The 72,089-nt window shown below is 46.3% G+C and overlaps 1 protein-coding gene across 1 annotated transcript; it reads right to left on the reverse strand.

The window, feature by feature from the left end:
• Positions 1-32,340: 32,340 nt before the first annotated feature.
• On the reverse strand, positions 32,341-33,587 carry LOC138452910 (myb-related transcription factor, partner of profilin-like). The gene is made up of 2 exons (XM_069605256.1): positions 33,167-33,587; positions 32,341-32,741 (listed from the first exon to the last, which is right to left on the reverse strand). Exons 1-2 carry the CDS (start codon positions 33,585-33,587, stop codon positions 32,341-32,343), a joined length of 822 nt encoding a protein of 273 aa, XP_069461357.1.
• Between the last annotated feature and the right edge of the window lie 38,502 nt (positions 33,588-72,089).

Raw genomic sequence — 72,089 nt, forward strand, 5'->3', positions numbered from 1 at the left:
ACAAGTCTTACAGAAACTATATTTTAGTGGCTAGAAAAGAGAAACGTCGCCATTGACACAGGTTACTTTGCAAGTGTAACCCCTTTGGGCCATGTGGCTCTTTATGTGGCAATTAATTAGTTTAATCAAAATAGTACTAAGGACTTACACAAGACAGAAATGAGTGGAAAAATGGCGCTAACACTTGGAGATCAAGGACAGGATCCACAGAGAACTCTGACAGTTTTAAGAATTTCGGCTAAGGCAGTTATGGGATTTATCTGGGGTGGAACATAATACAAGGTACAGAGCAAGGGATGCAGTCTGTGGTTTTTGAGGAAGGAAAATACTCACAATAAGCACTTGAATGGGGTGTTTGGACAGGGCACCAGGTTTCTGGACAGCAGGGCAATATCTGGCCACTGTTCACAGCGGAGAGCTCTCCCAGAAGAAAACAGCTGGGCAAAGGTCTGGCCACGGCACAGCGGCGCCTCAGCTGGGTAGAGCGGAGAGCAGGGCAAGCAGGCAGGATTGGATAATCCCACTGAGGAACCTTTCCCCTTTCTCCCTGAATCTCTTGGGATTTTTAGTGGGGTTTTTCTGGATCAAAGGTCCTGCCTGGATAGGGTCAGCTATGCTCTGGCCTGGCAGTGGAATCTGGAATCTTGCAGAGTAAAGATGGAATATCTGGATGCGCAGGAGCTGGAAAATTCAGAAGAGAGAGTCCCTTGTCTCCCTGAGTCTCCCCCTTTTATTAGGTGGGTGACATCACAGGATTTACCATGGGGACAGGCCTTTGGCTTGACATGCCTCTAACAACTGGATTGGTCAGGCTTTACTGTTACCGCTTTCCTGTCAACCGGTAGGGTTTCAAGGGCATGACATCAGTTTTATGGTGTGAGCTTAAATTGCCCATGCCCTCCCACAGTCATTTTTGCCAAAAATCAGTTATGACATAAATTGCACATTTTTAAAGTTGAAACCTTTTTGAAAATCACACAGGCAAATGTCATATTTCATACAGAGCATGGCATTCCAACTCCCAAGTCTGTACTTTGTCATTTCGCCCTCCTAATAATCTTTCACACTTTTCAGTGGGAAATATTTCACCTAAAATTCTACAATTTTATTTATGTGTACATATCATCACAGAGCATGTTTCCATTACATTTTTAAATTGCACCAAGTATACTTTTACCACGATTTACATTTTTCTGCCGTTTGCATCTCCTACATGCTAGGGAAAGCCACAATATCTTGTTTTAATGCCACAAAAAATACATTTAAACTGTTAAACTTGTGCATTCCTGGGTTTCCCGATTGCAGAAATAAAAGTATTGAAGTTTATTAATTCAGAACAGTCTTTTGCTCCAAATGGCCAGCATTGTCTTCCAAATAAGGGCATACTTCCCAATGTTGCTCTGGAGTTGCCCTTGAAGCTCCCCAGTTTAGGTTGAGGGGAGGTGCAGCTATAAATGTCACACCTATGTGTCACAGAAATCCATTGTACCCTGCACTGCCACAGAGTCTGATGAGGATGTGAGATGCATCACACTTGCCTATTCATATGCCCCAGATGCTGGTACACTTGGGGGAGGTAGATCCTGTAGTCGGTCCTTTGAAGCCAGGGCCTAAAAACCTGTCCTGCTGGTTTCACAGTAACTTTATTTATTTATTCATTTTTCTTTCCTGAACCAGAAAGCAAGACTGTTAAACATCCTACATATGTTTTAACACAAACCCCCATCACATTTCTATGCAAGGGCATGGCCTTCATTCAACATTTCACTTTTAAACAGATCTTTTCTTGTTTTTAAAAAGCATCAATTTACACGTGGTTCATTTTTCTTTGGTGTCACTTTTTTCCTGGTATCTTTATTCTGGTAGGCGGTTTTTCCTGGTATCTTTATTGTGAGCATTTCCATGGCCATAGTCAATTTCTACTACACAGGAATCTGTTCAAAGCAAGGGTCCAATTAAACCGACATGAGCAAAGAGAGAGAAAACTTCTTATGAAGCGTTTATCTGTGTCATTTTGTTGCAAACAGGAAAGCATTTTGCATACAGCTTGAAGTGAAGTCCTTTGTTATTTCACAGATCTTGCCTGACACAGCCTGTCATTCAATGAGAACTGCCCCCTTTTTGCTGGAGCACAACCTAAATATGGAGGGACCTAGCTGGGTCTCACTGAATCAGAACTGTGTACTGTTGAACAGATGAAAAATAGCATCAGGACGCAGTTATTTTAAAAAGCAGAATATTTTCTTTCTCAGTGAACAAGTTGTGAGCTGGCAGCATAGCAGCGCTGCTTTTCAATTCTTTTCTTTGGTGCACATAAGGAACATACTGGCAGCCATTCCTGTGGTGTTCCATGTCTATCTCACCCCATATGTGCTTGACAAAGACAGTGCCACAATTATTTCGGTGACTGCAAAGCACAGTTTTAATGCAAGGCGATAGTGCTCAACAGAGCCAGTGCAGCCATTCTGCTGGTGACTGCTGAGATGTAGTTTGGTGAGGTAGGGGAGTTCTGCTGGGCTGGTCAGTGTACCCCACAGTTAAATGCAGAAGGGACTTCTTGAGATATGAACTGTGTATCCCCCCTCCATGTCACAGATTCCAACTTGTCCCAAGACTGGCTACTACTTTCCTTTGTTCTGGCAGAGCTGCATAATCCCAGTTTTAAGAGAGTTGATTTGAACTAAACTAACTACCATCAAAGAACCCAGTCGTAACTTCCTGTGGCCAGAGCTTGATCAGCCTCTACTGCCTACTTCTACTGGACTTGGCTCATAAAGCAGGCTGGCAATTGAAGACCTCCCTCCACCAACTAGAAGCCTTGACTCTGCTTTGGGTTCCCTTAGCACCATAGGCGATTCTCTTGTGTGACTTACGCATATTTGTCAGGAAACCATCCACTGAGCCTATCCCGAAGTTGAGATTTCATACAAGGAGTGGGATGAATGTCTTTGTGCCACAACCTGGCATATTGTGGTGGAATGCAGGCCTTTTGTTTTCACCATAATTCTACATTGCAGCGCAGAAAAATAGATTGGTGCTGCCTTGGTGGAACAATTGGCTTTCCACCAAATTGTAACAGAATATTCTGGCCTATCATTGAATGCAGGATACTATCGAACAGCCTTGTTACTGGAGCAATTTGTGCGGCCTTATTGGGTGGAAAATATTTCATCCTGGCCATTCTGCTGACGAGAACTCTTTGTCCCTTCCAATTGTCTGGAATGCTGAGCATTTCAGTCAATCGTGACTCCTTTCAGCCATTCCACTAACTCTCAGTAAAAGCAGGCAGAGTTGTCTGAATTCTGTTTCAATGGCTTGGGAGTAAACCAGGCAGATTTCTGTGCATTGAATATGTAAATTTGCAGCCTACTGTTGGCTAAGATTTTATAGTAAACTCAATAATGATACCCAATAGGATGCTAAAAGAGCACTTTCAATCGGACCTAAAGGTCTGTTTTTCTTTTAAGGTCAAAATGTAGTCATTGGTCACCCTCTGCTAGAACGAACACAGCCCATTGACCTGTTGTTTGGTCAGGTACCCACTCGAGAGTCCGCAGCAACACGTTAGCTCACTGTACCTTTCACAGATGGGAAATATCCATTTGCATATCGGTCTTTGTCCTGCCCACGTGAGCAGTCCAGCACCGAAATGCTATAGCAATGCCCTTCTGAACAAGAGTACCAACAGCAACCCCATACACATGTTTCAGTCTTGTTGGGTATCATCAGTAAGGTGGACCTGTGCTTCTCTTAGCATAGTTAGCAAGAGGTCCACGTCTGGATGACGTGGGGAAACTTAGGGTGACTGCACCTAAGGCCCTTGAAATAATGAAGATGTAGTCATTGGGGCCCCAGTGAGCTAAAGTGTGGCTCCGGACTCTTGAGTCCTCTCTGGGAGTCTGTAGCCGTTCTGCTGCACGTGCCTGCAGGGGCTCCTGTTATTAGCTTGGGCCATGACACCATCATGACACCTGTTAAAAGACACATGTTAACATGACACATGCACGCCTCTGCAATAAAAGGGGCTCTGCTGGCATGCTCAGATCAGAGCAACAGCGCCCCAGGAAGCGGCAACTCGTGTCTGCGTGTGTTTCTTGGGGGCCGGGGTTTGCCACGTGACTGTGGCCTACTTAGGCTGGTACTGCCTGGGTGATCCCAGGTCCGAGCCTCCATTGTGCTGGGTGCCCCCTCAGCACACGTCCTCAGTCCGGTGAACCGGACCATGTGGGGTGATCCCTATACTTATATAGCTGCGTGCCCGCAGCTCTGGATTGACCCGCCCCGGGGACCGGAGGCGGGTCACCACATTGGCGACGAGGAAGTCGCACCCGCCTGCTGGCGCTCACAGCGGGAGGACGAAAGGACCTGCGCACGCGGCCGTAGTTGGCAGCTGTGTGGAAGAAGCACGTGGTGGCAGCGGCGTGGCGGGTGGCCCAGGGACCTGCGGGGGTATTCCTACACAGGTCGCCTGGTGCTCGCCGTGGCGCTGAGGTGGTGTGGCTGCCCTGCCTGGAAAGAAAGGGGAGCACACATCCGCTGAGCCGGAGAAGTTCTGCCTGCGGCGTGAGCCGCGTGGAGCCCAGGCTGCGAACAAAGGAAGGGGGCGGAGCCTGGAGCTCCAGCCCGTGGCTCATCTGTGCACTACATCGGAGCGGGGAGCACACCTGCTGAGCCCCGGGCTGCCGACGGGTGAATACGTTTGTTCTTTAAAAGAAAGAAACACCAGAACGGATGATGGGCAGCTGCTCACCTCGCCTGCAGTTAGCCTAGAAGGGGTGGCGTGCACTCCCCATCATTGCCCCAGAGACAAAACGGGGCGTCGCCTCCACCTGCATACGGCTTGCATGTGTCCCTAGCACCGGTGTTGAACAAAGGAAGCGGGGCCGAGCCATCTCCACCTCGCTCACAAAAAGGGGAGTGGCCAAATGAACCGGGCCGCGGCAGTGAAGAAGGAAGAACAATCAGGCTGCCTGCTCCTCGCATGCACAGGAAGCCAATGGGACAACAGTAGTGGTAGAAGGAGGTCCCAGAAAAATCCATCCTGGTGCCTGCATTTGGCTGTCCGCCCCAGGGGTAGCGGCTCCATTCGGAGTGCTCGTGCGCCCGCTGGTAGGGACAAGTGAGGGGGTACCACTGAGGCCCAATACCAGTGAGCGCCAGGAGAAGGGCTGACCGCGGCAAGAAGCGTGTGTGTTTGGCCCAGTGCAGGCCCCAACAGGCTGTCCCGTCTGAACACCCCTGCCATCATCAGTACCCCGGGAGGTTCTGGCCACCCACGGTGCACGGGGAAGCATACGAAAGGACCCCACAAGGGGTAAGGACAATGGTGGCGCGGTGACTGAACAATCCGCAACAGCCAAACGCCATCGCCATAACAGTCATCCGGCCCAGCAGTCATCATGGCGGACGAGGACAATGAAGGAATATGTCCTGGGCAGCTTGCGCCGCTGCCGTACTTCGATGTGTTGGGCTCGCCCGCCAGCTTGGGACCCCGGTGGACAGCTTGGGTGGAAAACCTAGAGCTGTACTTCGAGGCGATGGAGATCAAAGATGCAGCAAAACACCAGACCCTCCTGTACTCCGCCGGACTGGCCGTTCAGAGGCTATTCAAGACATTAAGGCCCAGGGATCAGTCATACGATGCAGCCATCGCAGCCCTGAACGAACACTTTTGACCCATGGTTAACAGGGACTATGAACGATTCCGGATGAGGTGTGCGAAGCAGGAGGAAGGGGAGAGCCTCGATGCATTCCATGTGAAGCTGCGTGGCATTTCACTCTCCGGTGACCTGGGAAACTTCGAGGGGGATGAGATCATAGCACAGATCATTTACGGCTGCAGCACCTCGAAGCTACGCAAACAAGTCCTGAGGGACCCGACGCTTATCCTCGATCAAATACTAGAGCTTGGCCGGGCCCAGGAACTTGCGGAGGTGCGGGCCTCGGTGATGGACTCTTCCAGACACCACCTCAAGGTGGAGGCCCACATGCAGCGAGTGAAGATCGAGGAGGTGGCCGCTGTTGACAAGTGGCCAGGAGGAAGATTGATGAGGAGGGGAGACTGGCCGAGGAGAGACCCCAATGCCACAATGTATCATCAGTGTGGGTGGAACCTTCCACACCCGCAGGACTGCCCGGCGATAGGACACATCTGTGGAAGGTGCGGGAAAGGAGATCACTTTGCACTGGTGTACCTCGCCCCAGCTCCAGCCAGCATGCCGGGGACATTGGGGGAACGAATTTAAGGGGAGAAAGACCCCCAAAGTGGCGGCGGTCCAGGTGGCGGAGGGTCCCTGAGAAGTACTGTATGATATGGGAGAGGAGGAATATGAAGAAAATATATTCTTCTTGTTCTGCAGCAATACCAGTGGGCAGTTTGATCCAGGGATCTTCTGAGTTTAAAGAGCTCGTTGTCGGGCCCTTTGGGGTGCGGACTGGAACACACCCATTTATTTGCAGTTAAGGAAGGCACCCAATGTGTGCTGTGATGATGTAGGGGCACTGTTGGTGCACAGACTAGAATGCACCACGTGTGACCCAGTAGAAGGTTCCGTTTGCAGTGGGGTGATTTTTGTTTGGTTATAATAAAGGAGGGATGTTGTGTGTTGGTCTAGTTCATTTGGCAGAGAGCGTCATGACATCATCATGACGCCTCTGCAATAAAAGGGGCGCTGCTGGCACGCTCAGATCAGAGCAGCAGAGCCCCAGGAAGCGGCAACTCGTGTCTGCGTGTGTTTCTTGGGGGCCGGGGTTTGCCACGTGACCGTGGCCTACTTGGGCTGGTACTGCCTGGGTGATCCCAGGTCCGAGCCTCCATTGTGCTGGGTGGCCCCCAGCACATGTCCTCAGTCCGGTGAACCGGACCATGTGGGGTGATCCCTACACTTATATAGCTGCGTGCCCACAGCTCTGGGAGTCATCTCGGGATATCCCGATGCCTGGATTGACCCGCCCCGGGGACCGGAGGCGGGTCACCACAACAGGTACTGCCTCACACTTATATCTTTTAACATGGCAAGGAACTGAACATTAAATGCTGCACATATTGAATTGTTTGGTAACCTGTAATTCTCCCTTCTGACAAAATTGTCAGAATGTTATTCTGGGCGGAATGGACACTGTATAAAAAAAAGACGGGAAGTAATTAAAGAAATGTACATTGAGGAGGGCCTCAGTGTAGAAACAAATGGAAGGGAAATGGTAGAGGGAAAAATGTGATGCAGAAAGTGCAATACAACTGGATACAAACCAGGGCAAATATATGGGAAACATATAAATGTAAATTAAAATCCACTGTATTTCTATGCTGCAAAACTCGAATATGCTTTTTTGTAAGAAGAAATGAAACTCAGTATGAAAAAAAATCTTGTGTTGGAAACAGATGAGAAAATAATACATATTTGTTAAGGACATTTGCTGCCTTTTTTTTAAATTTAAAGTGACTTTATTTTTATGTTGGACTAATTATCACCTGGATCATATTTGCTTTTCACATGCACTCGATGGCTCCTATGTCATTAACACAGGTTTGTCATAGATGGTGTCTTATTTTTTAAACACACTTGTAAGTAGGGAAGTATGCACATTTTTTTGTTTATGGCAATTTTTCTGCTGGTATCGTTAAAATAAACATTTTTTGAACTTAGGCGGTACTCGGGTACTGAATGGGTCAGAGTTAGAAGTGTGGAGGTTTTCTACCCAAGTGGGCAGGAAGCAAAGCCTGTCACGGCGCCCTTAGCATGAGATGTTGGCTATTGTTTGTCGGATAGCCGCAATAGCTTTAGATTGATTGGCCCATCAGCAGCCACGTCTCCAATTGAAAAAAACGGACAAAAAACATTTGCAGAAATTGACACATTGCCCAATGAAAGGGCAGCAGAGAATGGGCCGCTTTCAGTGTGTCTTTTTTTTGCCCCTTTGGCTCCCAGCCAGTCCAATTTTCTTATCGGATCCGCTTTTCTACTCTACTACGGGAACAGGGAAGTGGAGCTGCAGAAGTGACCAGGGGTGATTGTGTGGTGAACACATTTTAATGGCGGTTTTATAGCCGACCTTTGCACTGCTAACATGATCCCTTGCTTTCTGCTGCCGATAGAAGCTCTGTCTGAAATGCACTGCACTTCCTATGGGGGTGGTTGCCTCTTTTCAGTTTGTCCCTCGGTGCATTACCCTGGGATTGGATGTGACATTCAACGGGTAATCATCCGGGACAATGTAGGCTCCAGCAAATCTGCCTGGGAAAGGCAGAGAGCTCCCAGTCTCAACATGCCTCCTCCCACACAGACTCGCTGCCCAGTCCACTTAGGAAGCCGGCTATATTTATATTTCTAAACAAAACAAACACTTAAATTGTGTATGGTCTAAGAAACATTTGGCTCAATAAATATAATGGGTTTCTATTTCCCTGTGTGCAGCTGTGCCAAAGGTCCTTTACGAGAATTGCCCGTTATGCTGCATATACAATCATAATATATTGATTGCTCTGTCAGCACAGGGCAGCACTGTGTGGACTGTGTGATGTACATATAGGCATCACATTGTACTTGTGGCCATTGGCCCAAGTCTCTGTTTGCAGATCTCCCGATGAAGAGCTCCTTTACCAAGACTGCCTTGATAGCAAAACAATATCACACAGCTGCCACTAGTGTCTACAGCACAGGAGAACCAGGACAGGGAAGTCCAATGGGCCATGCAAGGCTGGGGGAATTTGATTGGCCCCCTGAACAGATTGTCTGTAGGGGTTGCCAGTATTCTGCCAGTGTAAAAAAATAAAAAATTGGTTCTTGCTGCCAGTGCCCATAACTATCCATGCTGGCTGCACCAATCTATGTCAGAATTCCCACATAAAAACATACTCATATTTGCTTTTCCGATACTATAACCAAGCATGTTCAGGCTGACTCTGCAAATACAGGCCATGTCTCCATGTACAAACATGCTCCCTTTGGCTTTCTCTTTAATGCCGTTGAAAAATGGCATTCCATGGTAAGGAGCATGTCCTTGCTGACTGCACAAATGTGGCTCCCATTTAAGAACATTCATCATACGGACTTGCCCCTTAATGGCAGTAAAAAATATCATGCCAAGTAAGAAAACATGGCCTAGCTGGATGCATTAATGTACCCCTGCAGCATGCAAGAACACTCAGCATGTTGGCTTTGCCTTTAATGCCAGTGAAATATGCCATACCACTGCAAAAAAAGTCCTTGCTGGTTGTACAAATGTATTCTCAATGGAAGAACACTCATCATGTGGACTTTGTCCGTAACACTGTTAAAAAATGTCATGCCATAATAAGAAAACATATCCTGGCTGGCTGCCCAAATGTTCCTGCCTCTCATGCAAGGACACACATCGTGCTGGTTTTTCCCTTAGTGCCAGAAAAAATGCTGTGGCACAGTAAAAAAAAACATATCTATGCTGGCTACACAAATGTCCCTTCCACATGTAAGAACACTCATCATGTTGGACAAAATGCCATGCCTCTCTAAGAAAATGTGCATGCTGCTTGCTACAATGTGGAGTCTTCCCCCCATTCCAACCCCTCCTCTACCTAATTACACTCAACAAGTTGCCTTTAGCCAAAAATGCCATTAAAACGTACCAGCTATCAGCACCAATACCTTCTCAGCCTTGCATGTGCCACCACATTCATACCCATTCACACATGCACTTGCGCACCCATAGAACGTCTCTCCCAATCTATCATATGTGCACCTAGAACATTCACATTGCATTCTCACGCCCATGTGCACGCACATCCATACACACAATTTACACTGCACTCTCATTCATGCACACACTTACACAGGCACCCCCTGCCATGCATGCATATTTGCATAAATGCACATCATTGTATGCACATACACAAAAATGCTTTTATTTCTTACCTGCTCTAAACTCTGGGCTGCCTGCAGAGCTGCTTTCCAGATCGTCAGTTCCATAAGTACATCAAATGCTAAGAGAAAAAGGGAAGGTAGAATGGCAGGATTTCTGATGGCGAATGGAGATTGGGTTTTTATCGAGCATTGTATACATCACCCTAGAATTAATATATCAAACCAAAATTATACATAATGTAGACTTCTGGCAGAATGATAAATACCTGAAAATTGTGACTCCTGACATTGTGGCATTTCAAGCATAGGAGACAGATTTGTACCTCATTCCAAAATTAGATACTTGCGTAAAGTTCAAGGAGCAAAATTACATATGCCCAGGGAAACCATTGATAACTGATGCAGCACATGCTTTAGATGGCTTGCAGGCAGATCAGAGGGTTACAGAAGGCTGTGAGGTGTCAATAAGTAATGAAAAACCTGAGTGGTTAGCACATGCCAAATTAATTAAGCACATGTGATTGGTCAGTACATTTGCAGCGAATTACACAGTCACACACCTGAGTCACGGGCCATTTGTTCGCGAGGCCATTGCAGCAGAGTGTGCTTTTTATAACAGTACCTAGGGATATTGTGGCAACAGTTGGAGGTGTAATGTTGTTCTATCTACATGGTGATTTGTGGGAAGGAAGATAAGAAACCATAGAGTTAGTCCAAAGAAACACATTTCCGAGGGATCCTAGTACAGAGTGTCTCCTGAAACATAAGGAAGCACACGCCATCAAGTTGAATAAACAAAAGGATAATATCACAGTCAGTGACCTGAGTTTCGCAGATGGAGATATAGACGCATGGAAGACATTGACGTGGACAGAGAAAGATTTGATAATTGTGGGTGTGTCTATAGTGGTTATTGTAACATCGTTAGTGGTCCTTACAGTAAGAATACATGACAATGCAGCTAGACGGACGGCTTTGGAGAATAAGTAAATACCTGTGAATGTGGCGCATGATTTCTAGCTATGGAGGTTAGTGATTCTGCAGAGTCCCCACATTTGGATCGGTGTCCTCTGCAGAAAAGGGGGGAAATGTTAGAGAGGTCATGAGCTAAAGAATTTGGGACAGTGCGTGCTTTAACGTCAATTTAACACTTAGAATTGGGGGCAGGGGTGAGTAGAGTGGTTAAGTTTCACTCATGCCAAGCAAATAGTAGCATAGACGCAGGTGCATGAACATACTTTGCTTCTGAAAATCCAGCAAAATTAAAATCTGAACAGCAGTGCTGGGTGAAGGAAAGATTCTGAGCGTGCCGAGCAAAGTAACACAAGTGAGATGGGCTTGAAAGGAACACTCATTGTTTGTGTGGAAACAGGAGTGAAGGAAGGAAAAGGGTGGCAGTGAAGCCGACCTTGATTAGGAGATTGTGCTATATGTAACTCTGCTAAAAGGTCACAAGGGGGCAAGGCAGGTGCTGGAAGTTTCCGAGATGTGACGTGGGCAGAGGTGACATCATGAAGAAGGTTGGGCAATGGCAAAGAGAACCTACAGAAGCATATAGATTGGGCGGCGGTGACTGAAAAGGGTTGAAATAGGGGCAAAAAGGGAGAAAGAAAGAAAAAAGAGGGAAAAGGGGCACCCTTTCAGGAGGTGATCTTGGTGGAAGGGCTCACTGGGTAAACCTGACTGAAAGGCCTTCTGGCTGGGACACGCTTGAGACTGGTAGCTGCGTGGGGGTTGGTGCTTTGCTGTTTTCATGTGTTAGTGCCTATGTACAAGACCTGATGTAACAAGATTGCCTGATCCAAGCTGATGATTACCTATTTGAAGTGTGTAACTGAGCAGTGTGTAGTGGTTTTTATTGTGTCTAGAGCCTGGCTCTTTGCGTCCAGGAATAAATGCACATCTAGGTCTAATTGTGCATAGCCAGAGGTAAAATAATAACGTTAGCAAAAAGGAAGAGGCAGGCTGTTTCTTTCTGCATTACCCAACCTGCTTTCCTAATGGGCAATGATGCGGAAGCAAAATTGCTAGCGTTGCAAGGTCCTTTTTGCATGCACAGTGGTGAGCTGAGAATGTAAAGGGAAACCATGTTTCCCTGCTTTTGCTGACTCCTCCATAATGGTTGGTGTATCTGCATCCTATCACTCATTATGGGAGGAGCTGCCCTTGCCATGCCGGCACTGTATGTGGCAATCCTGGCAGTAGCAGGAGTCGTGAGGCATTGGTTTCATCCATAAAGGAAAAAGACACAAATGAATGCATGCATGTGTGTGTACATGCGAGGGGCTGTGTCTTTGTAAGTGCACCTGTGAATAAATGAAATTGAAGTGTGAATGTTGCAGTGTGAGGGTGTGCATGAATGGGAGAATACATGTGCAGTGTGAACGTTGTAGCATGAGGATGCACACGTGAATGGGAGAACGGATGTAATTTGAATGTTGTGATTATAGATATGGGTGCTTGAATGGGATAATTAATGCATTGTTTTTGTATATAAATGTGTAAGGGCCTTTGGAAGGGAAGGAGACCCTCCGATTTCTGGGTTCAGGTCCATAAATTGTACAGGCATGGTTTACGACCAGTGGCCTAAAATGTCTTACTGCCATTATTGGCAAAGCCAACATGGTGAATGTTCTCATGTAGGGAGAGGCTACATTGTTGGAATCAATACAGGCGTGTTATCTAAAAGTGGCATAGCATATTTACTGTCACTCTGGGCAAAGTTAACATGATGTTCTTATGTGGGGATACTGGCCCATTTTGGCACAGCCAGTATGGACATGTTTTCTAACAGTGGCATATCATTTGTATTGTCATATGGGCAAAGGCAACATGTCAACCGTTCATATGTTGGAATAATGCCATACAGTGAAGCAGCCAGTATGGACATGCTTTCTAACAGTGCCATATCATTTCAACTGTCATCAAGGGCAAAGCAAACATGATAAGTGTTCTTGAGTGGGGTGCTGGCCTACAATGGTATAGTCAGTTTGGATATGTTTTCTAACAGTGGCATATCATTTTTACTGGAGTTATGGGTAAAGTCAACATGATGAGTGTCCTTACGTGGGGATTTCTACAAGCACACATGTTTTCTTATAGCATCATTACTGGCATTATGACAAAAGCAAACATACGTATTTTCTTACGTGGGGATAATAGCATATATTGGCACATACAGCATGGACATTTTAGGGCATAGCCAGTATGAACATTTCTACACTGGCAGAATACGGGCATATATTGTGGGCAAAGACATGAACATGCTTTGAAACATGCTCTGGTGCACTGTTGGTGAGATGGAATCTATTGAATTTGTTCATGATTGTGAACTATTTTTTTACCCAATTTTTCACAAAGGGTATGCAGTAAAATGTACCTTTTTAACTCATATTTCTCAGGAGATAATCCCAAAATCCACTTTGGTTGACTAGGACTCCCTCGCTATGCTTGGTCGCTTGTGCGCATTAATTTGAAATGTTTACACCTGTCTAATTAAAATCTTCACCAGCCAACAATGAACACACACACATAATAGTAGTTGCATTATAAGTAACTCGACATGAACCATAACACTGATTTGATAAATCAATGTGTTTATTACACAATACGCCAAAACGTCTTTTGCTACAAGCAAGCGTTCTCAAGGAGTTACATATGAAAATGTTTTTCCAGACAGAACTTGACCCTTTATCTATAGTTCAAGAATCATGTTGGAATCAAATACAGCTCAATTTTCAACCATGTCTACCTATACACCCCTTCCTCCTAGATACCATAGGAATAAGATCTTGACTTGACTAGATCGCTAATTATGACCAATGGGATACATTCCACCATTGACTTTCATCTGATAGACAATCAGAGTGAAGCCCATTCACCCCATTGCTGAAAGGCGTTCATCTACAGTTTGATGTTGTGTTTGGCCCCCTCACTCTGTATTTTCCACCGTCGTGCTGTCTCAATTGACCAACAACACAGAGGGTGGAGACGGGAGGCTTAAGAGACACATAGGGTCTCATTACGAGTCCGGTGGTAGCCGTGCCGGTAAAACCGGCAGGCTGCCGCCAGACTCGTGATGAATTACCGCCGCCTGACTTGCCGGAATAACCGGGGCATTACCTGTTATCTGTAAGCATGTAAAAGCAACATACGCATGGGCTTTTGGGACGAATAACATGCCATGCCAGTGTGAAAGAGAAAGGTTCTTATTTACTATGACTGTTTCATTTCCTCAGCACTTGGGGTTAGTGGGGATCCCCCATGGGTGCTTGACCAAGCACATATTTTTCTCAATATAGAGGTGTGCCTCAACTATTTTCAAACTCTGTGGTGGAGAGCCCTTATGAGGAAACTAGCTTCTGACCAACCTTCCTGCGTGAGTTGGGAGGTTCAGACTTTGACGTATAGTCACGTGATGATCTGCAATTATCGTGCTGCAGACGGTGGTGAAAGACTACACTGGACGGACAGTCCGGCCCATGCGTGGGTTCTTATGTTGACGCAGTGGAGCCTATGAAGGTTATGTCAGATGTTGGGCCTAAAGACCAGAGAAGGTTTATGATCATGAGCCTATGTACTTGTTGCTGTGGTATAGTCAAGTATGTTTGAAGGGGAAGTCAAGTGCGGTGCCTGCTAGGATTGAGAACTCTGTCCTGCGAGGACTGCACCCAGCTCATGCTTGCAGATTATTGTATGTGTTAATTGCCATTTTAGTTGAGCGGCTATAGGTAATTTTGGGCAAATTCCGAGACTGGCTTAACCTTATCTGCTGGGGGCAATAGCAGAGGTTTGCAAGACTCCCCAAATGCAAGATGGTCTTGGGAGCTGCTGAGTCCATGAGGAAGAGGACTCCACAGTCTGATTGTTTGGGCTAACCAAGAGGCATCACAAAAGTTTTATTTTTAAACTGAATAATTATGACGTAGGGAAAGGCTGCCTATAGGTCGGCATCTTATTAGTGTCCTTGTCAGGGAATCGGGGCCAATCCTCTGGAGAACCCAGTAAGCAAAGCAAAAGGTCATATATGAAATGCGGCGGGGAGCACAGAGGCAGTGAACCAGAAGAAGTGCTGGTGAAATGTTTTTGCATAGGGTAATATGTCTAAGCAATGTGGCTACTTATTTCTGGACCCACTGCAGCACTCTGTAAAATAGTTGTTTGAGGGCACCTTAGAGGCTGATGGCATAGTCCAGTAGGGAGAGGACCAAGCCATAGTGGCTGGGAGGTGATAGGAGTATTGCAAGGCAGAATTGTGTTTTAACGACAGAGAGGATCTGTGGTGCTGAGGAGAGATCCTTTTCTAGAATGTTGCCTATGTTGTCCTCATTTCAATTTCAATTTATGCGGTGCCAAACTCTATGGGCCACAGGAGGGCAGCTGTGAGAAAAACCATAATTCAGATGCCATTCGGGACAATTCACTCTTCATTTGTCAGCATACGTTGTCTGAAATCGTCGATGGATGAATGCTGGAAATTGTGAGTAGCTGTTTCAGGTGATGCTGAAGAATTAGACCAAGAGGGAAAGAGGACTCAGATTGACCAGAAGACGAGATACAATGAAACTCCCAGGAAGATGGACTAGATGAGGTGGGGTGGGGTTAGGGGTCGACTGAAAGGAGAAATATAAACAAATATTAGGTGTCTCGAGATAAAGGAGAACATCCAGTACAGGGCCTGACTTTCATCCCTGTTAGTGGTAAGGGTTAGATGGTGTCCTATGTTGAAGGCAACCTAGAGGTCAGTAGCCATGATTAAAACATTGAAATGTTGGCAATTTCCCTGCAGATAATGGAGGGAGAGAGGGGTGAAATGGCTGATATAAGTCTTCTGTCCCATCACTCCAATGTTTCTCCTTTGTCTTTTTTGTTTTAGAGAGAACATCCTACCCCAAGTGGTTGGAAGGGTCTAATAGCAAAAAGCCCCACCCCTCTTCAGGCCATTACGAGGTGGTAACATCCCTTGTCCCTTTCTTTGTGAAGGTCTGGAAATGTGGACCATGGACTGTTACCATCTGATAATGCACCTGAAATGTGGGCTTACTGCTTAAGTATGCATGCTCTGTTAGAACCATCCTGGCCCTTGCAATCCTCTCAGGTGGTGGTGCAACGTGAGCTGATTAAGTTTTCAAGAGTGCATGAAAACATGGCTGAGCATGGTCAAGAAGGGTGTTATCACACCAAAGGTATTCTTTACTCTCCACTTACACCCACGATAGAAACATATTATTTAGGATTTCTCAAGCACCTGCATGCCACGTCAGCAAATTCAGGGAATGAAATATCAATGTGAAAAGTCAAATGTCCTACCTGTATCATTCAAGAACCTCCATGACCTATCCAATGGAAGATCTAGTGTAGCGTTGAAATCCACTCCCACTGTCAGATCACCTTCAGTGAAACCCACCAAGCATTGCAAGGCTTGCTCGAAAAACACATGCTGCTTTTCATTGGGTGCATCGAGGGACACTACAGGAACTAATCTGTTATTGAGAAGGCCCTTTACCATAAGCAACCTACCTTCTGCATCACTGTTTTGCACCTTCCTTTGGATGTTAACGCTTTTGTAAATTAGAACGGCCAACCCCTACCTCTTCACTCCTCCTGATGCACAATACTGCACTGGGAAGGACCTATGCATCCATTGACAACAGGTGAGTCTCTTGAAAAAACGCAACCCCTATTTTCATTTCCAATAATCCCGGGAAGATTGACTTCCACTTAGGGGAAGGGGGGAATTCAGGCCCTGGACATTTAGTGTTACATATTGTAGTTCATCCATGGTCTAAGGGGGCAATAACTTTGAGCTTAGGGCCCTTTAGGAACGTGCATGTAATGAATGGGATCACACAGAATACCTCTGAGCCCAAATAACTGAACCAACTCAGGAAGACAGCAAAGTACTGTTTTATTAACAATGATCTAAAACACAGAGTTTACAACGAACATCAATGGATGTACACTCAGGATCTCTCAGCAATCTTTTTACAAAGCAAGGTTATATATCAAAAATACATCAAAGGTGACATCATATTACGTGGCAAATAAGGAGAAACCCACTAAAGGTTGGGATTGGCTTGAGGGGAACATCTAAGTATATTATCTATAGGAACTAGAATTGTGATTGGCTGCCTACTGTCAGGTGGACAATATATGCCTTCCACTAAATATGTCATCTTCAGAAACATTAGATACACGGCTTCTCATCGGCTTTCAAACTATAAGGTCCTTCGTTATATGGACCACTACAATTGGTTGGCATGCGAGTGCCATGTCTGGAACATTCGGTTCACTTAGCAGCACATAAGCCCAGAACCAGGTGCAAGGAGAAGGGGCATGACACTACATCCACACCCAATTAGCCCAGCATCTCTCATCACCCATGCCTTCTTCCTTGAAGATTGTCTTTGAAATTGGTCTTGCAAAAGTATCCTTGTCTTCAGAATACATGGGAGTGCGAGCACTCACTATCGTGTTTCGGGAATCCAAGTCTGAATTCTATTTTCATCCTTGGCTCACGTCACAGGAGACCACGATTTGGTCCATTCTGCAGGTTTTTAAATGTCTTAAATGAATTAAACTTGACACTCTTGCTGTTCTTTCCTTGCACCTCAACAAGGGATGATTCATCCTTTGCACGTTCGCTCCTTTCCAGAATAGATAGCTGACCTTGGCTGCTTCAGTCTTGACTCCAGGCCAGACAACCTGGCCATGCAGCTTCACGATGCAACGTATTCTTGCTACAACACAGTTTTCCCTTTCCTCCTTACGAGTCCTAGCTTACTAAATTCATGATACCAATGTCCAGCTTCTCTATATTTTAAAAGGTTCTCTTGATTCTTTACTTCGTCATTAGTTTCTGAAGCATCCATGCATCCTCTTCAGCCAGTATCTTGGGACGTTGTGCATGTCTCTTGTGACGTCACTAGCTTCTTTCTTTGATCTTTTTCATATTCCTTCAGGGAGTTCCTCCCTTAGGTTGTCATCACTTCGGGGATACCTTTGCTAGGTTGTCTCAATGGGTATCTTCTTTTGAACACATGCTGTGGTATTGGCACAACTGCTGGTGTCAAACAGGGCACGATCTCAGGTCTCCAACATATGGGGGTAGGGAGGCAGGGTTTCGTGCAGAGGCGTGCAGCTGCTCCTCTACAACTTTCTCTGCTTCTTTACATTATTAACCTGACGTAAGGCCCACCCTGTCTCTCCTTCCTGCATCTTTCCCTCCCATTCATTCACTTCCCCATCATTTACCTTCCCCTCAAAAACAAAAATATCAAAAATAACCCCAATGTGGTCCAAACATAACTTAAAACTTAGTATATGCAGATTTGTAATGAATATTACTATAACTTTGTCAACGATTAACAATGTTGTGTCATTATTCCAGGCTCCCCCACCCAAAACCACACTCTCCCAGTCCAAACTCTCCCTTTGCTACATATTCACAGCATGTCATATTAATATAGCTCTCCTTTACAAACCCCCCACCACCACAGCAATCCAAATCCTCTCCGCAGATCCAACCTTATCCTAGGTACAACAGTCATAAACCCTTCCAGGCATCTTCTCATTCTCCCCCCGGGTCTTTTCCACTCTGCCCTCCAACAGATAATTTGTACCTCTCCTCTTCTACCTCTCCGTCTTACTTAGGGGATCTTATTCATCCCTATGATAAGTCCTCTTCTTTCTCCTCAGGTAACCTCTATGTCAGTGGTTGGGAAGAAACCCCTTCTTGAAGAGGTCCCACCCCTGCTCCTCCTCTAGGCTTACTTCCTCTGGGACTTCCCGTTGAGGCGCCCAGGGTTGTTTTTCTCCCTCTGGCTCGATTCCGCAAAGTCCAACAAGTCTTGAGCATCTTCTTCTTTCACAATGGAATGCTGTCAACCCTCATATTCAAATATCAATTGGAAAGGGAAGGCCCATCTGTACCATATCTTCTTCTCATGGAACCATGCTCTGACACATCTGGGGCGTCTTTGTTTTGTCAGCATCACCTGAGCAAGGTCCTGGAATAGGAGGAAAGAGGCCCCTCGAAATGTGAGCTTTTTAAGATTTCTCGTTACCGTCATTATTTCCACCTTGGTCTTGAAGATGTGTACTCTAGTCAGGACATCTGGGAGCAGGCCTTTTTCTTTCTGGAGGGGGAATACACCCTATGGATACAGCCCAATGGGATATCTGCTGTATCCAGGAGGTGCAGGACTTGTCTAAGGAGATCCTACATATCTTTCCAGGTCAGCCTCTAGGACTTGCGTCAGTATTCCCCTTATCCTGATGTTGTTCCTGCCTGACCTATTTTTAAGATGCTCCTGCTTCGCAAGCATGTTCTTGACTCACTCCTCCAGCTACTGAAACCTGCCCCCCATCTCCCACTGTACAAAATTCTGTTAGCAAAATCTTTCTTCTAGGTCTCCTATGCACTTCTCACCTACATTGATGTGAGTATGAAGTTCCACAATAGACCTAATCAGTTCACAGGTGTTGGCCTTAAGCTCCTTTGTCATGAAGGACACGAGTTGTTGTATGTCTGCCTTGGTAGCTGGTGCAGTGCAGTCCTCCGGGGTGTCTTTTGGCACATGGACCTGATCCGCCCCCTGTGTGACCTGTTTCATCCCCCTTTCCATCATGAGGATCTTGATGTCTACACTCAGCCCAGTCTTGTTCTTGCCTGGGGCTTTGGACATGTGCTCTCTGTCGGGGCACACCGAAACGCTGGCCCCCCTGCAGCCTGAGTTGTACCTGTATTTATGTATGCCCTATGTTTGTCTTGTACCTGTCCTCTACTCATGGTCGCTGTCCTGTTAAATAGCAACAGGGCACTGGGGACTTATCAGGTCGTTTCTTCACTCAGTCCTTAGTTGTTCTGTTGGATTCCTTTATTCTAGAGGCACCACATTATCTTCTCTGCATGGGGCACAGCAGCAAGGACACTATCCACCCCCAAAGAGTTCTCCTGAGTCCTCTGGTGTCTGTTATAAGCAGTGGGAGATCACTCTACTAAAATATCTCCCCTGAGCGATGTGCCCTGCAGCTGGCTCACTGTGAGCTGCTCTTCGCTTTCCCCGGTCTCTGGAACCTGCCCACGCTCTGCAAACTCCACTTGCTGGGTAGGCCACCTTCTCTGGCAGTCCCCACATTCAGGCGTTGTTGTGCCTGTGGCGACAGCACTATTTTTCTCTGCCAACGTGGCTCAGCTTCTTCTCTCCTCGACACCTTGGGCAGGTCCAGCTCCTCCTCTCCTTCAGGTGGCAATCGCCATGTTTGGCTGCCATGCCCTGCCCATATTCAAATGACACTGCTCAAGCCCCTTCGTCCACATGGGCCATTCTCCGCACACCACCCAGGCGTCATTCTCCCGATCTGCCTATACGGGGCGGGGAGTTACTGCACAGGCTTTGACATATTCCTGAATCGAGGCTAGGGGGTTTCAGGTCACGGTTCGGCACGGAGTTCACAAGGACTCGACCGCCATGCTTCCTCACTTGGCCACGCCCCCAAAATCTCTATTTCATTCAAAATGATATAATTAATGTACATACCTAATGTACTGTATATATATATATATATATTAATTTACATGAATTCATCTTCGTTCACTTCAATGTCATCTTAATTTGTTCCCAATAAAACTATGTGGCTACAATAAGGGAAAATTGTCTTCCCCTTTAATAATCTATGCCAAACAATATAACTACTTAATTAATCTACTGGGCATATAACATGTCTAAAATATGTAATTCTTGGAACTTGCAGCAAAGCACAAATCATGTATAAATATTGCAAAATCTCTACCTGCCCATGTTTCATAGGTGAGCGACAAATTCAGTGTTTTCTATCTATCTTTAAGTATGGTCCTGTACACTTGAAAGTTTGTAATGGAGGTGCTGAGATGAAGATAAGGTACCAACAACTGAATGCAGTAGGGGGCAGTCCCCCACTTAAAGCTAAGCAGAGAAATTTGTATAGACTGATTTAGTATTGTAATTATGTGAAAATAGTATTCATAATGGTAAGGGATATTAGTATTCTAAAGGGTGTCATGTTTATAAAGTCGAAAATGCTTTTATCAAGATTTAGTAAGTAGGCAAGGCACAGAATGCATATTAAGTTTTTCATATACACATACAGAAAAGAACTCTGACAATGGGCCTCATTACGACCCTGGCGGAAGACCATGGTGCTATTAGCACCATGGTCCATGCCGGTAAATTACCGACTCCGCCATGGAGAAAGTGGGAATTACTACCCCATCACAAGGTTGGCGGGGCGGTAATTCCCCCTTCCTCCATGGCCCTTCCCCATTCCCATTTTTGCCCCATAGGGCTCAATGGGAATGGGGAAGGCGCTAAGTACTGTGCCGCAAATTGAGGCACCGTAATTAGCACCAAAGTCCCTTTGCGGGTCCCTACTTTAACGGCTGGTCTACACCAGCTGTTAAGGTTGGGTCCCGCAAAGGGACCTTGTAAATAGGCGCTAATAGGTTAACAGCACCACAGCCTTTTACGGCGCCATTAGCCCATTAGCGCCTGGGTCGTAATGAGGCCCAATGCCTTTTACTGGAAATGCATGTAACTGAAAATGCTGCTAAAATTAGTGAAATGAAGAAATGCTGCAGGGCGTGTTAGCATGAGGTAATCCTGAAGTTGAAACATTCAAGGCTACCGTGCCTTCAGAAATCAGACAAATGCGCTGAAACCAGACAGTTAATTGGGCCGTGTCTGGAAACTTAGCTAAAGGAACCAGCTGCATAAACCATATATGGGGCAGAGCACCGGGAAAAAGCCAGGATGTGTGCCAGAATGTATTTTATTTTTGAAGGTTTAAATAGATAACAAATAATTGCCCGGTGTGCGAATGCTCAACAAAGAGTTTTGCCTGGACATGTTTAGAGAAGGTGGGGGCTGAATTCTCTCTCTCTCTGACAAGATATAAGAGAGAGCTCCGTTTTGAGCTAGGGAGTGGAGTTTGTGTACTTGACAACAATGCTGTTTTGTGCTCTCCGCCAGCTTGGCATGAAATAAAACTTGATGACTGGACTCTGTCTCCTTGCCTGCTGTCTGGTCACCTTTGCTGAAACATCGAGAGCTCCAGAAAGCTTCTGAGAGGGTTCCAGAGAGCAACAAAGGGCCCCAGACTGTCCAGGGGGACCTGACAGAATGGAAGTGGTGAAAAAGAGCACTATCTGGCTCATGACACCTCCTCTACACTTGGCGAGCCAATCCAGGATGGATAAGATGATGGACAGACTGATCAAATTACTGAACAGAGTACATCTCTTCAAGCCGAAAAAAGCCAGGACAAAACGATCAAGACTAAGAGACTAAGGTGAGCCATACTGTTCTGCCCAAGATAAGAATGGAGTAAAGGGGATAGAAAATAAGATAGGGATGGGGCAGACTGCAGCTGCCCTAGCCGATAGAGACAGGGACACAGGGAGGGAGAACAGTATGGCAGCAATATATATATATATATATATATATATATATATATATATATATATATATATATATATATATATATATATATATATATATATATTATTTCAGGGAAAAATAACAATGGCAGTCCAGATTTGGGAAAAAACCAAAACATTAACAGCAATTAAAGAGTCAATCACAAGAGTAAAATATTCATGGGGAACCCCAGCAAAAGGTAACTGAAGGAGGTGGGATATGAATAAAAAGAACATCAAAATAAGAATATAATATGTATATATAAGAGGAAACAATAAATATATTAAATATTGACTCAGGATACCTGAGCAATGCCAGGAGGATACCTGAGCAATAGAGAGATACCAGGATGATACCTGAGAAGAGAGAGATACCAGGAAGATACCTGAGAAGAGAGAGGATACGCCCATTTACCTAGCGTTTAAAGACAGCTGGATGGAGTTTGCACCCAGAGCTCCTTGAAAGGGGGTGAACTCGCGTTTTGTAAAGAAACGCACATATATTTAGGGGCAGACATGCATGCAGCCGGCTGGGATTCTTGTCTGATTTTTGTCACATGTCATGTTATGTTGTGCGTATAATTGTTATATGTTATGGCTGTTCATTTGTTTCATTTGATGGCGTAACTGTATGTGTGCACTGTAAAAAGATTGTAACTAATAGAAAAATTAGTAGAAAAAGACCAGGACCTGGAGTGCTCGCCTCACCCTCCTTCATTTTTTCACTTAATGCTATGGGAGTCCCGGGCTCCAGAGGCAGCGGCACCAGGGTTATTGTGCCCCACTTTAGAGAATCATAAAGATGGTTCTCTCCCCTACCCCAAACTTGGGAAGGACTTGTGCTTTTGGAGGGGTGTCGGTCTCTGGTCACCTGAACTGAAAAAACTTTTTCACTACAGCTACCAGAATCCTTTGAGTCTAATCCGTAACACCTTTTAAAGAATACACAGCCACCCTGATGATTATTTGAGATAAGAAAGCGCTTGGAGGAGTACAACTACCGAAAACAGAACTGCAGCTGATGGGATCTAACTCTGTTAATACTGAGCAACTGAATTGTAGCAGAAGGGATCTAACCCTGTTAATACTTGTTCATCTTTGGGATTTGCAGCAGATGGGATTTAACCCTGGTGAATATTTGTCCATTTTGGGATTTAACCCAGATATATATTTTTTGCAACACATTTTTCAACAAATTGACCAGGACCTGGAGTGCGCGCCTCACCCTCCTTCATTTTTTCACTTAATATAAAAATGATATTTTCAAGCTAAATCAAAAACAAATTGGCGTTCAGCCAAGGTTTTGAAAATGCAAAAAATGTACAATAATGTAGCTGATCAGATGCTATGACTTAAGGAACACAAATTCGTGGTGATTTCATCTCAAGAGAGTCAAACAGTTCTGAGATAAGTGTAAAAAACTGTTGCACTTGTAAGCCATCACAAAAATTCAAACGAGCAACTATGGAGTTAAAATTGTGATTTTCTAGTTCTAGACAATATAACTGATGAATCGCGCTAAGTATGCTAGAGTTTCGCATTTAAATGACAAAGTTATAGTGATTTAAAGGGGCTGTTGTATGTGGGCACTGAAACTGCGCAGAGTTGAAAGACAAAATGGGAGGTCGGGACCTTTTAAAAACCTTATGTGAACAGAGAATCGCGTTGGATTTACAGTGATTGATGGGAAAGGAACGGTGAAGATGTGAAGGAAGGATTTGATAAGGTTTAGATAAGAAGGGCGGTATTGTGGAATTTCAGTCTCTGTGTGTTTGAAACTAAGCGCATCTTTAGAAAATGAATTTTAAGGTGCAGGCACGTTTGTTTTGTAGATTAAAGGAAAAAAATGTGTGTTTTGGGAACACGAGACAAAGAGAGAAAAATGATGTTGTGCTTAGACTACGGTTTTTGTTAAAGATAAATGAGTTGTTACAAACATTGTTGAATATAAAGTCAGAGAAAACTGTTTAAAAGCGCACAGTTAAGAACCATCTGAGATTTAAAACAGTGTTGCTATGTGCAAATTGAAGTGGGCAGACCGGAACACGAATAGCATGTGTTTTCCTTTTTATTTAAAGCAAGCCGAGAGCTGAAATGAAAGGACATTTGGCCAGGAATGCATTGTGCAGAAGTATCTTTTTTATTATAAAGGGGAGGAGAGTCTAGTTACAATTATGAACTGTGAGCCTGTGAGGTGTGTAAGATAATTGGTTTTTAGGCACAAAATGATTTAATGATTTTTAAAGCAAAAACAGAGCCTAGTGAAATGTTAGTCGAGGTTGTATTTGTGTCTAAATTCAAAAGATGTTGATAAGAATGTGCTGAAGTGAAACAAGCTGTTTTTGTTAGAATGTTTTGTTTGGGGTTGCATGTTGTGGGTTAAAAGATAGCGTTTTTTTAAATATTTTAATTAGCTTATATTTAAGGGATGATGAAAACATGAATATATTTCATGTAGCATAAAAAATAACATCAGAGCAGCTGTTTGAAAACACACAATTGAAAACTAATGTTTAAAGCAGGATGCGACTAAGTAATACAAGAGAAAAGAAAGATGCTTACATTATGTCCCACGAGAATGAATGCAGTGATTTATCAAGACAGGAATGTGTGATGGCAGTTCTTTGAGATAAGCACTGCCAAGCGTAGCGATTGCTCCATGTTGAAAGACAAACAAAATGATCGTGTCTTGCAAGACTGTATTTATCACACCCAAGGGAGTGCAGTAAAAGACAGGCTTTATTTCAATTGGAAACAATGTGTGAAATACAGATCTCAGATGCGAAGCGTCATTCTGAACATTATTGCGCATTATGGAATAGATGTCCACACTTGGAAATTGGAAAAGTTCATAATTGTAGTTGCAGCTTACCCATGTAATAACCCAGCAACTGGGATGGCTGGTAAGCGCAGGGCTCAGATCTGGGTGGGTCATTACATTTTTCATTATGACTCATGGTGGTCATGTTGTAGCAGGGTGGTAACACTACATACATTATTTTTATGTGGTAAAAAGACACGTTAAAAGGAGCAAAAATATCATGTCATGTTATTTGGTAGTCATATAGCACCTTACATATTCAGTGGTATTATTTTAAAGCACTGAGAGGTTGAACACCATCGAGAACCATAGATTAAGTCAGTCGAGAGAGACAGCAGTGCATGGGAGGTATCAGCTATGTGTACAGCTGATGTAATTGTTATTCTAGTGAACTGGAAAGTGCTCAAGTGAGGGTGTTTTATACATTGCATTTATTTTTTGAAAATAAAGTGCATTACATGCAAAATTAATTTGTTGACAGGGGGCGAGTAAGTGAGCGTACATGTAGGCTCAGCAATATGCAAACACAGAATACACAGAGACACCTGGGAATAAAAGGCGTCAATCTAAAAATGACAACTATTTTTGCAAAACAGGAAAATGAATGTGTTTCCACAGTAGGACAGCCTCAGAGGTTGTTTGGATGTGCCTAAAAAAGTTAATTGACACTAGGGTTTTGGAATGCAAGGGGAAATATGACAAACGATTTTTGGTCTAATGATAAGACAGTGAGACTGTGTATCCATGTAGCAAAGACGGCTTTTTGGACTATAGATGTGGCATTGGTTTAGCAGTCTTTTGAGGAAAAAGTGTCAGCTGTGGTGTGATTTTAATAGGCACCTTTCAGTGGTAGTTATGTAAACGTGTAGGCGCACATTAGCCCAGGGGCATTTTTTGGCGCGAGTGCAGAGGATGCAATGGTGCTGTTACAGGAATATATTGGACAAGAGAAGAATTAGCACATGGATGGCATTATTGTATCCAGCCTAGCTATTTATTATGATGAGATTAGGAAGGGGCTTGATTGCACATTAGTGCTTTCAGCATGTTGAGGAAAGCAATGCAAGATTCTTTCATTTTTAGTGCTGGTGGGTGGTTATTCCAGGTTTTAGGAGCCGGATGGCTAAAGCTGGGCCCCCAGTTGTGGATTTTTAAAGATAGGCATATATATTGGTCTGACCAGGAGGGTCTGATGGACTAACAAGAGTGATTCATTCTGATAAGTATGAAAGGGCGTGGACAAAAAGACATCTTTTGTGTGCTGCCCATGAGTTTAATAAAGGAATGCATTTGTTTACTGTTAGCCAGTGCGCTTTTCCCCTGACTTATGAGAGGTTTCTGTATGGGAATATTCAGTATTGCCTAAAGGCTTTTTTCTGTGTGATACATATTTTTTATTTTTTTGTTTGTTTTTGAGGAGTTGTCCATGAGTGCCCAGAGAAGGGGCACTGTATTAATCCAATAGCGATGCCTACTGTAGTGTGGCAAGGAATGAGTGATTCCTAGTAGAAAGGGAAAGTTTGAATGCATGAAAAAATCCTGTAGTTATTTATTTATTAGAATTCATAGAGCACACAGAAGCCCTTAGGCATTGTGGTGCTGTTGCAAAGAAGAGGCTTGCTTATTACAATGAAAAGGGCATACACAAGTGGCTACATGCCACAGCTTCACCTGTAGTTATAGGATAGATAACCACATATTGTAGTTACAATGGATGAGTTGCATGTTTAGCCCACATTGGATGGAGTAGAAATTGAGTAAACACACAGCATAGAGGTCAACTAGGCAGCAGGGGGATGCATATAGACGGCGTTGGGGGAACTAATAAGGGTAGTTAAACAAAGTAGTTTTGCAGGTTTTGGCGAAAAAATGAGGACGGATGGTTCTGCTCTAAGTTCGCTAGAGGGAGCATTCCATGGTTCGGGAACAAGACGGGGAAGCATAGCCCTCTGGCATTAGCTCCTTTGGTTAATGGGACTTGTAGATGAGTGACATGGTGACTTCTTTTGGGTCAGGCTGAACTGACCCTAGTAACAGCATCAGTTAGATATACTGGTACTGTGTGAGACATACCTTTGTGATTTTGAAATCAACCGTTCCTTCACGGGTACCCACTGAGCAGCTTGCATGGCGTGAGTAATGTATATTCTTTTGAAGAATACTGAGAGTTGCACACAGCATCACTCTGCACTTTTAGAGCCTGTAAATATTTTTTAAGATTCATGCAAGGATGGCAGTGTAGTAATCCAATTTAACACTGATAATGACACCGGAAATGAATGAGCAGGTTTTCTAAGTACTGCGGGGAAAGGAAAGGGCCGGTGGCATAAATGAATGAGGTAGTAAAGCAGAAGCAATGGCACTCAAATGACAAGTGCAATAGAACGGATTGTAGCATGTAACCTAGCATGACATAGACATGGGTGAGTGGAAGAACGCTCCGAAGGGTTGTTTTACAGCTACAGAAATAGTGTTGGGATTGAAGAAGGTATTGATGAACGTCATGAGATGAGAAGCAAGTGATTTTACACAGGGTTTTTAAACTAAAGTGAGGGCAGGGGCAGGCATCGCCTTGTAGCTGAATGGTCCAATGTCATTCATGTTTTTTATTATTTTTGACTTAGAATGCCCTCCGAAGTTGAAGGGGGTTACTGGGTCCTCTGTGACCTGATTTTTGGGGAATTTCAAGGATAGCACAAATGTATTGAAGGGGAGTTTTTGGGGTGCTCCTAAAGGTCCTTTTTCAGGAGCTCCACCGTGAGTGATAGGACAGTTTGAATGGTGTTATACCAGGGGTGGTATTTTACAATTTTTGAGGCCTTGGCGGCTAGCGTGGAGAAATTTATTTTTAAATTAAATTGGAAAAACTCCTTTTTGATTTACGACGATCAGTTGAGATTCTGGTACTATAGGATTTAGATGGATGCAGAAAGGTTTGAATGACAAAGCATGAATGCATGATGCTAGTGTTTAGGCTACCAAGGAAAGCATGTTTATTTATTTAGGACATACCCCATTTAGACACAATCACAATTTTGAAGGCATGAAAGCGGCAGAAGGCCAATGAGATTGTTTGGGTGAAAATTAAAGGATTTTATTATTGTGTCAGCATGGTAAAACAGCCAGCTGTGTGGCCTGGTGGAGAAATAATGAAAATATTTAATAAATTCAGGCGCAGGCCATGAACATTTATGAACAAAAGGATGAAACAGATGGCCTACAGGAGATTAGAGGCAGCCATAACGTAGGGAAACATGGCAAATGATTAAGGAGCAAACAAAATGAAGTAAGAATCATGAAGGACAGTTATGATTCAGATAAAAAGATTTAGGTTAAACAACATCATAGATGACAATGCAGCCATATTGGGCTTAATGAAGGATGAAATTATACTTTCCTCACAGCAACACGCAGAAAAAGGAAGGAAGTGTGTTTAAGTATACATAAAAAACAAAATTAATAACGAAATAAATGCCCAACATAAATAAAAGATGATTAGAATAAAAGATTCAAAAATGATAGGGAGACTTTGTGCCTCTGTCACACAGGAACAGAAAATATATAAATAAATAAATAAATCAGGAAAAGATGAAAATGATTGATTATCTTGAATAAAAAATGAATAAAAGAAAAATTAAGGAAGGGAACAATTGGGCAAATGAACAAATGGATAGGGAATAAACACAAAGGCATAAAATGGACAATACAATAAAAAAATTGAAAACAAATAGCACTTATGAGGTTTCATGGCCAACAGCAAAAAAGGAGCATAGGGCAATAAAAAGCATCAGTGACCATGAAGACCAAGAAAAGGAGTACGGCTGAAAGAATTGGGTCAATTAAACAAAGGAAAATCACACAAGCCATTTTAAGAAAATATAGTGAGGTAAGTAAAGAACAACTTTTTGAGTGCCTGTAACGATTTTGATTTATTTTACAGATAAAAGTTATGGACCTTTTGCGTGGAAGCACGAGAAATGTCTGCATGGCCTTAAAATTAGGGAGAAAAAGAAAAAGGTAAGTACTAGTTCACGCTAAAAGGGTGTGGACACACAATTGATCAGCACTAAAAGTAAGAGGATCCAGGTGAGTAACAGGAAAGAGGTAGTAAGAGACACAATGGGGGTCATTACGAGGTTGGAGGTAAAGGGAAAACGATGCCGGTAAAGGAATATCACCATCGCATACCGCTCCGGGCTATTCTGACCTAAGACCCCGGTATTAGAGGCACCGTTAATAATGGTGGCTCTAATAGCGGCAAGGGCGCGGGCACGCGGCCCATCATGCTGGCAATACCGGCATGCCGCTAATGGGAGGTGATCAAGTCAGGCGGACATGCTAATACCTGCATCATGAATGCGCTAATAGGGGATACCGGCATACCTGTAATACCGGCATCGTGAACCAACCGTAAAATGCTATGTGCAGTGTTCCCAACTGCCACAGGTGCAGACAATCAGCACAGGTGGAGGCAATGGAGTCTAGGCCAGTACAAAAGGAGCACACCCACACACCACACCCCTTCCCACAGCAAAATGATTCCACTAGTAGTAGCAATACTGGGGATGGAGGACATGCTTGCCTTGCTACACCAGCAACAACAACAACAGCAACAGCAGGCACCTCAGAGGAGACGCAGGAGGAGAAGGAGGGTGAGACAGGCCCAGCATGCCCCACCAGTGCAGCCAGTGGTACCACGCAGGCAGCCCCCAACCCCTCGCATCAGAGCCAGTCCATTCAACCTAATCCCTGAGCAGATCCACACCCTGTACCGCCTGGACCGGGACACCATCACCACCATCGTGGACATGATACACAACGACATTGTCAGCCTGATTGAAATACGCACCACCATCCCCCCTCTACTGAAGGTAGTGTCGGTGCTCCACTTCCTTGACACAGGCACCTACCAGCACCCAGTGTGGCACATGCATAGTATATCTCAACCCTTATTTTGTTGCATGCTGAACCAAGTGCTGGATGCCCTCCTGAAGCACACAAGGGCCCACATATCCCTACCACGGACTCCCCAGGAGATATTTGACACAAAAGTTGGTTTCCATACACGGGCAGGCATGCCAAATTGTATAGGTGCCCTCGACTGCACCCATGTGGAGTTGGTGGTCCCGCATGCCATGGAGGTGGTGTACCGCAACCGCAAGCAATACCACTTCATCAATGTGCAGATGGTATGTGAGGCCAGCAAGATCATCACACATTGTTGTGCCGGATATCCTGGATCAACACATGACTCAATGGTCCTGCAGAACTCTACGCTACCAGGCTACATGGAGTGACATGCAGGACGACGTGCCTGGCTGCTTGGTAAGTTGCATGATAGGCACATGGCAGTGAAATGGGGGGGTAGATGCACACACCACCATGGGGTCATTGTTGATGTGACAGCACAATGTGCACATCAGAAAACACTGTGCCCCAAAGCATCCAAAACTGAATATGACGACAAAATCCCATAGCAATTAAGTAAGCTGGACACCTATCACAACATGCCTAACTTAAAAACACCCCACATCCCACAACACATCCACCACCCATCATCCTCCCTCATACTCTGTAACACATTCCTGGAACATGCTGTGAACATTCACTATGTAAATGACTGCAGCAAATCACTACACAGGACAAGCATCCACGTGAGTGCACTGAAGAACATCACCAAGGGAATCCACTGCCTGTCACAGGGCCGCCCCCACCAATGAAGTGCAGCATGTCACCATCGTAATAATCAGAGCAGAATGCCTAATATTGCAGAGCCTACTGCCAACGCTGCTAGTTAGAAAATCAGACAGAACACTACACATCACAAATTTGACACAAACAATGTGGTATGCGTCCACAATGCATGAGCAACATCAGGGCAGTGTACACCGTGTATTAACTTGGAGATGCAACCCACACCACAAGTCCATGGCACAGAACACATTGAGGGCATGAAAATTGTGTGCATACAACCAGGGACATGTGAATGTGACCAACGATAATCTGCAGGCATGTGTGACTACTACTGTTGTCCATCATGAATCTACTGACATATACCTTTTATTGCCTCTCATGTGGCTATCCCTTGAAGCTGTGGCTCCTCACCCCTGTCTGAAACCCACAGAACAGGCACAAGGAGGACTACAATCTTTCCCATACCCACACCCGAGTGGTCATCGAGCAGACCTTTAGCCTGTAGAAGGCACAGTTTTGCTGCCTTAGCCGGTCGGGTAGGGCACTCCTCTACAGGCATGAGAAAGTGGCCAAGATCATCATGGTATGTGTCATGCTGCACAACATGTGTATCCGACGGAATGTACCCCTGCCCCCTGACATTGAACTGCAACCACCTGGTGATGATGAAGGGGATGAGGAAGATGTGACTGCACATCATCGCGGAGGGACGTGCTGTGCGTCAGTCAGTGATAGTACAATATTTCTGACACATGGGTGCAAAGGCTGAAATGAAAGATGGACAGAGGGAACTGGGTGTGGGAGTACATGTACACTATGCACTGTATATGAAGAAATGACACATATGCAATGAGGAATGTCCATTCAAGATATGTTTTTCACACAACGGGTGTATTTAACTGTCCAATAAAGATGAAAGTGCTAAAACCCTCCACCACACACACACACTCCCCCCCCCTCCTCCCACAACTCCCCCAAACACCCACACCCCACTCCCCCCATAACTCACCCACACATGGTGTCCAAGCAATTGTCTATTGCCTTCATCAGGCTGCCCTGTCTACATCCTGCCACTCCCTGCACCAGGTGGCGGCATGACCGAGCGGCGCAGGGTTCGCGCCGACCTGCGTAGGGGGCTGGTTTGCGTGGAGCTTGAGGAAGATGGTGTGGCCGCCTGCTCCATTCTGGGGGCTTGACGCTCAGCCTCCATTGAATCAGCAATGCGGCTGAGGACCTGCCTCTGGGCAGACATCTCCTCATACAATCTACTTGTGCTTTCCATGATGATCTCCCTCAGGGAGGCGGTGTTGTCACGCCCTTCCTGCCTTGCTTGGGCACTGTCTGTGACGAACTGTCTCACCAGGGCAGTGAGTTCCTCCTGCCGCTGTGCAGCGTGTCCTGCCTGCTGCACCCCCGCCGGTACACCAGTGGCGGTGGAGGGTGCATATGTTACATGGGCAACTGCATTTGGGTCCTCTATGGGACTCATGCTCCCTTGTATGGACTCCCCCCCAGACTGCTCCGGGGTGGTGTCATGGTATGAGTCGACAGGTGTGAGCTGGGGGGGATGGGGCCGGACTTGGTGTAGCAGGTAGGTCGGAGGAGTCATCCTCGACAGGCACACACACCTGTCCCTGCACGTCGTCATCTGTGAGGGGTGCTGTAGCTGCCGCATCCCCAACAGAGCTGGTCTCTGCAAATTGTGGCCCTTCAACTGTCTCCTCTGCAGGTGCCACAGGTGTTGTGGGTACTGTGGTGATGGGCCTTGGTGGCACCAGTGCCGTGGCATCCAGGACTGGTTTGGTCTTTGATGCCTGTCGTGGCTTGTGTGGGGCTTTGGAAGTGGAAGGCATGTTGCCTTCAACCCTGGGCCTCTTCCGGGGTGTATTCGCCTGTGGCGGTGAGTCCTGGGCCTCGCTGTCAGGATCTGAGCCTGTGGGGGACGAAGAGAGGGATGGCATGAGTGATGGTTTGACAAGCATCATGCAAACATTTGTATTATTGCTCATCTACAGATTAGAGGGGAATAGGCAGTGGAGTTTTGATGCTCAAGTTGCTTGCTATAAGGGTGGATCATGCAGGCATCCGTCAGGGTCACTCATTTTGGGGCGGCCGTATGCTATGTGACATGCATTTCTGTTGTGGCCTGCGTGCAGTGTGACTTATGCCATTTTCATATTTGCGTGGTGTGTGTCAGGTATGGCATTGCCATGCTGCAGGCATGTGCATGTGTCTGTGCTGCAGACGACAACTAGGCTGGGAATGTGTATGTATTGGGCCATGCCTTGCCTCTTTAGACAGACAAATTGCTGGACTGTCATCAGACTTTGCATTACAGTGTTTTCTTAGGCAACTCACCTCCCTCTGCCGATGACGTTGAGCCACACTTCATGTCTCCCATGCCTTTGATGGCCTCTATGCCAATCATGATGGCACATATCTCCTCCCACCGGCTCAGCTTTATTGGTGAGCTTTCTCCTCCACCAGTAGCCATGGCCTGGCTCCTGTTTGCAGACAGGATGTTCCTGACTCGCAGGAGCAGCTCATTCCATCTCTTACGGACGTCCTTTGTGGTGCGGGGGGTGTTGCCTACCGCGCTGACCCTTTGGGCGACTAGTTCCCGAATTTCCTTCTTCTTGAGGACTGGCTCCCTCTTGAGTCTGTTTGCAAATACGACATTGGCATTGTCAGCCAGGGTCTCAGCCAACATGGTGAGCTCATCCTCATTAAATCGCTCCTTGCGCTGCCGGGAGGTGCCTTTTTTCACTGCCTTGGGCATTATATAGTTGTTGGAGGTTGGTTTGTGTACTCAGCAATATGCTCCAGGTCCTGGGTGCTGAGATGGCAATGGATTGTGTTTTTAAAGATGGCTGTTGTGCTTTTTCCTATTCCTGTGCGATGATGCTACTTCCCGTTCCGCTTATTTACGCTGACCGCTAATAGCGGTCACCGCTAATGCCGTATCCATTGATGCCGGTAGCACTGTCAGCGCTTTCCATGATGCTGCTAAGGTCAATTTTTTGGACTTTAGCAGCATGCCGGTAATGTCGTTACCGGCATGGCGCAAAGCTTGTGCCCGCAAACTGGTAATAGGTCTCTATTAGCGGGCTCTTTACTAAACGGACACAGTATTTGCTCCATGCCGGTAGGGACAGTTACTTACCTCCAAACTCGCAATGAGGCCCAATGTCTTCAAGTGTTTAGCTGTTTTCCCCAAGATAGGTGCAATCAGGTGTAGAAAGAGTAGAACATAGATGACAACATGGCCATTTCAGACAACCACAGAAAACAGAAGTAAAATTGAAGGTGAGTAATTATTTTCATGTTCATAATGTCAAAAAAAGATTGATGTGATAGGGGTATGCAATCATTAGAAGAGGCAAACATTGTTGGGTACGATAAAAAATTGAGGCATGCAGTAAGAATTGGTGCCATAGTCTTGGAAAACAGGAGTAGACTAGATTAAGTTAGGCAGGGACGGTGTGCAGCGAAACGCCTCTGTTTGTCTCCATAGGATGAACGCAAAGCACAAGCAAAGAGCATGGTCCAACCAATGACAAGAAGAGAAAAGGAAGAATGGCTGCTAAGCTGAGGAAGCATGTGCAGCTAACCAGCAAGTATTTACTGCTAACCAAGGAAGCATGTGCAGCTGAGCTGAGCAAAGAACCAATCCTAAACCAAGTATTCTGCAGGGTGGTTGCAAAATAGTTGTTTATGTGCACCAACAAATAGGGGAGAATGATCCAGAAAGTATTTTTGATAGCAGAAAAGGAGGAAAGGGTTGAAGTTGGGAAGAAAACCTGCCCCCTTGCCAGTGCCCGAATGACTTTTGTCCATATTATGACTTTCTACAGACGGCGGGGATTCCCAAGGACGTTTCTATCATCTGCTACGGACATGCTTAGAAGACCAGAAAAGAAGAAGACGTCTTTCCTTATTTGTTTTTTGTTGTCTCCTTAGGGTTGCATGTGGCACCCATAGGGGAAAACATGTCTCCCATGAAGGACAATATGTATTATATGTTATTGAAAACAAATCTCCTGTTCTAGCCAGCTGACACAGAGCTAGGGATGGGGGTATTTTGTTGTAATGCGAGAATGACCTTTAAAAAGGGAATGGTTAAGCAAAATTGTTTTGTAGCTTTGTCTAGGAGGCATAGGTGTCCGATAAGAGGGAATGTCTCACGATTTTTTTTTAGGGAATAAGGTATGAGAGCCAATGCGAAGAAGAGAGGTTAAGGAAATGGGTTGGTAGGAAATGTGTTAAATAGAAGAGACATGTTTATTTTACAAAAGAAACTCATTCCGTTTTATATTGCAGGTATACGTCGAGGGAACTGTATACCTTGGCAAATTAACGTTGAACCACGTGAGAAAAGAGGGAGGTCGTAGAGCAACCCAGTGAGAGCCTGACGCTGAATTGTGTCTGCAAAAGACTCCCCCAACCCTGTGTCCCCATGATGAAACATCCCCTCTTTTGGACTCATTGAACAATTAATTTATTGAAAGAGACACACTCTAACAAAAAGGAATTTCTTGTGAAAAGGAAAAAAGAGACAATGGACTCCTGGTCTAAGCATCAACGGAACCTGGGAGACTGACTGTGGAAACAACTCAAAAGAAAAGACAAAGGCGACAGGACACAGACGGTCCACCAACACCAAACTAAAGACGAGTAAAGTGGAAGATACGGAAGAAGAAAGAGTGTGGAAAAGAAGGAAAGACACAGTGAGAACGATATATATATATATATATATATATATATATATATATATATATATATGCATAGGCAGAAGAAGAAGATCAAGGAGAGATTGTATTTTGTTGTGGTGGGAGTTGCAGACAAGGTATGACACACAAAGAGACAATGGGCTAATGGGTTAGCTCAAAGCGTGACCAACCTCTCGAGTCTCACAATGGCTGTGGAATTATCTAAGGCATACAGGTAGTTTAAAGCAAATGATTACAGGAAGTGGTGCTTAAATGGAAGAAGATGAAACACACATGTTTTGTTTTAAGAATAACAATACGTTAGTATGTGACAAATTGTACGATTATGATAGGATGTTTTTAGATAAGTATCAAGGAGGGTGGACATGGATGTGGTTGAAAGTTATTGTTTTAACAAACAAGGAACTTTAAAGATGGGGAAATGTAATGGAGGTGCTGAGATGAAGATAAGGTACAAACAACTGAATGTAGTATGGGGCAGCCCCCCGCCCCCACTTAATGCTAAGCAAAGAAATTCGTATAGACTGATTTAGTATTGTAATTATGTGAAAATAGTATTCATAATGGTAAGGGATATTAGTATTCCAAACGGTGTCATGTTTATAAAGTCGAAAATGCATTTATCATGGTTTAGTAAGTAGGCAAGGCACTGAATGCATATTAAGTTTTTCCCATACACAGACAGAAAAGAACTCTGACAATGCCTTTTACTGGAAATGCCTGTAACTGACAATGCTGCTAAAATGAGTGAAATGAAGAAATGCTGCAGAGCGTGTTAGCATGAGGTAATCCTGAAGTTGAAACATTCAAGGCAGCGTGCCTTCAGAAATCAGACAAATGCGCTGAAACCAGACAGTTAATTGGGCCATGTATGGAAACTTAGCTAAAGGAACCAGCTGCATAAACCATATTTGGGGCAGAGCACCGGACAAAAAGCCAGGATGTGGGCCAGAATGTATTTCATTTTGAAGGTTTAAATAGATAGCAAATAATAGCCCGGTGTGCAAATGCTCAATGAAGAGTTTTGCCTGGATATGTTTAGAGAAGGTGGAGGCTGAATTCTCTCTCTCTGACAAGATATAAGAGGGAGCTCTGTTTTGAGCTAGAGAATGGAGTTCGTGTACTTGACAACAATGCTGTTTTGTGCTCTGTGCCAGCTTGGCATGAAATAAAACTTGATGAACTTGACTCTGTCTCCTTGCCTGCTGTCTGGTCACCTTTGCTGAAACATCGGAGAGCTCCAGAAAGCTTCTGAGAGGGTTCCAGAGAGCAACAAAGGGCCCCAGACTGTCCGGGTGGCCTGACAGAATGGAAGATGTGAAAAAGAGCACTATCGGGGTCCCTTTACAAGTTCCTAAATTATTACTACAAAAGAGAAGAGCGAATCGGATTGCCAGTCTTCTTGGGGATTTCATAATATATTCTGGGATGAAGTTGTATGAAGGGAAACCTTTTATATACTTTTTCAAATGTTTTCATTTTTCAGTTCTCACTATCGTCTTTCCCACAAATATGTATTTTTTTAGGTCTTGAATGCACTGTATAAATGAAGCATCTTCATCTTCCTTGCATTCATGACTGTGTCTATAATCTTTGACATATTTATCAATGAAGCCACCCTGTCCCATTTCTTCTTAAAATATATGAGATATTGCCCACCTACACTTCTATCAATTTAAGAAATACTATTGGCCTCCTCATCTACAATTCTGAAAACATCATTAGGCAGGAAAAGGCAAAGAACAAAAATGGGTCTAGCAGTATATCTATAAGAGGGACAAATTGCAGACTTGTGGAGCAGCATTAAAAAAATAGTGTATCCTCAATGTCGGATGAAGCTTCTATAGCAGAGCGAGAATCATCCCTTATAAAGACCTTGCATATGTTGCGGCCCGCCATGCTCTTTTGTCCGGCCCGCGAGGCACAAAGACTTTCCTAATAGAGGGCGGCCCGCGGCCACCCTCCATTAGGAAAGTCTTTGTTGTCTTTTCCGGGCCGGACAAAACACTGGCCCTCATTGGCTCAGCACACACACACACCACGTCGCTCCTACAAGCCACATAATGTGTGTGTGCTGCACCAATGGAGGGCCAGCACTACGGCTGGCGTGGTCCATAAGGCTTGATGCCGGAAGGCATTTCAGCCTTGGGCACGCCAGCCATAGTACGATTCCAGCATTCCAGCTTACCTGCCGCTTACCTGCCTGCCTTCCAGCACGTCTCCGGTAAGTGGTCTGTTTGTGTTTGTGTGTCGGGTCTGTTTTGCTTTATGTTTGTGTGTGTATGTTGCGGGGGGGATTGGGGGGTGTCGGATATGTATGAATGTTTGGATTTTAATGTTTTTTGTGTGTATGTAGAGATGCGGGGGTGGGGGGTGTCGGATGTGTGTCGGATGTGTATGAATGTTTGGATTTTAATGTTTTTTGTGTGTATGTTGAGATGCGGCCGTGGGGCGGTGCCGGATGTGTGTCGGATGTGTATGAATGTTTGGATTTTAATGTTTTTTGTGTGTATGTTGAGATGCGGAGTTGGGGGGGGGTGTCGGATGTGCATGAATGTTTGGATTTGAATGTATTTTGTGTGTATGTTGAGATGCGGGGGTGGGGGGGTGTCGGATGTGTATGAATGTTTGGATTTGAATGTATTTTGTGTGTATGTTGAGATGCGGGGGTGGGGGGGTGTCGGATGTGTATGAATGTTTGGATTTTAATGTTTTTTGTGTGTATGTTGAGATGCAGGGGTGGGTGGGTGTCAGATGTGTATGAATGTTTGGATTTGAATGTATTTTGTGTGTATGTTGAGATGCGGGGGTGGGGGGGTTGTCGGATGTGTATGAATGTTTGGATTTGAATGTTTTTGGTGTGCTGAGTTGGGGGGTGGGGGGTTCGGGTCTGTATGGGTGCATGTTTGTGTGTGTGCTGAGTTGAGGGGTGGGGGATTCGGGTCTGTGTGTGTGCTGATTTGGGGGGTGGGTGTTTGGGTCTCTATGGGTGCGTGTTTGTGTGTGTGCTGAGTTGGGGGTGGAGGGTTCGGGTCTGTGTGTGTGCTGATTTGGGGGTGGGGGGTCGGGTCTGTATGGATGCATGCTTGAGAGTGTGTGTGCTGAGTTGGGGGGTGGGGGTTTGGGTCTGTATGTTTGCATGTTTGAGAGTGTGCTGAGTTGGGAGGTGGGGGTTCGGGTCTGGTTGGGTGCTTGTGTGTGTGTGCTGATTTGGGGGGTGGGTGTTTGGAGTTGGGGGTTCAGGTCTGTATGGGTGCATGTTTGTGTGTGTGCTGAGTTGGGGGTTGGGGGGTTCGGGTCTGTATGGGTGCATGCTTGAGTGTGTGTGCTGAGTTGGGGGATCGGGGGTTTGGAGTTGGGGGGTGGGGGGTTCGGGTCTGTATGGCTGCATGTTTGTGTGTGTGCTGAGTTGGGGGGTGAGGGGTTCAGGTCTGTTTGTGTGCTGATTTGGGGGGTGGGGGTTCGGGTCTGTATGGGTGCATGTTTGTGTGTGTGCTGAGTTGGGGGTGGGGGTTGGGGTCTGTGTGTGTGCTGATTTGGGGGGTGGGGGTTCGAGTCTGTAAGGGTGCATGCTTGAGAGTGTGTGCTGAGTTGGGGGGTGGGGGTTTGGGTCTGTATGTTTGCATGTTTGAGAGTGTGCTGAGTTGGGGGGTGGGGGTTCGGGTCTGTATGGGTGCTTGTGCGTGTGTGTGTGCTGATTTGGGGGGTGGGGGTTTGGAGTTGGGGGGTGGGAGGTTCGGGTCTGTATGGGTGCATGTTTGTGTGTGTGCTGAGTTGGGGGGTTCGGGTCTGTATGGGTGCATGTTTGTGTGTGTGCTGAGTCGGGGGGTGGGGGGTTCGGGTCTGTATGGGTGCATGCTTGAGAGTGTGTGTGCTGAGTTGGGGGGTGGGGGGTTTGGAGTTGGGGGCGTGGGGGGTTCGGGTTTTTATGGGTGCATGTTTGTGTGTGTGCTGAGTTGGGGGGTGGGGGTTCGGGTCTGTATGGGTGCTGGTTTGTGTGTGCTGATTTGGGGGGTGGGGGTTCGGGTCTGTATGGGTGCATGTTTGTGTGTGTGCTGAGTTGGGGGGTGGGGGTTCGGGTCTGTATGGGTGCTGGTTTGTGTGTGTGCTGATTTGGGGGGTGGGGGGTTTGGAGTTGGGCAGGTGGGGGGTTCGGGTCTGTATGGGTGCTTGTTTGAGAGTGTGCTGATTTGGGGGGGTGGGGGGTTCAGGTCTGTATGGGTGCATGTTTGTGTGTGTGCTGAGTCGAGGGGTGGGGGATTCGGGTTTGTATGGGTGCATGCTTGAGAGTGTGTGTGCTGAGTTGGGGGGTGGGGGGTTTGGAGTTGGGGGGGTGGGGGGTTCGGGTCTTTATGGGTGCATGTTTGTGTTTGGTTGGGGGTGAGGGACATGGGGCATAGTGTTTGGTTGGGGGTGAGGGGCCCATGGGGCATAGTGTTTGGTTGGGGGTGAGGGTGCCATGGGGCATAATGTTTGGTTGGGTTTGAGGGGGCCATGGGACATAGTGTTTGGTTGGGGGTGAGGGACATGGGGCATAGTGTTGCACTCCAAGATTGAACCCAGTATCTGGCACTCCTTGCCCACCGCATCGCCGCTCTCTGCCCTATTTTCCAGTGCTATGCGGACGATACCCAGCTCATTTTCAGGCTACCCTCAGCCTCCCCCTCTCCTTCCCTCATCTCTGACTGTCTGTCTGCTATCCAAGAATGGTGTGCCGCCAATGACCTCTGCCTTAATGCCAGTAAGACTGAGATTCTACTCATCGGTACTCCCACTCCCTCCTTCCCTCCAGCTCTCTGGCCTGCCTCCCTTGGCCCCCTCCCTGCTCCTACCTGCAAGGCAAAAAACCTTGGGGTCATCTTCGACTCCACACTCTCCTTCTCTCCCCATATTTCTGACGTCGCCAAGAGGTCACACTACCAACTGCACCTCCTCAGAGGTATTCTTCCCTTCCTCTCCTTCCCCCAGAAGCTCACTGTCTCCCGAGCCCTGGTTCTCTCGAAGCTGGATTACTGTAACAGCCTCTATCTTAATCTGCCTGCCTCCACTCTCCGCCCTCTGCAACTCATCCAGAACAGAACTGCGAGACTTGTCCTTGGCCTCAAGCCCAGGGACCGTATCTCTCCAGGACTGAAATCTTTACACTGGCTCCCAGTGGCTGCGAGGATAAAGTTCAAAACCCTCTGCATTGTCCACAAGGCCTTCTGGGGCCTGGGTCCTAAATACCTTCAACTCTCTCTTCCCAAATATCTTCCTCCCCGAGCCCTTCGCTCATCCGCCTCCAACTCCCTCATGGTCAGCCGTTTCTCGAAGCAACGAGCTGGGGGTAGATCTCTCTCCGCGGCAGGGGCCTCCCTCTGGAACAGCCTTCCTACCTCCCTGAAACTTGAGGAGAACCACCTCCGGTTCAGGAAGCACCTCAAAACCTTCCTCTTTGCTTCTGCTTTCTCTCTCCCTCTCCCCTGCTGAACAGCTAATTAATTCTTCACTAAACTGCACTGATCCTGCAACTGGACCACTCTAAATGGCCTTCGGTCCTGGGCCCAGCCACTGATCCCCTGGAACCCCTCTGCACTGCGGGACTGTCTCTGTATCCCTACAACCCCCCCCCCCCTTCCCCAGCACTTGTTCTGCACTTACCTTGCACTTGCCACCAGCTGGCCCTTTTTTTTTATTTATTACTTTACGCCACTTACCTTACTGCACTTCCCCCCCTCCCCTTCCCTTTGCACTTTTTTCCCCCTCCCCCACCCCTGCACTTGCGCGATCTGAATGACACCTGGCCTAGTAGGATCGTTTGTTATGTCTCCCCTTGTTCCTCCCCTCCCTGCCTCGTCGCGCCTTGAAACACCTGTGTATAGGCGCGTTACAAATACCATATCATATCATATCATAACCCAATAATAAAGCTAAAAGAGGCACAGTTAGGAGATGTTCATCTTTGGCTTTCTGATGAAACCTGACTCAACGAAGGCCATACTCCTCTTGGGCAACCCAAATAGCAAACTGTAGCAGTCCAAAATAACGGCATATCCAATCTAGGGTCAATAATATATATATAAGTTAATTAAACAGGCGAGATACAATAACTAAATAGAAATAAATTATAACAATGGAAAATGTGTAGTACAAAATGTAAGTTTGAAATGCAAATAAAAATCGTTACCCCTCAAAAACATTCTTTTTCCATGTGTTTAGTACAAATTGGGGGTTTAAAAAGCCTCCTGCCACGCCCCGCCCACATTTACTTTTCGGCCCACTATAGCCCTCATGTAAGGTACTTTCGGCCCTCTGTCAAAATCAGTTCTGCACCCCTGCCTTAGGGGGTGCTTACTTACTCTCTCGAGTGCCACACACGTGTCTGTGCATGAGCATAGAGAAACTTCACCTGATGGGTTATCACGTGTTACCACTTTAACTAACACTACTTATGTGGCCTAAACATCTATCGTTCTGAGCTGAAAAATATCAAGCACAACCTTTACCCCTGTTTCAGATTGTATGCCTTAGAGCAAAACCTTTCGGTTAGCTAGTCAAAAATTTGCGCCGGTTTCCATTCTATTGAGTTTTATGATATCTCACTTTTTTCTGCCAAGGTGTTTATGTCTGTAATCAGCCTTTCTTGTAGTTTTTCATTCCTTTAGAAGCTACTTAGTGATATTTAAAAATGTTGGGCCTCGTTACGGGTCCAGCGGTAACCCTGCCGGTGCTACCGGTGGCTTACCGCTGGACCTGTAAAAAATGACCGGCGCCTGACTTCCTGGGGCCACCGGGCTATTCCAAGTCCGGCGGCCGCGTAGTCAGGCGCCGGTAATTTCGTTAGTCCTATGGGACTCCATGGGAATGGGGATAAGGGAGCCCCGGCACCATTTCTAACAATGCCGGTCCTCCCGTGAAAACTAGGTCTGACCTGCCGGGCGGGAGGAACAGGGCAGAGTTGTAGTGTGCCGGTCTGGAAACAACAGTGGCGGTAAGCTTACGGGCACTTTTGTTTCCGGACCGGCACACTTAGAATGAGGCCCATTGTGTTATGTGTGTAATATACATGGCTAATTCTACTCATTCGTAGTTCAGCCACAAAGTCGCAGCTCAGAGTTTTGTAATGCCGCTTAAGATACAGTTTGCATTGTTCTCCTTCTGCAAGAATGTCTGCTTACACACATTATATTGGAGTTGCTATGCACAAGAAATGTGAAAAAATATGAAAAAATGTGAAAAAAGCATTTCAATGTTTTTTGCTCTAAAAACAGAAGTAGTTGCGATTTTACAAAAGAAATTTTACCACAACATACTGATGAAAGCCCCGCTGGGCAAGGCCTACAGAAACAACCCAAGACTGGAAAGTGGTGTTGTACCATACAGGAGAGTACATGTTTGACATGCTATGGTATGTTACTGGGAATTATACTATGTTCTGCTGCGATTGGTGTGGTTTCCAGGTTCTCTGCGGATCTGAAAGAGAGGGGATGGTCAATGGAGAGAGAGGGAAAATGAAAGATAGTTTTGCTGTTGCATTGATGCTGCAGACCAGAAGTACCCCAAGCTCTGCATGCAGGACTCTTACTAGATGTTCTGCATGAAGTGCATAGAGCCGTTTGTGTCCGCAGCTGCTACTTATCTGTCCATGCTGCTATGATGCTTTGGCTGGGGCTGCCTTATGTAAGTTTGTTGCAGAGGGAAAGTGTTTGTTGGGAAGGATGTCCAATTGCTATGTGCGAGTGTTAGTATCCGGTATTGTGTTTTGATGCATATAATTGAAACATCTGAGAGCAGGGAGCAGTCAGAGGAGACCTTGATGGGCAGGTTGGGAATGGGCTCAGTTAATCTTAAAGCCACATATAGCAAGCCATAACATGGCATACAAAAAGCTGAGGTATAAACGTCATAACACCATTGCAAAGCATGAGACAGGCCTAACAAAGCAAAACAAACGTCTCTGCTCCCCACAACTCCAACCACTGGCCTCTACCGACAACTCATACATAGTGTTCACCTGCATCACTGACTGGGCATTCCTTTTTTCAAAACAAGTGTTTACTGTGATGGTGCTTGATGACTACAAAGGTGCAAGGGGTGTACACAGTGGAGGGGTAACAAAAGAAAAGACTCCATCAGTTCTCGAGGGGCCATGCGCACATCCCTGGCCTCCTTACGCACGTGCATGGGCCCAGCTGGGAGGTGCTGCATCAACATCATCCTCTGGTGGAGGACTGTACAGATTTTGGGGCAGGGGTATGTTGCGCCTGATGCAGATGTTGTGCAGCATTGCACAGGCCAGGAGTATCTGCCCCCCATTCTCTGGGCTGAACATGAGCGCACCCTCAGACCGGTGTAGGCATCTGAAACGTGCCCTCAAGAGCCTGAATGCCCACTCGATTGTCACCTTGGTCCTCACATGGGCCCTGTTGTATGCCACTTCCTGCAGCATGTGGGGATTCCTCAGAGGAGTCATCAGCCACGGAAGCAGCGGGTATCCAGAGTCACCTACAAGTGGGAAAGACACAGGTGTGCCTTATGATGCTCAGCAGTGGTACGTGGTGGGTGGACTCAGAAAAAGTTGTCAGGCAGTTATTTCTGGGCCATGCACCGATCCCTGGCATCCATGCGCATGGCCCAGCTGGCACAACAGCATCATCCCCTGGTGGAGGAGGGTCCAGATCTGGGGCCAGGGGTATGTTGTGCCTGATGCAGGTGTTATGCAACATTGCACAGGCCAGGACTATAATCCCACCTTGTCTGGCCTGTACATCAGTGTACCCACAGACCGGTGTAGGAGTCTGAAACATGCCTTCCAGAGGGTTTAGGTCCGCTCTATGGTCACCATGGTCCTGGCCCTGTTATATGCCACTTCCTGCAGCATCTGGGGATTCCTCAGACGTGTCATCAGCCACGGAAGCAGCGGGTATCCAGAGTCACCTACAAGGGGGAAGGACACAGGTGTGAGTAATGATGCTTGGCACTGAGGTTGCCTGTGACGGCAGAATCTCATTGGTCAGTCTGTGCATGCACGTCCCACTGTTTCATGTTACAGTCCTTGCATGCATATTGCACTGCTCACGGGGTGTTGCATTCTGGTACCTGTATTGTATGTGGATGTCATGTTGGGTTTATAATGGCCTGGTCTGTAACTGCTACTTCTCCAGTCATGTGATACTCTTGTCTGTTGTGGTCTATGAACTGAGGGGTGCACTGGAGGGTGGGTCCTGCATGTGCAGGGTGTTCTCCAGGCATGCATTTGTGACATTTTTGTGCCCCCCCTTTGCCTGTCACTCATGTTGCTAGGTAGATAGTATTGTACATGTACTCACCCAACACCCAGGTCATTTGTCCTCCGTGATGTTCTATGTAGGCTGGCAGCGTGCTGTTCCAAAGGACCATTGCGTTGTTGGTTGATCCTGGGAATCGGGCACAGAAGTGCTTAATGGTAAGGTCAGCGTCACAGGTGACCTGGACATTCAGGGAATGTAACTACTTCTGATTCCTGTAGACCTCCTCTGTGGCATGGGGGGCCCCAGCTCAAAATGTATGCAGTCCAATGCTGCCACCACATTGGGCATACCTGCAATTGCATAGAAGTGGGTCTTGGTGGCGTTGACCTGTGCCTGGGTGGTTGGGGAGGGCAATGTGCAGGCCCGCATGGCGCAGTAGGGCCTCCAGCGCCTGCACCAGCACTCTGGAGAAGAGAGGCTGCAAAATGCCATGCAGCTGGCTCACAGAGTGCTGGAACATGCCACTGGCCAGGAAGTGCAGGACTGACACCAGCTTTAGCAGTGGTGGTATGGCTGACATGATTCTGATTCTGATTCTGATCCCGCTCTCAATGCCCTGCTGGATGTGGTATGGCCTCCCTGTTTAGGCCGTACAGGGTTAGTATCTGCCTGTCAATGAGTGCCCAGGGTGTGGCCCTTGTGTGAGGGATCACTGCACACCTCGACCTCTCCACCTCATGCCCATCATCCTCCCCCTCCTTTCCCTCCCTGCCTCGTCCTACTCCTCCTCTCCCTGGCTTCCTGTTGCCTCTGCTGGTACTGCAGCCCCTGCAGCAGTAGATTGGCATGTGGCGCCTCCAGCTCCATGTTTACGGCAATGAGTGGCAGCATGGTTGTGTTGGGAAGTATTTTGGGGGTAGGTGTGACCCTTTTGTACTCTTCCTGTGTCCATAGGGTGCACCTGGGTGGATTGGGTGAACCTGTGGCCTTATTTACTTCATCTGTGTCCATTTACCAGCTGCTCCGAGGTGTTCCTCTCTCTGGCTTAGATTTGCCAGTATTACGAGCAAATATCAGCCGGTATTACTGGCATATCAAATTTCGTAATGTGCCGGTTACACCATTGTCCCAGTTTTACTGGTGCAGGTTTCTTATTTTTGTTGCCGATAATTCAGGATGAGGTGATATCGGTGCTGGTAATTCCAGCAACTGTGTTCTGGCAAACTCGTACTTTACAGGAGTGGTTAACATGCAGGTAAATGGTATTGTCTGCCCTTTTACCTTGTACCAGCAAATAAATAAATAAATAAATAAATGTGAGAAATCAATAGAAACATTTGCATATATTCTCTTGTTGTTCACTTTGCTTGAGAGGCTAAGAGAAGCAATGGAATAATTCCATCATTAAAAGTGGATGAGAGTTGGGTAAGCAAACAATTCTGCAAGCTCACAGAAAATAATTTTCTTGATTTCTTTTCTTTCTTTAAATATTTCTTACTGGTCTGGAAAAAAACCTCAGGCCTCATTAAATGGTTGGCAGTAAATTGGCAGTAAATATTCCGATTTACTGCCAAATTCATTTAATGTTTCTGCACTCAGGCCCTTGGATTTACTGTGGAATTAAACGTGGTGGCGCAATGGTGTTAGCCTACATTGATAGGGCTCTATGAGGACATTTAGCAGATTTACAGTGAGCAGTCATTCTGCATGGCAAATCCTCCAGTGCTGGACAATAGGGTGCATGATTTGTATCCAGCTGTTTGCTGCAAATACATCATCCACCTTACAGCCATAACCCCCAGTACAGCGTTGCAGTCATGTGATGATAAAGCGGTGGTAATAGAATTACCACCACTTTTCTACTACTTTTTTCAACACCGCCATACTCGTAATGAGGCCCATAGTCCCATATTAAATGTATGCTGCTGGACAGTGAAGGTTTAGCAGATATGCAGGACAATATGAATACAGTTTAAAAGTTACAAAAACCCTACATTAAGAAGTATTAATAATGATATGTCAAATTTCATAGTAGATACAAAAATGCCCAGTTTCGTTGAATACCAATGTATAATTTCATAACTATACACTATGGTCCACAGCATTATTATAGCCTATCCTTGAAGCAGTCTTTATTACATTACATAATACCCAAGTGTGTGCTGGAGATGTACCCGGCAATCAGAATAAAAAAGCAGGGGGGCACTGTCAAAGGTTAATATCATCCATGGTTTACAATAGCAGTTGTTTCCTTCTCACCTTATACTTGTAGCAGAAAAACAAAAAAGGAAGTGCAGATTAAAAAATCCCTGGATAAACAGTGCAGGTAGCTACATAAAAATGGCCTCACCATTTTACCACAACTGAATTTAATCCAATTACGTTTGAAACGAATGCTGGTAAGTACATATTTAAACTTATTATTTACTGTTTTCCTTCAATTTCCCCCTACTTTCAAATAGGCAAGAGAATTTTCTACAACCGCCATTGAGTATCTTGCAAAAGAACGGACCAGCATTCCATACGGACACTGGGCCTCATTGTTTGTTTGTTTATTAATTTGTAGGGCACACCGGACCCTTAGGTAACTGGTCGCAACAGAATACAAGGATACTTCAAGCTTAGTTATAAAGTAAGGAAGGATAGGAAAGGTGCATGCATACATTACATATTAAACAAATCTAGTAAGGAATATAAATATATGCAAACATAGGGATGGACGCAAAACAGTTAAGGATAAGATAGTGGAAAAAAGCCAGGAGAGGTTCAGAGCAGTGGCTAACTAGTGCAAAGTGCATCAGTTAGTCATGGAGGTTGTTGCATCGTAGCCATTTGAGAATGTTTCGTCTGAAGCTGTAATAAGATTGATCTTCTAAGTCAGTCGGTCCGGTAAAAAGGTGCCTGTTTTCATAGGTACCGGCACTTTACCGGACCGGCCAACTACGGGTTTGCTGCCTCCAGCAAAAAGCTGGCAGTAAGGCAGGCACCCTACCGGCAAAAAAAGCTGTCACACCGGTAATGACTGCCAATCCCCTCATAGAGTCCTGTGGTACTCCACGAATAGTGATTTACACCGTCACTCTGGCACCCGTAATATGGCCGCAATGCCACCATACCGGGTGTCGGAAACAGTAACAACATTTGCTGGTATCCTGGCAGCTCTACCGCCAGGATGCCGGCAACGTTGGAATAAGGCCAATTAAATATTTCTCTATGATCATATAGAGGCCCATGCATAAACAGCTCCCAAAACTGATTACTAACCGCGGTAGCAACAGCAGCGAGGATAGCTGACAAGCAATGCGTTTGTCTTGGAAGCAAGACAACGCATAGCGAATCCCAGTCACGTGCTTAGAAACTGGTCTCTGTATTAAGCGCGCTATAATAGGTCAATCATAATTATAACTATTTTTTGCCAAAACTCTTTTAGTATTCTTGTTTCCGCCAAGCCAAAGAACCTTTATACCTTATGTGAAATGTGCGGATTGTGGGTCTGGAGTGGCTGGCACTCTTGAAGGCCGGTAATAATTAGCCTATTTGCAAGACATATCCAACCCTGCTCTCTTTGTACAGGTAGTCCCAATGCGGCATGTTGTTGACAGACTATCACTAATATTGAGAATCAATGCAATAAAACAATTAAACAATTAACAAGATGCCAGGGAGATTCCAGGGATCATTTTCCGACATCAGGCACTGATTAATTAGATCAGAATGAATTGCTAGGGCATCAGACCTAATATTGCTACGTAAAACCATGTCCTATTTAATTCTGAGGTGGCGCTAAGGGATGGTGACGTTTAAGTTGGGAGTTTTCAACAAAAGAGAAAGAGTTGCATGATTGCTAGCTACATTGGCCTCAAAGAAAAGATGCACCACCCATTTCTAATATAGTAGAAATAAAAAAAATAATTATTGTGGATAAGCTCCCACTCTGTGGTGCTGCATATGTGTCTCTGTAGGTGAGTGCATGAACTAGCTCACTTAGCAAAGGGACAATATTCTATTCAGCTAATACATTGAGCAGTCCACACGTATTGGAAATTATCCCACGCAATTTCTTAATATGGTATTCAGTCAATTAAATATTCCAGATTACTTGTACTATTAAAGGATGCATTATTGAATCATCATCACATGTGTGATATCATTCAGATGCAACCAGAGCTGACAAGTGTTTCAATGGGCTAACAGGTAGTAATATTCATGATGTCAAACTCATCTCTTCAAGGAACCACTTTTATAAACAGATTAAACACCAAAATGGATATAATCACAGGAATAGTCTTCGCTGTTCCTGCAATAAAACACTATTTCGTCACTAAATGAGATCCCGACCTGATGAAACACTCTATGGGGCTTTCAGTTGGTCCATCAAAAAGTACACAAACTTGTATTTAGTTTATTTTTCCACAAATAGAAACAATAGAAACGCTTTCCAGGTCATCCTCTGAGTTCCCGAGGGCCTTGGCCCAGAGTCTATCCCTTTCATCAGGAAAAAGTTCTGCCACCTGGCCTGGCCCTAAGAATCACCCATAATTCCTAGAAGTGCAAAGTATGGATAACTTTCCGTGGCCCCTCTCAGTGGCCAGCGTTCTTTAATGCAGTTCTCAGTCTTTTCCCTGAAAGTAATGTGCTTGCCCTCCAAGGTGTAACAGGGCAGTGCAGATGCTGCCATCGCCATGGCCACGCAAACTCCAGCAGCCTTGTGGCTTTCTATGGGGCAAGGAACCTGCCTGCTAACCTAGATTGGGATTTCCACTGCTGGACTGGAGAGCTCACCCTGATGGTTCCCCCAATCGCGGTTTTGCTTTTCCACCCAGATTACTATGGATTGTACAACATTTGGAGAACTCTACAGGACCTTCAGTGACATTCGCTCTCATACTGTACCTGTGGGTGAGGATCTCTTCTTGTTATACACCAAATCTGGGACATTGTCCACAGATCTCAACGCTGGTTTGGCCCCAGTCTAGTTTTGATATGGGTCATGCACAGCCTTTTAAGATGCCGCTATCGTTGCACCACTACGTGGCACCTTGCGATTCAAAGGAGGTGGCAGCACCCCCACCTTCATGCTGAGTAAGAAGGGGAGTGACGTAGTTTCTTTTCAAGCACATAGGCGTTCCGATGCCTGTCACATTCTGTAGCAGTGTTGGATTTGAGATTGAAAGTTTACCTGGTGCAAGTGTGATAGACTTGGGGAACAGGCTTTGAACCAAGGTTTGAACCTGGCGTGATCATCAACTGGGTGAACGCCTCATCAGTTGGGAGATGCTTAATGAAAAGACTCCCAGGATTCAATTGGCCACAACGTTATTTTGAATGCATTAATTCGTTCATTCCTTCATATACTTTACACCTCTGTACATTTATTGACTATTTTTGATTTTGGTTTTTATGTATACCCTGCTTTTTCATATTTTGTATGTACTCATTTTTGGGTCACCTTTGGCACCCTGCTGCACACACTTTTACATGCATAGCCCAGTCCTACTTGGTAGGGACCTTCGTTTGGTAGCATTGTTTCATTGAAGGCATAGGACAAAGAGCAGATATTTAGCAGATGCCAGACATACACACAGAACACACAGAAAAAAGAAATAAAACACTTTTGGCTTAATGCACACATTTCATTAGGTAAACACTTCTTAAAAAAGACAATTGTCCATTTAATTTAGTAAATTATTTATTAAATATTGCTCACACATTTTTAATTAATTCCCTAAATACACAAGTCACTGATATTTTAAAACAAATAACACAATACTAAAGTGTGTGTGCGAGACCCTGTCAACCTCTCATCGAACAATCACACAATATCAAGCATTCCAACTACATCCATCCATACATACATAACATCATTGAAACACAATAGAGGGTCACTAAGTCCACCTCAAGTGCAAAATACAATCAAAAAGAAAACCATTGCACCATTCCTTTCATGAAAACCTGCATCACATATAATTTAAATACATTTTAGGTTTTTTCAACTTAAAAGTACCGGCAAACAGTTAAATTCCATTGGACTGTCTATGTCGACTCGAGTTTCGGCTTTATTGTCTGCCTGGATTACATAGACCAGATTATTTCCCAATTGCATTTATAAAGACGATGCCTGGAAGGGCTAGGAACAGATCTGTCCAATTATTCATGAAGCCCCTTGACGCAAAATCAATAATGTCCGCTGAGGACACACAGCTTCCTTCTATATTCAGGACGAGGATCCTCAAAGCCTGACCAACAGGTCATGCCCGGTCTCATCCGATTCACAGGGCATCCAGTTCCAGAATGTAGATGGATTTGAGAGGTAAACAGGTGGTTGACGTCTGTGTCCTCCAAACCTCTGTCCCCTTCGCTCCATGAAAGGCAGAATCAAAAAAGAAGAAAGGGGGAAGCCTTGGTGCAGCAACGGTTTGCAATTGTGCCCCTTTTAGAGTGATCTAGCATAACACACGCATTGTTACACTCAGGAATCTGAAACCTTTGGCTCTGCAGATGTTTTGACCTTCAACTCCCATCAGCCCTAGTCAGCATTGTCTAATGGTGAGGGATCATGGAAGTACAAGTCCAACATTTCAGGTGGGACTTAGGTTGCAGAGCCCCATACAACAGTCTGTGCTGTGCTATGATGCAATGTGATTGTCACTTTGTAGCAGAGCAGATTATGATGCATGGGTTGTTGCCCTTATGCACTTCTCCCGGCTTCCTCATCGCAACATTGTGGGTGAAGCTGTGAGAGAATTTATATCTGGTGGCTGCAGTCCAGCAGAGTTGTGTTTGAGTCTCACCTGCACCAACTCCTTTTTGAATTGGCCTTTTCTAAAATGTATTTTGGTGCTTGAGTTTTGATGTCTTATAACAATGAACATACAAAAAACCATTTAAAAAACAAAACATAAATATGAGTCCCAGCTTTCAGTAATGCACTCTTACACACAGTTGTAGCAGCACGTGCCATCAGGGCTTGGTATCCGAGGGGTTCTGTGCACTGCCTTGCTAGCTGAAGATACTCTCTCCATGTATCAGGATCCAAGGAGCAGGAGGTCGCTGCAAGCGGCACTGGATGGGAAGAGAAATGCAAGAGAGCCGGAAAATGGGGGCAGATACAAATTGGGCAGAAACAACATTGAAAGATGGACGGATACAGGGCCCTGTTTGATTCCTATTCTGCCATCACCACTGCATGATGGCCCCTGGGTTATACCTTTTTAGAAACATAGACAAAGGACTAGCCTGCTCGGGGTTTGGATGGGACTATGATTAGGAAGTTGTCTGCCAATGTTCTTTATTGGATCTTGCATGGTCAGATTTTATACTCTTGAGAAAAAAGAAAATGTAAAGGCCAATTCTAAAAATTAGTTGGTAGAGGTGATATTCAAACCCAGTTCTCATGATGGCCCCTCCTTTGGAGGGACGTGTCGCATCCACTTGCCAATCCAATCCTGTGCAAGGGAAGCCTGCAGAAGCACAGACGAGTTTCAACACATCCCCATACGTCACCATGCACGTGGCTTGGGCAAAACATTATCTGTGACCAGCGCTGTTTCCAACTAGCACCACACTATCGCGGGAACAGCGAGGTGCAGTTACTTTCTTCGTTTGCTATGTCAGCAATGGGAAGAAGAAATCAACCAATCAGAGGTCACTTGAGACAATGGTCTTACATCAGGCAAAGGCTGCATCTTGTGTCAGCGGATATTACACCTGGCGATCTGGGTACTGTATTCTCTTCCCACCTATATACTTTCTCTCTGCCTCCTTGCATCCTGAGGACCATGACGTATGGTATTCTATTCCCAGGTAGGGGTTCTCTTCTCACTCTTTTACTCTTTCTTTTCCCTCTACTAGATGTCTCCCCTCTTCCATTTCCTTTCTATCTTGTTTCCCCTCTCCACTCTTTCTCTCTCTCTCTCCCCCTCTCTCTTTCATCCCTCTCGCTCTATGGCCTGCACTTCTAATTTCAGCCTTTTCTCAAACTTCTCCTCCACATTGTCTTGCCTTGCTTTTTTTTAACGTTTTCCTCTTCACTCCATGCCTCCTCACTGCTTCACTCACTTCCACGTTCTGTCTTCCTTTTCTTTTCTCCCTCTCTTTCTCTGTTCTGTTGCCAGCTTCTTCTCCTTTACTCCCCCTTCTTCCTGTTTCCTTCGCCCCTCCTCCCTGTCTTCCCTTCCTCTTCTTTTCTCTCTCTCATCTCTCTTCCTGCTTGCCACCATGTTTGCTCCCTTTCTGCAAATGCCACACATGTTGAGGCTCCAACACTTTTAATATCCAGGCTTAATGGGTGCTTGCGGCAGTCCCTTGGGTTGGTGATTGGCTGGTGTGGAGAGGCTTGTCACCACTCCCCCATGGAAACCAATTGTGAGCTTGTGCCTGTGTTGGCACTGCGATCCAAGGCTTTATCTCTAGATATGGCCATCTTGCAATCAGGTGGGCCAAATAAGGAAGCAGATTGACTCCAACATGAGACTCCCCCTTTGTTTCTCACCCAGCCGACTCCTTGAAGTCTGGTGTGCTCAAGCACAGCATACATCAGCGGCTCATCTTGCCTCCCACCCTAGGACCCCTGGCAGGGGGAACCCTGCAACCAGGGAGCGGCCGGCAGAGGGAGTTGGCCAAGCTCCCCACTCCACCTTGTCCCATTATGGCTCTCTCCTTCGGTGGTCACTATGAGCGGACACCAGCCTCACATGTGCAGACCCGCCCTCCTTCTCCTCCCACGGCTGTGCCTGCGCTATGAGCCACCAAAAGGCCCTCATCCTCTATACCTTGCCCAAAAGATGCGAGTTTGTCACCTGGGAACAAGGCTCAAAAACAGAGCCCCGATAAAATGTTGTGAATGTTCTCTCCAGATTTACCTCAAAGATATTGGGCTTCATTCCAAGTGTAGTGGTCCGGAAACAAGGGTGACGGTAAGCTTACCGGCACCCTTGTTTCATGACCGCCACACTACGAGGCTGCCTGCAGAGGCCACTGCACCCGGAAGGGTCAGACCTGCCATGCGCAACGGCCCCTGCAAGCAGACTTTTTACGTAAGCACCGTTGCTAACGCTGCCGGTGCTTCCGTCTACCCACTCCCTTACTGAATCTGCCGCCTGACTTCCCACGCCGCTGGGGCTTGTAATATCCCGGTGACACAAGGAAGTCAGGCGACGGATTCGGTGTTTCCGGGTCAGCGGCAATACGCCGGTGGCACCGGCGGATTACCGCTGACCTCGGAATGAGGCCCATTTACTGTTACAAATCCGGTGTTGCCCCATTCCCTGGATACATTGTTCTGTTGTCCCTGGACCCCTCGTGTGGCTTCATCACAATACACATACATACACGCAAGCACACAGATTGGAGCACTCAGACATGTGCCCACATTCATTCGGAACACAAACACATGCATGCATACAAAACATTTTTGCAAACTTGTTTTTACATGAGGGGTGATCTGCTGTTGCACTTTTTTCTCCCCTTAGGGCAGCCAGACTCACTGACAGGGCTGGTGCAGACAGTGGATTTAACATTTCGGCCTGAGTGGCCAGGCACGAAATCTCAACTCCGTTCTTACCTGTATGCTGCCGTGATCAGCGCCTGTACGCCTCTCTGCCCTCGCTCCCTCCTTTCCATTATTTAATTTTTTGAACACATTAGTTCCCAACCTCGATGGGCAAGTGCCAGCCCAGAAGGCAGCATTGGGGAATTGTGGGTTATAGAGGAGGGTCCCAAAAGGGGAGGCCACCATCCTCACCATGCCAGGCTCCGGCACTGCTCCATATAAAGACTGTCAATGAATGAGGCACAAAATGCAGCCATGGTCCTCCCTTTTACCACTGTGTGCATCTCTCTTTTAAGACACTTATTAGGCACCATGTTACAGTCTTCTCTTTTTCCCGGTTTCTAGTGACTATTTCGAATGGCTTATTTTCGAATGCCATTTTCTCGAAAACATTTTGCTGGAAAAAAAAATGTAGAATGTTTTTTAAATGGGCCCCTCCCAAACCCCTGTTTTTTTGTTTAACACTTTTTTTTTACTAACGAAACCCCCCAAAAAATATATATATTTAAAAAAAATACATTTGAAAAAAGACATTTCGGCAAAATGTTTTCGACGAAATTGCGTTTTGAAAATACGTTTTCAAAATATGACCGGATACCCTTTTTCCCAGTGTCCCATGTACCACTTTCACCACATCGGTTCATGGTATTTTCCTATAACGATGGTGACAAAGAGGAAGATCTGGACAACTCATCTTCAGCCAGGGCCTTTCACAATAAACTGGCAAGATTGGCAGAGTACCTTGGCATCTCTCAGCCTCAGAAGGAACAGCCAGAGGGAGGGGTACTGGCGGAGGTCCTAACCATCAAATCAGCCAAGAGATGGGGTATTCCCCTCCAGAGGAACATGGGAGCCCTGGCAAAGAAGGGCTGGTCGAAGCCACACTCAACACAGCCACCAAAAAAAGGCTGGACATGAAGTATCAGCAGGCAGAAGGAGATACTCTCCTCTTATCAGTTCACCCCAGCCCCATTCATACGTGATAGCGGCAGGTTCCATTTACGCCAAACTCCAAACATTCACATCGTCCTCTTCTACATCCACCTTATTGGGCAAGGAAGAGAAGGTACTGGATGCCTATGGGAAGAAGGTCTACTTCAACGCCGACCTCCACCTGCGGCAAGCCAATGCAGACGCTATTCTGGCCACTGCAAATCAGAGGCTATGGAGGGAGATTGCAGAGTTCCTCTCAGACCTGACAGTTAAAAGGCAAGCATCCTTCAAGGCGGGTTTGGCTGAAGTCAAGATAGTGGCACAGGACCTAATGGAGTCATCTGTGGGTCATATCGACACTGCCGGCAGGCCGATCTGCATGGCTGTGGATATGAGGCAGGCAGGGTGGCTAAAAGCCCCCAAGTTTAACCCTAACATCCATGACCGCACCCTGGATCTCCCATTTGAAGGGGGGGGATCTGTACCATTTCTCCACGTATGAAGAACTGGGCAAGAAGCAAAACAATTCACAAGCCGCCAAGTCTTTGGCCATACTAGCAAAACTTACATCCAGGACATTTAGGCATGTGCAGGCCTGTTCTGACAGGAAAAGGATGTTTGGTGGATTCAGGGGCTTTCAGGACCAGAAGGCTAGGCAGCCTGACCAGTCCCACAGTCACCACAGGCGCAAGCAACAAAGGACTGCACACAAAGGCTTCTTCCAGTCGCCCTCTTCGGCATCTGCCTCAGAAGGAAAGAACAATGACGGCCTTATCAAGGTCCACAGTTCTCTGATGGGGGGGCAGGCTTGCTCTCCACATTCAGTCCTGGTGGACTCTCTTTGTTGATCCATGGATCCTGTCAGTGGTTTCCCATAGTATCCACCTACCTCTCCCTCTGAACCTTCCTTTCTCTCCTCCCCTCTCTCAGATCGGTACACTAGCTCTCCTTGCGGAGATCCGTTCGCTTGTAGTAAGTGCGGCAACGGAGTCCCCCCCCTCTCAAAGAGGATTGAGGTTCTACATGCAGATTTGCGTGATACAGAACAAGAACCAGGCAGCCCTGCAAGTCTTTTGTCGATATATCTTTCTTAAACCTATACCTACCCCTCCAAAGGTTCAAGATGGTTATGCTAGCTCTGATAATGGAGTCTCTGTGTGGGAGAGACTGGACGTGCTCCCTGGACTTGAAGGATACATACCTACATGTCCCAATATGGCAATCCCACTGCTCCTTCCTTAGGTTCCGAGTGATGGGCTCCCATTTTCAGTGCAAGGTCCTCCCGTTTGGGCTGAATTCCACCCCACAGGTATTCAAAAGGCTCATGAATGCAGTGGCGCCATTTCTCAGGTCGGTGGTCCACCATGTATACCCATAACTTGATGACTGGTTGGTCCTAGCGGAATCCCCTGGGGAGGTTCAGAATACGTCCTCCAGACTTATGGCTATCCTTTACGAACTGGGGTTCTCCATCAACCACAAAAAGACGCAGCTCCAGGAGAAAAGAAGTGGGACATTGAGGGAGAAGAACGAGGAGGAAAGAGGGTCACGGATGGCAGCAAAGACAAAAGGGGCGACCACGCCGGGAGGCGGATGAGAATTAGACGGTACACCGCTGCATGCAGGGAAAAAGGGGGGGGGGTGGCGTAGAAGCCGTCAGAGATGAAAACGATAACGGAAATGGACATGTCTATGCTCTTAACGAAAGAGGACTCAGGACACATTTTGGCTGAGATTAAGGCTCTCAGAGGTAACATACAGGCCTCACTGGCCAACCTATCCAGCAGAATGACTACGGTGGAAAGCAAAGTCGAGGGGCTTGAGCATAACCAACTCAATGCGGACATGGTGACATGCTTGAAATGAGTCTGGACGCCAGGATGACAGAGTTGGAATTCAGGGAAGAGGAGGATATGCTTAAAATGGATGACTTGGAAAATAGAGAAAGACATACGGATACTAGGGTTGAAAGAAACAGCCAGAGAGACCCTGAGGCAAGTGGAGGAGAAGGTCCAAGTCTTGGTGAATCAGCTCTTCGCGGCGGAAGAGGAGAAGGTGGTGCAACTCAAAAGATCACACAGAGGAGGGAAACCATATGGCTGTGGCCCCCGCTCCATAGTAGCCAAATTCCTGAGCTACAAAGACAGAACAAACGCCCTGAACAAAGCTAAACAAAGAGAAGTGGACTTTGAGGGCTCGAAAGTGATGATGTATCAAGATCTCTCAAACCTCACACTCGCCAGACGCAGGGCATGCCGGCCTCTCATGACGTGGCTAACAGAGAAGGAGATCAGATACAGGTGGGGCTACCCCTTCTCGCTACAATTTGAGCTGGAGGGGGTGGAATACAGAATAACCTTGGCGGAGGAGGCGGAGCAGGCCCTTGGGCACTTCACAGCGGATATTGAGGTCAGACCGAGGAGTCCACAAGGTCTGTCCACGAGTGGACAGAGCATGACACCCGCACCGGGCCCGCAAAGAAGGCAAAGAGGGCCAGCAAGAAGAAAGTACATGAGACTAAACGGGCTCTCACCACATAAGATGCCCACGCCACTGGGACAACGGCCGGAACTTGACTCCGGGTAAGGAAATTAGTGAACACTGAAGAAGACATATCATTCAGGGTAGATGAACAAAGTAGTGCGATAAATTGGCGGAGGGAGGGAATAGAACTCGCTACCAAGTGGCCCTCTGTGGGAGAGAGGGTGTCTCAGAGTCCTTTACACTACATAACAAGTTGGGGTGGTTAAACAGTTAAACAGTTGTGATGCAGGTTTGGGAACGATGTTAGCTCCAGGGAAGTAATTGTCAGTCAAAATGAAAAGGGATCCTGTCTGAAAGGTGATGAATATATGGGAGAGTCCTTCACCAAGCGTATGAGGAAAAGAAGGGAAGGGGGATATACCCATGATGGGGAGGGATGAACCTAAGAAGGGACTAGTAGTAGGCACACTCAACGGGCAAGGCCTTAATTCCCAGACAAAAAGATCCTTGGTTGTGAAGGAATTCAGCAAAGCCTCGCTAGATGTGCTCTTTTTGGAGGAGACACGCCTCATACAGGGAGAGGAACGGCCTCTGCGAGGGGAGGATAGGACAAGTCCACTGGGTGTCTGGGAGCAGCAAAAAGGAAGGCGGTGGCATAGTCCTGCATAAACAATGCAGGTTACAGGAGTGTGTGGTCACAAACCTGCTGGGGTGCAGACTGCTGATATTGCAGGGCAGCCTGGATGGAGCGAAAGTGCTACTGGCGGCAGTTTACGCTCCCAATGAAGGGCAGGAGGAGTTCTTGCTTAGAGCATTTGGCAAAATACAAGGTCTCGATGCGGACCTGTGTGTCATAGGAGGGGACTTTAATTCATGGGCATACGAATCCTGGGACAGAAAGGTGAAAGGTGAGGTGCCGCAAGAGGGAGAAGTCAAGCTGGGACACCTGGGAAGGGCAATGGAGACGTGTGGCCTGTTAGATGTGTGGAGAAGTCAGCACCCACGGGTCGAGGGCTTTATCTTCTTCTCTCCGCCACACAAGATATACACTAGGATTGATTACCTGCTCATAAATAAGGAGCAGAGCGCCAGAGTGAAGAGTAGCACTATCAAGCCAATGGATTGGACTGACCACGACATAGTTATTATGACCCTAGATGTGGAAGGGCTGCATAAGCCAGACTGCGCGTGGTGCTGTAATGAGTCACTTTGGGGAGATCCAATCTTTGCGGACCAACTATCCAAACCAATAGCTCAATACCTTGTATTAAATGATACAGCAGAAGTGTGGACAGGGACGGTCTTGGATGTGGGGAAGGCGACCTGGAGGGGCCTCTTGATCAGGGAAGGTGCCCGGAAGAAGATGGAGAGGGGATTGAATGAGGACAGACTGAGAAAGGAGATTATGGAGGGGGAGGAACAGATGCGAGCTACCGATGGGAATGTAGATGAGATTAGGGAGGAGCTGTTGTTAAGGAGGGTGGAACTGAAAGCACTGGAGATGGGGGAATCCCTATGGAAACTGAGATACCTAAAGCAGAAATATTATGACAAGGGGGATAAGGCTGATGCACTAATGGCGGTGCCACTCCGGGCGCAAAAAGAGGAGAGATGGGTGTCCAAGCTGGGAGGCCCAGAAGGGTGAGTCCAAGTCTCCCTGAAGCCCCCTGCGGAGAGAATAACATGGGGGAATACCTGAGGGGAGTGAACATGACTAAATTCACAGGCCCAGAGGTGGAGCACCTAGAGAGCCCCATAACCGCTGATGAGGTGGAGGAGGTGATATCACGCCTCCCCAACGGGAAGGCCCTGGAGGAGTATGGATATACTATAGGGTTCTATAAAAATCACGCAGGGGTCCTATAACTGCATATGGTGAAATTATATAACCATGTTTTAGACACGGGGGAGGCACCACCAACATTTAGTAAGGCATTGATATCAGTAAGCCCGAAGGAAGGGAGAGACCCAACCCAATGTTCATCATACCACCCCATGTCATTTTTAAACGTTGAAGAGAAAGTATTTACGAGAATCCTGGCAATGCAGTTTGAGGTGAAATTACCTCGCATAGTGCGCCCAAATCAAAGGGGGTTTGTAGCGGGTAGACAGGGCCCTGATGCAATTTGCAAGACTCTAGACCTCATCGAATATATAAAGAGAAACTCAGAGGACCAGGCACTATTACGCCTAGATGCAGAAAAGGCCTTTAATAGAGTAGAGTGGGGTTTTCTATTTGCCATATTATGCAAGAATGTGTCGTGCAATTGGGGCGATCTATTCAGGACCCACGGCAGGGGTGGTCGTGAATGGGATGAAATCAAGGGAATTCGAGCTAAGCAGAGGTAGTAGGCAAGCGTCCCCCCTATCGCCCCTACTATTTGCACAGACTATGGAACCGCTAGGGGAAAACATTTGTCAGGATGATATGATAAAGGAGTTGTGGTGGGGATAGACGACCATAAGATGAGCATGTACGCGATTGATATACTGTTGGTGACAGTATCTGTACAGAGGGTACTTGGGACACTGGAAGACTATGCAAAGGTATCGGGTTTCAAGGTCAATCTTAGTAAATCAATTTTACAGGTACGAATGCAAACGCAAAGTAGGGAGTGAGCCGGGTTAGGGATATCGGTGGAAAAGGACAGCATAAAATACTTAGGGGTAAGGATACCCATAGACCTGGAAAAACGATATGAGATCAACTTCCCTCTGTTAATGGATAGACACTTTGGCGAGCTAGAATCCTGGTCTAAACTGGTCGGGAAGGCTTAATGCTCTAAAAATTATGCTTCTACCTAGGGTTATATATCTATGCCAGGCACTGCCAATAGAGCTCTCAGACTCACACTTCGCAGACTTGAAAAAAAGAATGGCGCGGTTCCTGTGGCAAGAGAAAAAACAAAGAGTGGCCTACTGGCTACTGGTGCAATCAAAGGAGAAAGGTGGCGTGGGGCTCCCCGAGATGCACATGTACTACAGAGCAGCCCAATTCATAGCCCTGATCCCCCACCTCCGAATGGACAGGGATAAGCAGTGAGTAGTCCTAGAAAACCATCTTTTTCGTGTAGTCATGCTGGTAGGGTGACTTTGGACACCGGCGACAATGCCCCCCTGAAGGGTTCAATTGTATAGGATTCTTGGACCACTTTGGAGACTGTGGAGAGTAAGAAGGGAGATGGTGGGAGTGACGACTTGGCCATCGCTGTTGAGCCATATATGGGCATCCCACGGGTTACAGGACCGTATACTGGGACATGAGAGATTTCAGAGATGATTTGACGCAGGGCTGGAAAGAATAGGGCAGGTACTGAAGAAAGATAAATTCATAGACATGGGGGAAATGGAAGAGACCCTGGGGATAGGGAACATTTCAGTACTCCAATATCTACAGCTTAAAGGTGTGCTAATGTCAGAGGAGTGGAAGATAAAGCTGCAGAGAGAGCTGACGCCTGCAGAGAAGATATTGGACATGGAGAGGGGAACGAGGGGGCTCATTTATAGAATGTATCGGGCACTATTAGAGGCGCAGCGGGGAGTGAACAACACACGTAAGAGGAAATGGGAAGGTGACCTGGGGATGGTGATGGAGATAGAACCGTGGGTAAGACTATGCGTAAACGCACATAGTACTTCGCTGGCATGCCAATACAAAATACACAGCCTGAAACTCTTATACCATTGGCAGTGGAACCCGGTGAGGATATCTAAGAAATACCCGAGGCGGATCCACACTGCTGGAGGAAATGTGGTCAGGTGGTGGATTACTGGCATATGTGGTGGGGGTATGAGAAGGTGCAAAAGTACTAGAAGGAGATCCTGGGTGGATAAATGGGCTGGAGGGTGTGGATAGGAGGCGGCTGGACCCCTTGCTAGTGCTGTTTGGAATGGAAACGGTGCAAGGGGAGTGGGTGAAGCTTCTGCACATTGCGTCCAGGCATGCCTGGCAAGGGGATGGAAGAGCGAGGGGCTCCCCAGCGAAAGAGAGTGGGCCTTGAAGGCCCTGGACCTGTACAGAATGGAGGAACTAACGAGACGAATACATAACCAGGCTCCAACTAGGGCGATGGAATGGGCTATGTTCCTTGAAAAGTACAGGCCAGAGAGGCCGCAGATGGAAGGGGGAAACGAGGGGTCTAATGGAGGAGGAGAGACTGGAGTACCCTGGTTGGCGATGGGCAGCGGAATGTTGAAGTGGAATATCCCACAGAGGAAGGAAGGGGAAGAGTTTAAGAGGGATATTGGTGTGCCCCAATCTGGACTCTGAGGAGGGGGATTGGCCCGATGAATGGTTAGGGTAGGAGGATTCTCTGCACAGGATGGTATGGACTGGTACAGGGGCTAGATCACAGGCCCCGCAGGCATCCCCAAAGGGACAATCCCAGAGCTACAAAGGACCGGGGCTCAAAGGGGTTCGGGGTGGAGGAGGTGAGTTAAAAGTTGTTGTTGGGACGGGAAAAAACTGAAAACTGAATGACGAATGTTTATTACTATTGAGTGAAACTGAAAATGCATGTTGTACTAATGCAATTCGTCAATAAAATATATATATTTTTTTAAAAGGCAACTATTCGGCTTTCCATTTAGCTCCGGCCGAATACTTGTCCAACTATTCGATATTCGGCTGAGCACTTCATTCTACTATTAGGTGCACCCCTAGTATTTAGTGATTCAGTCATACAGCTCTCACAGACCTATATGGCAGATATAAAGCATTTGGTCATCCTTACCTTCCCAAAATGCTCGTTAATGTGCAAAACCGCCAAAGTTTCATTGGTTTTATTGGTGCCACTTTACATTATCTTTGCAATTCTTTCTAATCAATACACACATACACCGTGTTAAGCAATCACTTTTATATTCAAATTCAAGACATGCATTTTTGAAACCGTTGCAAAAATGTGGGTTTTCCCTTCAGAAAAGTAAAGGTTAAAAAGGATGCATTATTTTACAATATTAAACACGTTTCTATGCTTAAGTGAGTTCCCACAGGTACTACTAAAATGATGTTCAAAAGCAAACACTAATTTCCCTCCCCAGCCCCACATTTCTGAGGTCTGTGGCCGCCCAAAAGGTGCAAGCATGAAATAGATCAAAGAAAAGTGTGAGAAACATGACAGTGTTCTCACTCCTGAACCCCTTGGATCCTCTGCACGGGTGGCCAGGGAAAGGCCATCTCTATTGGATCCCGACCCTAGGGGCGGAGAAGCGAGGGAGGATCCCCTGGGTGGAGGATGCTTGAGAACTGCGAGTGGGGTGCCCTTGGGTGAGACATGGTATCCCCGTTTCCCTCGCAACAACCAACCACACCCATTCCCGACCTTTATGGGCTATTGTAAGCCAGTTCCCCACATTGCTCCACAATTGGCACTTGACAGTACTGGGATGAAAAAAGGCAACTAAGAGCAATGAAGACTATGCACTTTTACCAATCTAGTACTGGCAAGAGGAAGAGGCTTGCTAAGAGTAGTAAAGGTCAGGCATGTCCTGTTAATGAGAGTCAGGCAGCACTGAATAATCATCTACACCTGCAGTGTGTCAAGGGGCTGCATGTGTATAAATGGAGCCCAACCCAGTGGCAGGGGCGGAATCAAAAGGAGCAGGACCAAGGAGGTTGGTGCAGGCAGCATAAGACCGGACCGCATGGCGTGGGAGTGGGGACTCCCTGGAGAAGAGTAGGAAAGTTGAAGGGAACCATGCAGGAAGGTTGCTCCATTCCTTTCCATTCAACATGCTCATTCTCCTGGGGTGGACGACCATCCCAGAAGTGTCTGCGGAGCAGGAACTGGAGCCCCGACACAGAAGGAAGAAGGCTGTGTGATCCGGGCTGCAACACAAGCATCCTAAGCCACTGGTTAGTTTCTAACGCATGAGAAACCCGGTGTGCATGTGTCAACTGAACCGTTTCCTGAAATACATTGTATCGGAGTGGTCACATGTAGCATGGAACACGTTTTCAAAGGTCTCCGAACATTCAATTACTCAATTAAAGGGAAACTAAACAACTCTATCGGTTAGCAAAACAACAAAGGGAAATACTTTTACCAGCCGTAAGCACGGGACCCTCAAAGGGACCTAAGAGGTAATTACGGTACCGCAATTTGCGGTACCGTAATTACCGCCTTCCCCATTCCCATTGAACGCTATGGGGGCAAAAATGGGAATGGGGAAGGGCCATGGTGAATGGGGAATTACCGCCCCCACACACCATGGAATAGGGTGGTAATTCCGACATTCATCATGGCGGACTTGGTAAAATACCGGCAGCAACCATGGTGCTAATAGCGCCATGGTTACCGCCGTCTGTGTAATGAGGCTCTATGTGTGAGATAATGTGCGAGGTCAAGATATGTGCATGGACGGCGTGAGTTGTGTTTGCATTGCTAAACGTAATTGGTGAATGCCGGTGTTTTTTAGATTTTTCTTCGAAAGAACATCTTTGTTGATAAGGTGCAATGTACAGAACAATAGGACACAAATAAAACCACAAAAATAAAAATATAAAAGTTAAGTATTAGCACCCTTCAACCAAAAATCCTCACTTGGGGTACACAGTAAATCGGTTCCCCAAAAGATCATGCATGAGTTTGAAGGAATAATGCAACTTTTAGGACCCCTGCATTAACAATTGGTGCATCAGTATGAAAACTTCCAACACACATCAGTGGTGATAGTAGATTCTTGATGGTATAGATTCATCAACAGGATATTTTAAAAGGAAAAGAAGGGAAAGGGGTAACAGGGAGAAAACTGGGTCTGTATGGGGGCACCACCCTCTGATAAAGGAAGAGTTTATAAAAAGTCACCTGGGGGAAAACAGCCAAAATCTAATGGTTTTATATACATGTTTCATTTAGTAATGTTGTTATTGTAGATAACCCCTCATTACATATTATGTAGTCGTAGAATTGCACACAACCTAAGCAGCCACTCCGCCCTACTTCCTGGGTTAATTGACCAATCCACTTTAAATTGAAATATTTTCATCGTATGCAAATGTCATGCAGAGCAGAAATAAATTGATGCCTTTGTACATTGCCTCCACGATACTTTTTAATGCCACTGCTTGTCTGCAATTATTTACCAATAAAGCACGTGCTTCTGTAGAATTTGCATTTGAAACAAACACAGTGGCTTTTGAGGGTAGCTTTTTGAGGACAGTGTTATTGTTTTTTGTTCTGAGTCACCAAGCTTACAGTCAAGGTTTGTACGTTGAATGTTATATCTTCTACAAAACCAAAAGAGCATTCACAGACTTCTCTAATGTGCTCATATCAAGACTTTCCGCATTTTACTGCAGCTTTAGACTCTGTGCTAATACGCAAAGTGTTGGTGCAGGACAGTGGTGCTGTTTTGTTTATAGTGTGGTTGGGGCTCCCTTTAATTAAAAGAGATTTTTGTTAAACTGTTATTGCCATCATCTTTCAATGTTCGCTGAAAAGCAAGGCAGAGTTGTATGAATAACTATTGACAGCGAAATAAGCATTTGCTTCCTTTTTGTTAGCCTTGTTACGTAGAAATAAGCATTTGCTTCCTTTTTGTTAGCCTCGTTACGTAGCCAGTGAAACACTGACAACAGCATAGTATTCAAGGCACCAATGCAATAGCAAAGTAACCACTGGATAAAAGTATGTATTGCTCTATCAGATTAGTATCCCGGCCACCATTTTTATCCTTAGCTATTTTTAAACGTACCTGAAAGTACCCATTGGTGCATTTCCAAGCAATACCTTAGCAGTAATTCCTCTTTGGCTGTCCAGTATTACGTCCGACTCTGAGCAACGGTTGCTTCTTCGCCAATAGTCTTTTTCACGGCCGCCATCGAAAGGGAGAAGGGACTACAAGTAGTCCCTTCTCCCTTTCCATGGTGGCCATTTCTTAGTTTTGATTTTTTTCTTTTTTCAATGGCCACCATGGAAAGGGAGAAGAGACTTCCTGTTCCATGGCAACCATTTTTTTATTTACTTTTTTTCAATGGCTGCCATGGGAAGGGAGAAGGGACTACGTATAGTCCCTTCTCTGCGTTACGTGGCGGCCATTATATTTTCTTTTTTTCAGTTGCAAAACACTGGCGGCGTCTCCCAACTGAAAAAAACACTATTAGTACATAGCAATAATACCCTTGTGCGGGTGGCATTACCATGTCAGGTAATGCCCTGGGCCTTCGTTAAGGCCCTCGCTGTGCTTGGGCATGGAACTATAGGCTTCGGGGCATTACCTGACATGGTAATGCCTCCCCGGCTTTGGACTTATTGCCTAATTGTGTGTTGGAGAATATGTAATATGGGCCTCATTACAGGATTGGTGGTATTTTGGTGGTAAATCCATTGAAATACCACCAAACGGTATTACCCTTACCACCACTTGGTCTAGCCGATTTAAAGTTGGTGGTAGGTGGTGTAAGTCCCTATTTTTTGGAGTCCATGGGGATTTCGGCTGAATTAAAGCTGGCTGTAATTTCATCAGTTCTGCTGTTATTTGGCGGTGAAGTAGAGGATTTACCTCCACCGTACCACCAAAGTTATCAGTATGATGGCGCAGTAATGTGGTGCTAATGCAGTGGCAAGCTAGGTACCACTGTATTGCCACTCTTTTTCCCTCACTGTTGTACTTGTAAGGAGGAAGTTACGTTCGGTATTATCTGTCAGTAAATAAGCTAACACTACTGGGGCTGATATTTGGCCATAAACTATCATTGACTTGAATCTGTAGACGGCTATTTGATCCAAAAAAATAAGTTTATATGAGTAACTCTGGCTTACTCCCTATTGTATTCACAAAGAAGTTAATATTAGTAACTCATACTTTCTCCAGGCTTACTCCCAATAATCCTGTGCTATTGTATTCACAAAGATGTTTCTATGAGCAAGTCTGTCAACCCCTTCAATACTTTGACCATGACATCCTTGCACTCACTGAGACGTGGTTCAATGCCAGCTCGGTCACTGCTTTTGACACTTTCCTTCCTGAGGGCTACAAGATCCTCTCCAAGTGCAGGACTTACAGGTCTGGAGGTGCACTTGTCTTCCCTGAATGAGTCCCTGCTAGTATCATTCCCACTCAATCTTACTCTTCCTTTGAATGCCTCATCTGTAGGCTGGGTGTCTCTCCCACCCTCTTCCTCACCCTCACCACTTTCTACAGGCCCCTGGACCTACCGCCCTTTTCCTATTTGAATGTGCTGACCTCTGCTCATCTCTCCTGACCTCCTCTCCCAAACTTCTCTTCCTTGGTGACTTTAATACTCACCTAGATACTCCAGATGCAGCCACTGTACTTTTTCACGACCTCTTTCCCTCACAATACTTCCTTCTGGCCCGACCCATTCTGCTGGACACACCTTGGATGTCTCATCTCAGCTGACATCTCTCTCTCCAACCCTCCAACTACTCCTCTCTTCTGGTCTGACCACACTCTCCTCTACTTCCACACAGTACCAGCCTTCTTCTCCGTCATTTGACAGATGAAGCTTGTGTCCGCTGAAGCCGCAACCTTCATTCCTCCTCCCACCCCTTCTTTTGACTCTCATATTGATTCAACACTCACTAACCTCCATCTCTCCATCTCCAACACTCTGGACATCCTTGCCCATGTCATTAGTATCCACATGAAGCCTGCCTCCAAGTGCAACTCTTAGTATGACTCTGACTTGGCCGCTCTGAAATGCAAGTGCAGAGCTGCTGAGCGGAAGTGGCAGGCCTCAGGCACATCGTCTGACAAACTGGCCTGCCGCCTGCTCCAAAGGCAATATCAATTCTCCATCCACTCTAAGACGAGGGCTCATGTCCAAGCCTGCATCTCTAGGGCTAGCATTAACACGGCTGAACTTTTCAAAATCTCCAAGGAACTTGCCAATCCTACTTTAGTCTCCTCTTCTCCTCTTCTCCTCTTCCCTCCCGGCTCCTCTGCTTTGCACTGGCCTCCCACTTCTCCACCAAAACTCAGGACATCCTGTCCTCACTCTCATTCACTCCCCTCACCAGTTCCCTCTACTCCTCCCTCCCTGGGACCCCCTCTCGCCCTCCCACATACTCTCCTTCTTCTCTCACATTGCACCGGATGAGGTCTCTAGAGTAGTCTGCTCTATGAAAGTCTCCTCCAAACAGGTGCTACCCTGGTCTTCTGGAATTATCAAGAACAACGTCTGCTATCTCGCCCTTACCTTGGCTGACTTCTGTAACCGTTCCTTCGCCACTGGTTCTTTCCCACGACCCGTCAAGCACCCCTTGTGCACCCTCTCCTAAAAAACCTGTCTGATGACCTTTCCTGTCTGGCTAACTATCACCCTGTCTCCATCACCCCTTTCTTGGGCAAACTCCTGGAGAAGTTGGTCATCCCCCAACTGACCCAACACACTGAATCTGTTGGCTGTCTCCACGACCACCAATCTGGCTTCAGAGCAACCAGAGGTATGGCAACTGCTCTCCTGAACACCGACAAAGATCTGCTCTCAAATATTAAGTCAAACTCTCTGTTCTGATCCTTCTCGATGTTACTTCTGCCTTTGACACAGTCAATCATGCCATCCTCGTAAATCATCTCTGTGGCACCCTATGCATCATGGACCGGCACTGGCCTGGCTGACCTCCTTCCTTTCTAACCAACCTTCCAAGTGCAACTGGACCCTTTCTTCTCCTGCACCTTATTCTCTATCTGCAGCGTTCCTCAGGTCACTGTGGCTTTTCAATATCTACCTTCCCCTCTGGCCAAATTGATCTCCACCTTCTCGCCTCATTTCCAGTGTTATGCTGATGACTCACAGCTCCCCTTTAAGCTTGCCTGCTCTGCCACCTCTTCTTCCTCTCTCATACCTGATTGCGTGACTTCTATTCAGGCATGCTCTGCTAATGATCTCCACCTTAATACCACTAATACTGAGATCCTTCTCATTGGTATGCTGACTCCCTGTTTCCCTCCCACTCTCTGGCCACCCGCCTTGGGCCCCCTCCCCTCACACTCTTGTGAGGCAAGTCATCTTGGGGTCATCTTCGACTCATTTCTCACCTTCTCCCGTCACGTCACGGACCTTGACAAGAAGTCCAACTTTTTGCTCTCCCTCCTCAGAGCCATTTTCGCTTTACTTACCTTTCCCCAGAAGCTCAATCTCTCCAGAGCTCTGGTTCTCTATAGGCTGGACTACTGCAACAGCCTCTTCCTATCCTCTTCCTCAATCTGCCTCTTTCCTCTCTTTGCCCTCTTCAACTAATCCAGAATAGGGCTGCAAGACTTATCCTTGGTCTCAAGCACAGAGATTGCATCTCTCCATGCTCAAAACCTCTGCACTGGCTCCAGGTGGATGCAAGGATCAAATTCCAGACCATCTGTATCATCCACAAGGCCTTCTGGGACCTGGGACCCTGCTACATTCAACGTTCTCTCCCTAAATATCCCCTGCTAGAGTACTTCAATCCTCTAGCTGCAACTCTCCACAGATCAGATGTTCTCTAAGCAGAGAGTGTGAGGTAGATCTCTTTCTTCGGCAGGAGCCTCCCTCTGGGACGGCCTTCCTGCCCCTCTCAGACTTGAGTCGGATCTCCTTAAGTTCTGGAAACTTCTCAAGACTTTCTTTTTCTCCTCCTCCATCCCTCTCCCCTCTCTTGATAATCTCCCCCTGCGACTGGTCCCTTATGTGCCTTACTGGGGCCAGGCCGCCCTTGTCCAGTCTACCCTGGCCCCCCTTAAGACCCACTTGCCCTTGGGCACCCTTCCCTGAATCTGGTCCTCCCCTTCCTCGCACTAGCTGACGCTTACCACTGGCTCCCCCTGCCACTCCTAGGACCCCCTCAGCACTTGCCCATCCCCTGGGGCCCCTGCGTCCTGAACACTTCTCCCTCCCCCTTCCCTCATCCCATCCAGGTAACTTGGTGGGAGGTCGGAGCTTTGCACACCTAAGGGTTAATCAGTACGTGACTTTTTTACGAGTGTTTAACTTGCTGTCTGCCTGCCTTCTTACTGCCAATGGAATGAATGAAGCATTGAATGCGTGGTTTGTAAATCAGTAGCTGTAAAGTACCACTAAGCTGCTTTTTATTACAACACCATTAGGTTTGCCATCACGCTGCAAGAGTCAGCATAAACAAAAAATAAGCACGATATTACTAACATACTTTCACGCTTTTGAAAGCACTTACTAGTGTGTCCTTAGGCACGGTAGGAACATCTGTTACTGCTTGCCGAGCTCCTGTGTACACACTTGCAACGGCCACCGCTTGCGGTGCAAAAAGACGTACACTTTTGTTAGGGACTCCGTTATTGAGCCCTGTAACAGCCATTTCTATTGGCTAGCAGGCAAAAGGGACTACAATCCCCAGAAGCACCAGCGCCCCTCTTAGGGGTTCGTCAGGCGCTTCAGCGCCGGCGCTTCAGGGTCAAGCCGGTCTTGCGCCGGTCCCGCCGGACAACCATTTAAAAGCAGCCTGTGTGCTTGCATTCCTCTACAGGTAACTTGGTGGGAGGTCGGAGCTTTGCACACCTAAGGGTTAATCAGTACGTGACTTTTTTACGAGCGTTTAACTTGCTGTCTGCCTGCCTTCTTACTGCCAATGGAATGAATGAAGCATTGAATGCGTGGTTTGTAAATCAGTAGCTGTAAAGTACCACTAAGCTGCTTTTTATTGCAACACCATTAGGTTTGCCATCACGCTGCAAGAGTCAGCATAAACAGAAAATAAGCACGAGATTACTAACATACTTACACGCTTTTGAAAGCACTTACTAGTGTTTCCTTAGGCACAGTAGGAACATCTGTTACTGCTTGCTGAGCCCCTGTGTACACACTTGCAACGGCCACCGCTTGCGGTGCAAAAAGACGTACACTTTTGTTAGGGACTCCGTTATTGACCCCTGTAACAGCCATTTCTATTGGCTAGCAGGCAAAAGGGACTACAATCCCCAGAAGCACCAGCGCCCCTCTTAGGGGTTCGTCAGGCGCTTCAGCGCCGGCGCTTCAGGGTCAAGCCGGTCTTGCGCCTGTCCCGCCGGACAACTATTTAAAAGCAGCCTGTGTGCTTGCATTCCTCTACAGGTAACTTGGTGGGAGGTCGGAGCTTTGCACACCTAAGGGTTAATCAGTACGTGACTTTTTTACGAGCGTTTAACTTCCTGTCTGCCTGCATTCTTACTGCCAATGGAATGAATGAAGCAATGAATGCGTGGTTTGTAAATCAGTAGCTGTAAAGTACCACTAAGCTGCTTTTTATTACAACACCATTAGGTTTGCCATCACGCTGCAAGAGTCAGTATAAACAGAAAATAAGCATGAGATTACTAACATACTTGCACGCTTTTGAAAGCACTTACTAGTGTGTCCTTAGGCACGGTAGGAACATCTGTTACTGCTTGCTGCGCCCCTGTGTACACACTTGCAACGGCCACCGCTTGCGGTGCAAAAAGACGTACACTTTTGTTAGGGACTCCGTTATTGACCCCTGTAACAGCCATTTCTATTGGCTAGCAGGCAAAACGGACTACAATCCCCAGAAGCACCAGCGCCCCTCTTAGGGGTTCGTCAGGCGCTTCAGCGCCGGCGCTTCAGGGTCAAGCCGGTCTTGCGCCGGACCTCGCCGTCCACTGCGTCCGGTGCAGAAAACGCTGCCTGAAAACCTAGCGACATATACCTTAATCTCTTCCAATCAGACAAAAATGGGCCTTTTGCCCTTGAATACCCTGCTCCTTGAGCAACAAAAAATAATCTGCCTAAACAAAGCCACGATTGCCACCCGGCTTATCCTGGACAGAAGCCCAAACAGCAACAAAGAGGAACTAGCTATTAAAAGACGACATAAAGAAAATAAATCTTTAACTACTCAGCTGTCAGTTACACCCTCCACAATAAAAAGTAGTACTGATTTAAAAATCTGTCTACTTAACACTAGATCCCTCAATAAACACGCTCAATGTATCCATGATAGGATCATCGAGGAGAATATTGCTATTTTTTGCATCACTGAAACATGGCTCATAGATCCCATAGGCCCCACCTGCGACATCGCGGTCCCTGACGGGTATGTAATTTACTACACCAACAGGGAAACCGGTAAAGGAGGAGGAGTTGCATCTATTGCCAGAAGCTCCATTGCACTCTTCCAAGGTAAATCATCATGTGGTGAATGCAAAATGATCCACCTCAAGCACTCGCCCACTGAAAAGAATTGCCTTAACCTTCTAGTAGTCTATCGACCACCATCTCCCACTCCGGAATTTAATGACAACTTTACACACCTCCTCAATCTTTTGAAAGGTCCAAACTGTGCCACATTAGCGGTCGGAGATTTTAATAGATGGTACGGCAATCAAACTGACAAAGAGGCCACCAATCTCGAAAACTCGTTATTAAACATAGACTATACCATCACAAATAAAGAACCAACCAT

The sequence above is a fragment of the Ambystoma mexicanum genome, chromosome 4p, assembly GCF_040938575.1.
Source record: "Ambystoma mexicanum isolate Mex_15411 chromosome 4p, UKY_AmexF1_1, whole genome shotgun sequence".
Classification (NCBI taxonomy): Eukaryota; Metazoa; Chordata; class Amphibia; order Caudata; family Ambystomatidae; genus Ambystoma; species Ambystoma mexicanum.

Excerpts from the sequence above, each read along its gene's own strand:
- LOC138452910 (XM_069605256.1), bottom strand. The coding sequence starts at position 33,587 with ATGCCCAAGGCAGTGAAAAAAGGCACCTCCCGGCAGCGCAAGGAGCGA. Across the intron at positions 32,742-33,166 it reads AACGTCATCGGCAGAGGGAG|GCTCAGATCCTGACAGCGAG; the intron begins GTGAGTTGCCTA and ends CGTCCCCCACAG.